We start from the raw sequence: 72,089 nt of genomic DNA, 5'->3' as shown, positions 1-72,089 counted from the left end.
CTACTATGAACAAGCGGATGATCTGATCAATGCATCAAGGTAAGTTTACATCATTGGATGGAGAGGAAGCCTACAACTTTCTCGAGAATTTAGCTAAAGACACTCAACAATGGAGTACTAGCAACGAGGGGCGCCGCTAGAGTGGAGGGTCTTGAAGAAATTTGGCAACCAAATTCAAGAAGACCCAAATCAAGCAATGCTATCAATTATGGCAAGCCTATAAACGGGACTTGAAAATCTGAACAAGAAGTTTGATCGAGTTCTCCATGAATCCTCCAAAACCAAACAATTTCCAAGCTAAACCTCGGCCATCCAAGCCTTGTTATACCATTTGTGAGCTATGTTCGATGAAGGCCACACCAGCGAAGAGTGTTTGTACTATCGGATACTAATGCGAGAGGCATGTAGTATCAACTCTTTAGGAAGAAATAACCAGTTCAATCGAGGGGACGAATTATTGGAAGCCACAAAATACAAATCGAGGAATTTTCCTCCGGATTTGAATCGATCAAATCGGTTCGAATAACCGATGATCGGTTCCAAAACCGCCAAAGAACCATATGAGAAATCAGCGGTCATACGGAACCGGCAATACCAAGCCAACACAAAAGAGAGAGTTAGTACCGGATCTTATGAGTGGAAATATTGCCCTTACGCCTCGGTCGAGCAAAAGCGGTTACCCCACATCCGGAAGAAGATATCACCACCATTGTCAATGAAAGTAAAACGGACAAATCAAAGACCGAAGTTGGAGAATAACTTTAGTGTCATTCAAGGACGGATAGGGAAAATCATTTGCTTTGCCTTGATAGAGATCAAAAGGAGCAATTAAGCCGGCGGAGCCAAATCCGAAAGGAAGAGGTGTCCTGCAGGTGGATAACCTGGAGATTACTCAGTCGAATGCCCAAGTTAATTCTGTCACCACTCTGAGGTCAGGCAAGAAAGTTTATAACAAGATTGTCTATGAACCAGGAAAAGATTCTGCGGAGCCTAAGGTAACTTATGTCCCCACCATCCCACCCAGTTCTAACATTCCAGATATATCTAGTGTTGTGCCACCTACTGAAGAGACTGTTGCAAAAGAAGTTGAAGGAACTACTGTGGAAGTAAGTAAGAAGAAGCCATCACGAGTGACTCCACCTGTCACTCCACTATCTGTTACCAAACCAACCAAAGCCGAACGAAGAGAACCGATATTGAAGAATCCGCCAGCACCGTTTCCTTTGAAACTAGTGAATACCAGAAAAGATGACCAGTACAAGGAGATTTGCGATGTATTTCAGAATTTACAGATTAATATCCCATTTCTGACCGCCATCAAGCAAGTTCCCTCGTATCCCAAGTTCTTGAAAGATCTAGTGAAGAAGAAGACCAACATTCCGAAAGAAGCTTTTATCGCTCAACGATGTTCATCCCACCTACAAAATCTATCGGTTGTGAAACTGAAAGATCCTGGAAGTCCAACCCATTTACATGCAGAGTGGAGATTCTTTGGAGGAACAAGCTTTATTAGATTTGGGTGCTAGTGTGAATCTTCTACCATATTTTGTCTACGAGAAGTTGGGCTTGAAGGATCTAAAACCGACTGATGTTACTTTACAGTTGGCAGATATATCAGTGAAGATACCTAGAGGAATCATTGAAGACATCATAGTCAAGATCGAAGATTTCTATTATCGGTTGATTTCATAGTACTTTCGACCACGTAACCTACATCCGGTAGGCGGATACCAATCATTCTAGGCGGACCATTCTTGGCCACTACAAATGCACTCATCAACCGTCAAAAGCGGTAATATGGCGTTATCCTTTGGTAATATGAAAGTCGAGACCAATGTTTTCCATATGTTACGACAACCACGGGGAGGTATGTGCTGTGAGCGAGGTATGCATGATTGAAGCGTTAGCACGGGATTATCGACTTATTCATATCCTGGCGATGAGTTATTGAAAGCTCGGCTGACTTCAGTTGTGAGGAACTTAGTGTTGAGTCAATCAATGAGATTTTGGATTCATCAATTGTCATGGATGACATCAAGTTCAAAGAAAAGCTTGAATAAGCCTATGCTTGATGGACCACCTAAAGAGCTTAAGAAGGAGCCACCTAAGCTAGAATTGAAGCCTTTATTGTCTACACTCAAGTATGTTTTCTTGGGAGATTTAGGAACCTACCCAGTAGTCATTGCATCAAATTTGACTGCGGAGTAGGAATCCAGGTTAGTAGCACTTTTAAAGGAACACAAGTCAGCTATAGGTTGGACAATTGATGATATCAAGGGGATCAGCCCTATGATAGTTCAACATAGGATTCATCTGGAAGAGGATTCCAAGACTTCTAAGCAACCATAGAGGAGGCTTAATCCGAAAATGAAGGAAGTAGTTAGAGAAGAGGTCGTCAAACTCCTTGACGCCGGCATTATCTACCCTATTTCTGATAGTCAATGGGTTAGTCCAGTTCAAGTTGTGCCAAAGAAGTCCGGAACCACAGTGATCGAGAACGAGAACAATGAGTTGATTCCAACCAGGATTCAGACTGGATGGAGAGTTTGTATCGATTACAGGAAGCTGAATAGCGCATCAAGGAAAGACCATTTTCCATTGCCATTCATCGATCAGATGTTAGAAAGATTAATTTGGACAAGCTTACGCTTTCTTGATGGTTTCTCGGGATATTTTCAAATCCATATTCACCTTGAGGACCAAGAGAAGACCACATTCACATGTCCGTTTCGAACATTAAGCCTACCGTCGTATGCCTTTTTGGTCTATGCAATGCACCGCCATTTTTCAGCGATGCATGATGAGTATTTTTGACGACATGGTGGAGAAATACATGGAAGTTTTTATGACGATTTTTCAGTTTTGGATCATCTTTTGAGGATTGCCTACACCATCTCTCCTTAGTCCTTAAACGTTGTTGCGATACCAACTTAGTTTCAGGCTGGGAAAAGTGTCACTTCATGGTAAAGGAAGGGATAGTGCTAGGTCACCAAGTTTCAAAGGAAGGAATTCTAGTAGATCGGCGAAGATTGATATTATAAAGGATCTACCCAAACCGAGAAATGTCAAAGATATCCGTGCCTTCCTAGGTCATGCGGGGATTCTACCGTCGATTTATCAAGGATTATTGAGTAATTGCAAGACCCATTTGTCACATCTGTTAGGGAAAGATATTGTCTTTGATTTTGATACATCATGTGTTGAATCTTTTATGAAGTTAAAGGAAGCACTTCACTTCAAAGCACCAATCATTCGATGTAAGCCGATTGGAGCCGACCATTTGAAATCATGTGTGATGCATCCGATTATGCTATAGGAGCCGTTCTAGGACAAAGAGACAAGAAAGTGCCGTATGCAATCTACTATGCTAGCAAGACTCTAAATGGAGCTCAGATTAATTATTCTACCACGGAAGGAACTCTTAGCCGTCGTCTATTCTCTTGACAAATTCGACAATATCGATAGGTTCAAAGGTGATTGTCTATATCGACCATCCGCCTTTGCGTCATTTACTCGCTAAGCGGGGATGCCAAGCCTAGGTTGATCCGATGGATACTACTTTTACAAGAATTTGATTTGGAGATCGTGATAAGAAAGGCGAGAGAATGTAATGAATTTCCGCGATCACCTTTCTAGATTGCTAGTGGAGAATACTGAGGAAGACAATTTACAAATCGTGAGACTTTTCCCGATGAACGGTTGTTCAAGATTATATTAGAAGTGCCATGGTACAGCCACATTGCAAATTATCTTGTGACCGACAAGGTACCATCACATTGGAGCAAGCAAGAAAAAGATTTATTCTACTCAAAGGCCAGATATTATTTTTGGGATGATCCATACTTATTCAAGAAGTGTTCGGATCAAATTATTCGAAGATGCATCCCAGAATTGGAACAGGAATCCATTCTATCATGATCAGCCTTGCGGAGGACACTTTGGCCCGCAACGTACTGCAGACAAGGTATTACAAGCTGGATTCTATTGGCCTACTCTTTTTAAAGATGCAAATATTTATTGCAAAGCATGTCCGAGATGCCAATTTTTGGGTAAGACCTCGAAAAGGTTTGAGTGGCCTCAACAACCGATCTTTATCTCAGAAATCTTTGATGTATGGGGTATAGATTTCATGGGACCATTTCCTCCTTCTTTTGGTTACACCTACATTCTACTTGCTGTGGACTATGTTTCAAAATGGATTGAAGCAGTTCCTATGAAGACTGCCGATCATAAAGTCGTGGTGGACTTTCTGAAGAAGAACATTCTACCAAGATTTGGAACACCGAGAGCCATCATCAGTGATAACGGTTCTCACTTCTGTAACCGTGTATTTGGGAATCTTATGGAAAAGTATGGAGTAATTCACAAGATAGCTTTACCATATCATCCTCAGACTAATGGTCAAGCAGAAGTTTCGAATAGGGAAATCAAGAGTATTATGGAGAAGACAGTAAATCCATCTAGGAAAGACTGGTCTCTTAGACTCCAAGATGCACTATGGGCATACAGAATAGCATTCAAAACACCCATAGGGATGTCGCCCTACCACTTGGTATATGGAAAAACGTGTCATCTACCTGTTGAGTTAGAACATAAAGCCTATTGGGCAGTGAAATAGATGAATTTCAACCTAGATCAAGCGGGAGAAAGGAGGAAGCTTTAGATCAGTGAATTAGAGGAATTGAGAAGTGATGCTTATGATAAGTCGAGGATTTACAAGGATAAGACTAAAGCATTACATGACAGAAGAATTCTGAAGAGAGAATTTGAACCTGGACAGAAGGTTCTGGTCTACAACTCTCGTCTAGAAATTTTCCCTGGAAAGCTGAGATCTAGATGGACGGGACCGTTTATAGTAAGACATGTCACACCTTTTGGAGCTATTGAAGTAGAAGACATAAAGAGAAGGACTCGTTTCAAAGTCAATGCTCATCGACTAAAGCCTTTTTTGGAGTTACCTATTGGAGACGTGGATGCCATTTTTCTCAAGATCCGGTTTATCAGACCACTGTTGAAGCGGAAAGTTGGGGTAAGTTACCTACACACCTTAAAGATTACATTCTATGTCTTGCTGAACTTGTTACTCTGTCTAGTTTAAGTTTTTTGCATGAGGAAGCCAAGCGTCGTAAGCTTGACTCCTTAGGATCTCATTAGTATAAGTGCCACTGATAGCCGGGCCTTCAGATTTTCATAACTTTATCCTTTACTGAGAGGAGTTGCAAGCGTCGGAGTCAAAGTCTCATAACTCTAGTAGACCGAGTATAAAATGTCTACAGGAAGTAAGCATGTTGTTGAGAGATCAGTTTTGAGGTGGGAATACTAGTCTTGAGGATCGACTATAAAGGACTCAAAAGTCTTGAGGATCGACTTTAAAAGACTCACATTATGTCTTGGGGATCCGATAAAAAAGACCTAAAAAATTTGTTTCTTGAACTAATTCTCGATATTCGCATCAATGGTAATATCCTACCTTTTTCTCATCCATTTCATTTACTTCTTTATACATTGAGGTCAATGCATGCATAAGTAGGGGGAGGGTGTACTTGAGAAATGAATTTCGAAAATTAGTTTTCAAAAAAACAAAAATATTTTTGGTTTCTATATCAGTAGCATGAGAAAAATGAATTTTAATGATGAGTCTGGGATATATATTCTATACTGCTTAGTGTTGAGTTTGATAGATAGTTAATATTATTGATTTCATTACCGCTTAGACTATTTACTATGCTCGGACATAGTTCTTATTGATAGAATTCTTTATCAAGGCACCACCATAGTACTTGGTCAGTTTTGTGTACTTTTGCTAGAAGAGAGATTTAAACCCCTAGTAAAATAGAAGTAGAATTTTTAGACTTATCCCGTGAGACTTGAGCTTTATACCCATTCTTTGGAGAGTTCTTACGAAAAATCCGAGTCTTAGTGACTCAACATCTTTCAGTTCTTTATGTCGTTGTAATATAGTCTCATTATTCATTGATTTGGTTAATCACGAAGTGACATCAACTGGGGAGATAGCCATTAGGTCTTGTAGTCTATTCGAAACAGAGTATCATACTGATAAGTCAAGTAGTGAACCCATTCAGCCTTTATCCCACCTAGTAGGACCATCATGTTAAACCCTTTTTAGCCTTACAATAAGCCATTTTCTTTCATAAAACCATTTACTCGTCACCCAACTTCAGACAAGGAGTATAGCCAAAATCTTTATTAGCCATACCCATATGTTTCTGAGAATACGAGGGGCACAAAGAGGAAGAAAGACCACAAAAGGAAGATTACAAGGAAATATCAGAGAGATATAATGAAGTCCATCATTCTGTTCAAAGTGAAAGAAGCTAGTGGAAAACAAGCATATCCAAGACTAATCAAGGATATACCATCGAGCTTTAACTTTAAAAAAAAAAAAAAAAAAAAAAAAAAAGAAGTTGAAAAGAATGGATGGAAAAGCTAAGACAAAGGAAGAATTTTCTCTGCAATACAGAATTTGAAGAAATATTCCAAATAATGAAGCAAAACCCTTAGTGTTTTCAGAAATAACATTTGAATCCTTTTTACCTTTCCTTCATAAACCAATACCCAAGCCAAGTTACAACCTATGACTTATCATTACAGTATGGCACGAAGTCTAGAATAGGTGAGAGGATGCTAAAGTTAAGGACCTGACACTTCATATGTGATTGACATTCTTTCCATGAGGCTAATTTCATCCAGAAGTCCATTTTTCAAGGTAGTATGTGGGATGTTTGTATTCACTATTATTTTCCCCACATACATGAGGTAAAATAGTAGACCATCTTCTGAGAGATTCTTTTTTGAGAGTATGACCGGTGAGGATTGAAAGTCGAGATTATCTACCTATAGTAAACTAGGGATTCCGTTTCTTGGATAGAAGAGTATAGGAGATTGACTAAGTACACACATAAGCCTTGATTGAGAATTTTGTCAATTTTTACTATCTCCCATCATAATCTATGAGTCTTTGTAGCAATGTAGTCAGCAATGGAGACTTTCTATTAGAGTAAGTACTAAGTGGGTAAGGAATTTCTCTCTCTGAAAAATACTATCATGCTATTGATTGATTTTGTGGGTATATCACCTGAAAACCCTCACGAGACTATAACTCGTCTGGGGAACTTAAAGGTTTAAAGCCTTGTTGCATATGGTAAATGCAATCGCGATGCCTGCGAAAGTGAGTTAGGATTTTATTTTTTAGGATGTAATTTTGATCACTTATCTATTTTTTTATCTTATTTGCTAAGAGACTAGCAAAAGGCTAGTTGGGAGTTGTGATAAGTGCTCAAAAAGTGCAATTTAACCCTCGATTATGCCTCTTGTTTAGCCATCTTAGTGGACTAATAGTGTTTGTAAGTTATGTTTTAAGATTCTACAGGTGAAAAAGAGAGTTTTGTAGAATATTAGAGAAAAAGAGATAAAATGGAGTAATTCGGAGCATTAAGGATCACATGGGAAGCCCGTGGACAATCATGGAGAAGGCCAAGGAATTGAAGCTATTAAAGATGCGACTTGGACCTATTTTAAAGCCTATTTGGAAGCCCAAGGCCAAAGGATTCGTTGCTTGGACCAAAACCCGCAAAAGAGGAAAGAAAAATAGACCAAAGGTGGAAAAATAGAGTCTCGCGTTTGAGACACGACTATCGTGCGTCCAGACGCGACCCATGCGTTTGGGACGCATAGATCGAGCGTCTAGACGCATTGATTAAGTCTGGGACACATGAATAATGCATCCAGATGCATGAATCGACACTGTAGCCAATTCCTTCTAAGTTTTGGAGATGAAGTTGGACTCTGGAAGAAGTCTATTTGTATTAGGAAACAAATGACGGTTTGGAATGCTTCTAGAGCTCATTGTAACCCCTATAAATAGAGGACCTAAGTGCCTCATGTAAGGGGCCAATTCACTTTATATTCTTGTCTCGGAACTTGAAGAGAGAGATTAATAATAAAAGATCGGTTTTAACTAGCTGAGTCTTAATAAATTAGTCTTTCTAGTCTTATGTTCTTCGACTCTTTTTTTTCTCGTTATTCGTGTTCTTCCTTCTTTATGGAAGGCTAATCTTCGCCTTCAAGGGAGGAGATGAAGCCAATGCTTAAGGTTTAATGATTCTTCTGGTTCATGGTGTTCTTCAATCAGGTTAGTTCTTTATGTTTTTAGTTATTAGTTCCATTGCCCACACCAGGGGATGGAAGTATAGAATAGGGTTTATGTTTTGCAATATTAATATCATGATAGTGTTCTTTACTTTTCTTCTAGTAGTATAGTTCTTTAGAGTTAGGGAAGTATTCTTTGTGTTGCCTTAGAAGGGGTAGCTCAGGGAGTGGCTGCCTAGGGGAAGTATTCTTTGTGTTTGCCTTAAGTGGTGATTTATTGAATGGCCGCCCTATTAGGAAGTACTCCTTGATGTTGCTCTTGGTAATACATTGAATGGCTGCCCGAGCTTACATAAAAGGAAAGAAGATATTAATAGCATAAACATAGGAACAACCTTAAGTAGAGTTAATTGTTAACGATGTTTTGTCCAAGAGGGCATCGGCACTTGCTCGATTGCCTAATTGTAGTCTACTTGTAAGAACAACCATGAAGCAGAAGGTCACAGATTAAAAGTATTGGTGGATTATAATCTCTTGAATTCCCTCTCTTATAAATTCCCAATAGTTTAGTTAATTTAGTTTAGTTTAGCATTAGAATCAAAATCTCTATAATCATCGTTTTTAATCCCTTAAACCCCCTTTCCAGTCCTGTCCCTCACATAACATACACTTAAAAGTGGAACGATACCCTATTCATCCTTTACTTATTGAGGGATAATTAGGTTTTGATACGCTTCTATTTGGTTCAACGACCATCATCTATCTACATCATTCATCTCATCTACACACACAAAAAGAGGCTGGTCAGGTGCTGAAGCAATTTGGCAACCAAATTCAAGAAGACCTAAATCAAGCGATGCTATCAATTATGGCAAGCCTATCAACATGACTTGAAACTCTGAACAAGAAGTTTGATCAGTTCTCCATGAACCCTCCAAAAGCAAACAATTTCCAAGCTAAACCTCAGCTATCCAAGCCCTGTTATGCCATTTGTGAGCTATGTTCTGATAAAGGCTACACCACTGAAGAGTGTTTGTACTATCTGGATACTAATGCAGAGGCATGTAGTATCAACTATTTAGGAAGAAATAACCAGTTCAATCAGAGACAGAATTATTGGAAGCCACAAAATACAAATCAGAGGAATTTTCCTCCAGGATTCCAAAATCAGTCAAATCAGTTCCAGAATAACCAGTATCAATTCCAAGACCGCTAGCAACCATACAGAAATCAACAGTCATACCAGAACCAGCAATACCAAGCCAACACAAATAGAGAGTTAGTACCAGATCTTATGAGTGGATATATTGCCCATACGCCTCAGTCGAGTAAAGCAGTTATCCCACATCTGGAAGAAGATATCACCACCATTGTCAATGAGTTGAAACAGACAAATCAAAGAACCTAGAAGATGGAAAATAACTTTAGTGTCATTCAAGGCCAGATAGGGCAAATCGCTGCTGCCATGTCGGAAAGATCGAAAGGATCATTACCAAGCTAGCCGGAGCAAAATTCGAAAGGAAGAGATGTTTTGCAGGTGGATAACCTGGAGATTACTCAGTCGAATGACCAAGTTAATGTTGCCACCACTCTGAGGTCAGGCAAGAAAGTTGATAACAAGATTGTCTATAAACCAGAAAAAGATTCTGTGGAGCCTAAGGTAACTTATGTCCCCACCATCCCACCCAGTTCTAACATTCCAGATATATCTAGTGGTGTGCTACCTAGATTCTATTGCAAAAGAAGTTGAAGGAACTACTGTGGAAGTAAGTAAGAAGAAGCCATCATGAGTGACTCCACCTGTCACTCCACTATCTGTTACCAAGCCAACCGAAGCCGAAAAAAGAGAACCGATATTGAAGAATCCACCAGCACCGTTTCCTTCGAAACTAGTGAATACAAGAAAGGATGACCAGTACAAGGAGATTGGCGATGTATTTCAGAATTTGTATATTAATATCCCATTTTTGACCGCCATCAAGCAAGTTTCCTCGTATGCCAAGTTCGTGAAAAATCTAGTGAAGAAGAAGACTAACATTTCGAAAGAAGCTTTTATCGCTTAAAGATGTTCATCATACCTACATAATCTAGTCGTTGTGAAACTGGAAGATCCTAGAAGTCCAACTGTTACATGCAGAATTGGAGATTCTTTAGAGGAGCAAGCTTTATTAGATTTGAGTGCCAGTGTGAATTTTCTACCATATTTCGTCTACGAGAAGTTGGGCTTGAAGGATCTAAAACCAACTGATGTTACTTTACAGTTGGCAGATAGATCAGTGAAGATACCTAGAGGAATCATTGAAGACGTCATAGTCAAGATCGAAGATTTCTATTATCCGGTTGATTTTATAGTACTCGACACAGAACCTACATCTGGTAGGCCATTCTTGGCCACTGCAAATCCACTCATAAATTGTTGAAATGGTAATATGAAGTTATCCTTTGGTAATATGAGAGTCGAGACCAGTATTTTCCATATGTTACAGCAACCATATGAGGTGTGTGCTTTGAACGAGGTATGTATGATTAAAGTTTTAGCACAGGATTATCTGACTCATTCATATCCTACTGATGAGTTGTTGAAAGCTCTGACAGACTCAGACTGTGAGGAACTTAGTGTTGAGGCAATCAATGCAATTTTGGATTCATCACCTGTCATGGATGACAACAAGTTCAAAGAAAAGTTTGAATCGCCTATGCCTGATGGACCATCTAAAGAGCTTAAGAAGGAGCCACCTAAGCTAGAATTGAAACCTTTGTCGTCTACACTCAAGTATGTTTTCTTGGGGGATTTGGGAGCCTACCCAATAGTCATTGCATCATATTTGACTGAGGAGCAAGAATCCAGGTTAGTTGCACTTTTAAAGGAACACAAGTCAGCTATAGGTTGGACAATTGATGATATCAAGGGGATCAACCCTATGATAGTTCAACATAAGATTCATTTGGAAGAGGATTCCAAGACTTCTAAGCAACCACAAAGGAGGCTTAATCCTTAGATAAAGGAAGTAGTTTGAGAAGAGGTCGTCAAACTCCTTGACACCGACATTATCTACCCTATTTCTGATAGTCAATGGGTTAGTCCAGTTCAAATTGTGCCAAAGAAGTTCGGAACCACAGTGATCGATAACGAGAACAATGAGTTGATTCCAACCAAGATTCAGACTAGATGGAGAGTTTGCATTGATTACAGGAAGCTAAATAGCGCATCGAGGAAAGATCATTTTCCATTGCCATTCATCGACCAGATGTTAGAAAGATTAGATGGACCAAGAGAAGACCACATTCACCCTGAGGACCAAGAGAAGACCACATTCACATGTCCGTTCGAAACATTCGCTTACCGTCGTATGCCTTTTGGTCTATGTAATGCACTGGCCACTTTTCAGCAATGCATGATGAGTATTTTTGACGACATGGTGGAGAAATACATGGAAGTTTTTATAGACGATTTTTCAGTTTTTGGATCATCTTTTGAGGATTGCCTATACCATCTCTCCTTAGTCCTTAAACATTATTGCGATACTAACTTAGTTATGAACTGGGAAATGTGTCACTTCATGGTAAAGGAAGGGATAGTGCTGGTCACCAAGTTTCAAAGGAAGGAATTCTAGTAGATCGAGCGAAGATTGATATAATAAAGGATCTACCCAAACCGAGAACTGTAAAAGATATTCGTGCCTTCCTAGGTAACGCAGGATTCTACCGTCGATTTGTCAAGGATTTCAGCAGAATTGCAAGACCTCTGTCACATCTGTTAGGGAAAGATATTGTCTTTGATTTTGATACCTCATGTGTCGAAGCTTTTATGAAGTTAAAGGAAGTACTCACTTAAGCACCAATCATTCGTGCGCCCGATTGGAGCCAGCCATTTGAGATCATGTGTGATGCATCTGATTATGCTATAGGAACCGTTCTAGGACAAAGAGATAAGAAAGTGCCGTACACAATCTATTATGCTAGCAAGAACAAAAGCTCGTTCCTTTAATTAATCTCCGATATCTATACATCTCACTAGCTGGGGAAACAAGGATTTAATTCTTTCTAAATTCAAGTTAATATACATACAATAATCAAAACATCTACATATGAGCATGCATGCAGTGATCTTTGTAATAAAATGTATGAGCAGGGCCGTTTCTGGATCCTTTGGATAGCGTCCTTAAGTAGGTTCTCATAGGTATGTTTCGAAACATAATTTCTCTCTTATTTTTCCACCCAAGTTTTGCTAACTCTAGTGTACAGTGGGCACACGTTTCCTCACATACTCAATAACAATAAGAGGAGCTGAGGTTGAGAATTCACATCTACTACTTATTATCACACTATCCTACTCCTAATTGAGCTAGAGGTTTTTATTAGGTTTTATGGGGCTTAGGTGGTAGTGTAGAAGAAAATGGAATGGAAAATTCAAAAATGATAAGTATGAGAGAATAAGGTCTTCGAGATATTTATACTAGAGAAATCCTTATTTTCTTTCCTGCTTCTAACATGAGTTTCCATACTTGGCTTTTTTAAGCTTTTGTATTCCCTTTTGATTTGATTTTGGGGGAAATTCTAACTTTGATATTTCTTTTGATTTTTTGGAAGCATATTTCTATTTTTCTTTTCTTCTGAAGCAGGTAATTGGTTTTGATTTGTGATAAGTTTTTCTCTTCATTTTTCCGTACTTCATCCTATTTCTCATACTCATCATCTAGGTGGGCTTATTTATTTGTGGTTAATAGATGGGTAATGATTTTTTTTGGTGAAATAGAAAGGATTAATGGAAGGTTCAGTGGGGCGACTAGTGGTAAAATTTTTTACAGGTTAATTTTTGGCTATATCGATCTAAAGAAAACCTAAATTCTCGCCTAGGATTCGGGTAGTGAACAAGTAAGTAGACGTGTGAACTTCTCTATTCGGAAAAACTACTCCTCTGTGTCATTACTCACATATCACACATTTTGAGGCTTTTTGGTTAAATTCTTACAGGATATGGAAATTAAGTTGTCTAACCGTGGGTCTCAGAAACTTACTGTTGTGTACATTTAATGATAGTCAGTGCATGAATGCTCATGAAAAGATGTAAAAACTATTGCATTCGTATTAACTTAAGTTTCTAAGAACAAGTCCTAATTCAAATGCTAGGGTGAGATTTCTAAATATTTTTCATCGCAAAAAAGGAAACGAGAATTTGTTACTAAATACGTTTATTTAGACATAAAATAAAACTATATACAACTATGCATGCTTAATTTTTGCGAAAGGTTCTCACCACCCCCAAACAGTCGGACGCTGTGTCCTCAAAGTGTTAAGAGGAGGAAAGAATATACCTGAGAGGCTTTGAGCAAAAATATAGCTGACATCTTCCACAGAAATTTGTTGTAACACACTATATATTATACATCATAAAAGTGAAAGCACACTGTTAGGTTATTTATTTTTCATATCAAAACGTAAAACAAATATGTACATCAACTCACATTGCCCAAATTACGAACTGGGGGTAGGTCCATTCTTACTTCGTCTTTGTAGAAATGCCATTCCTTTAGGTCACGCCAATCTATCATAGCCTTCCAGACTTCGCTCCACTTCCTTTTCCTTGAAGTGTCCAGATGAGCTATCATTTTATCATCATCAGGGAAGCAACAAATTTTCTTTAGATACCTTGCAGGGTGCCGCCATACCTGAAAGCACAAAAAATGAATTATCTTGTTTGTTGGACACATAGAGTCTACCTTTACCCAGTCATGAAAAGTGGCTGCAAACTGTGGGAAGTTCATCCTCATTATCCTGCATGCTGTAACTGGCAAAGTGATATAGTGCTGCCTAAAAGACTGAGCCCTCTTAAGGTTCTCAATTACTAGGTCTGTGATGTCGAAGGCAGTATGTTGTTGGGCCAGGGCATGAAATGTCTTACAAGCTAATTTTGAGGCAGTGGAAAAATGTCAATCCCCCATGATGTTTAGAAGAATAAACAACATGGCAGTCCCAACATTCATGGTCATACTGGCTAGTGGAATAGTGATGTTTGGCCATCGGCCTGCTTCTGCGCGTTCAATGACTTGGGCTAGGCCATCGCCATAACGGGCAGCGAAATCTTCCCAAGAATAGTCATGCAAGTTGTTTTGTATCATGTATTGAATGGGGATGTTTGGTTGAAGGGGAGGAAGGTCCAAAGCCATAGCAACTGCTGGCTCATAAAAAGGGTGTCGGGTGTTACCAATACGGATTGCAAATCCGTTCAACACGAAACCATGTACAACAGGTAGATCTTCCATATGATCGTAAAAATAAGTTGCCAAACTTAGAGAGTATGTCTGCTTAGGGTGTAGTATCAAGGAGTTCCAACCAACTTGTGTGATAAAGTCTCTGAAAAGATGTCCATATGCAGGAGAATTCAGTAACGAATGGAAAGATTGTTCTGGAATAATCTTTGGAGATGCCATTGTAGACGACGTGTGAAAAAAGATACCACTTGTAAACAAAAATAACCAAAAATGAGAATATGATGGAAATGACTAAGTAAAACAAATTACATTTATTTACCATAGGAAAATTGCACTATATTTAAAAACTAAAAAGAAAATGACAAGGAATATAAAATTGCAAAATCTAAGTTGTGTCATGGGCCCAAGTAACGGCGAGGGTCCTTTTGTGAGAGAAATCCATTTATAACATTCTCGATGCCGTCAATCCGTGCAACAGCCTGTTGCAATATTTCGCTATGTGTCTGGTAAATCTCAGCTTGGTTCTCCATTATGAGAGTGTGATTTGCCAAGAACTGATTGTGGCTGTGCAAGAATTGTGCTTGTTCTTCTTCTTGTAATGTCCGCAGGTCGTGAAATTCAAGAAGACTAGTGATGATAATGTTCTGACATTTGTATAATGTCATCAGTCATTGGTGAATTAAACGAAGGCCTTCCATAGGATTAAATACGTTGCGTATTGCATTTTCAGTGAATATGTTGTCAGCGGAACAAGCTTCGCCGGTTTCTACACCGACATGGTTATTTGCAATGTCGGGATTCCAGAAACCGTTCATACAAATTGAATGAATGATGAGAATGTTAGCTGTTCTGAGAGGTGTATTAGGAGAAATAATAGGAAAACCCCAACGCATTATGATAAGTGTCACAATGGTTGGCAAAGGAGCTGCCTTTTTCCTGGCACGTGCAATCGCGTTCTAGAGAAATTTAATAATACAAAAATCATTGCAGTTAGTCTGCAAGACCCATAGTAGATGTAGGAGGGGTTTTGTTATTTCGGAAGTGTTAGATGTGCAGAGCACATTATGAGCTAGCCATTGGATCATAGATAATTGGTTTCTTTGCAAGGATCGCTGATAAACAATACGGTTTTTTCGGTTGTATTCGCCGTGAAGGATAGTTGCAAACATCAGATGCCTGATATTGTCGAATGGTGAATCCTGAAGGTGTACCCCCTGGTTCGTAATGGGAATTTGAAGTACCTCGGAGATGATTTCCATAGTCAATTCACGCTCGCATCCATTTGAACAGACAAAGAATTGCCCATTTTGGAAATAACCGTGTTTATAGAATAGCAGGACCAATTCTCTGGAATAGAATGCCTACTTATGATGTAATAGAGGGAACCATCCTCGACGTAAAATTTCTGTGTCAAAAAATGGATGAAAAAGACCGTTTTGGAAATTTTCCATAAAATTTTGCTCGGGCACGAAAATTCAAGTGAGAGCCATTAAAATAGAGTGGTGAAGAGAATTTAGTGGAAAGGGGAAGTTGAATTTTAGAGGTGTCTATCCTTGCTATAAATAGGCACCAATCCGAAGATGCAGAAAATACGAATCGAGGTGTCACAGGGTAGTTAGACCACGTGTATCTTCTGAAACATGACGCAAAAGTGGATGTAGTGTGGATGGGAAGAATGGGGCATGTGACTACAAGGAGTGCCCCTTTTTTTTTTTTACGTAAATAGCATAAGTAGAAGGACAAGGAAGATGTAGATATAATATCACAATAAGATGTAACAACGTACAGAGATGTGAAAACACACCATAATGACACGTGAAATAAAATACAAACTTAAATATTATATAAGACTATATGCCACATTAAAAACATTACTATAATAAAATAGCCGAGCATGAAGACTTGAGTAACATATTCAATCTGCTGTTGCTCAAACTTTTCTAGTGCATTCATGAAACTTGAAATTTGGTAAGAACTAAAAATGATATTTAGAATAAGAAGTGTAGATGGAAGAAGATGAAAGGAGTGAATGTGAAGGATGTGTTGAACTTATTTATACAAAGAAAATTGAGCCGTTTTCTGACAGTTTTCTTACCGTTTTTGGATGTGATTTCATGACCGTTTTCTGACCGTTTTTAGATGTGATTTCATGACCGTTTTTAGGATGCGATTTCATGACCGTTTTCTGGTGTGTTTTCATGACTGTTTTGCAAAACGTTAGTTGATGGTAAAATTTTCTGTTAAGTGTGACGTCAAAAATATATATGTATATATTTTTATATATATATTATTATTATTACTAATATTATTATATATGTTTCTACATATATAATATAATATTGAAGATAACTAATATATTATTAGATAAGGCAGAAATTTTGGAAAATGTAGGAAATAACAAGCATCCTTGGTTGGAAAATTAAAATGCAAACACGTAAATAAAATATCCGACATAAATAATATACAAAAATGGGAAAATAAACTATCTACTGAGAATCTTCGGGGGCTGCAGAAGAAGAACCAGGAGTCCTGCGATGGCGTGCAGTACGAGCTCCCGTGGAGGCTAACTACTTCTGGATATCACCTAGAGTATCCGTCACCTGAGCTTGAAACTGGTGCTAATTTGCCATTAGCATTTGCTAGAACTGGTTCTGGTGAGTAGTCATATGGTCCTGAAATGCATTAATGGAAGCTCGCATTTCTTGTTGAAATTTGCCCATGTTGTCTGTTAGTGACTCGTGGCGAGTGGTCATATCCGTCCTTAACTCGCCCATGGTATGTTTCATCGATACTTGGCAGTACTCTCCCATTGTGTGCCAAAAAATGTGGCAGTACTCACATCATTTAGGGATCCAAGGGTACTCATAAGAAATCTTCCTTACATCATTTGGGCTCAGTTGGATATCAAATGAGTCAGGCAATGTCTCATTTACCTTGTACTTAACACAGACATGCGCATAATCCAGTCGCCTTCGTTCCTTTGTTGGACGATCCTGACAATGAGGTTTCCCCACCTTACTAGCAATAAAGCCTAAACCTTCATCAGTCCACATCACTTTGTATCACACCCCGAATTTCGACAGAATTCGGAAAAACATTATTTGTTCCCGACTCTTCAATCTCCGAGGTGTGACGCACTCTCCACTTCCAAAAACTCATAAACAGTTTAAATATGCGGATAATTAAAAACCAATAAAATTTTTAACTTAAACAAAAGTCCTCTTCATTACAAAAATTAACAAATGAAAATGCAAATAACCTTATCTCAACTGAAAATCTATATCACCTCAAAGGAAAACAAAGCCTATCTTGAAATGCGACGCTAACACAAACCACGAGTAACAACCAATCTTCTTCAACACTAAACCTGTCAAGACTTATCAACTATGTTCATTTAATGAACACACCAGATAAGCAAACATGCAAATCGGGTCAGCATTATAAAAATGCTGGTGTGAGTAGCTCTAAAATACAACATATACTTATACATATATTTACACAATCTATAAGGCAGTTAGTTCCTCCACCGAGGAGCCTTAACTCCCAACAACTAATACGACATTCTTAACTACAATAGGTAAGGCAGGTAGTTCCTCCACTGAGGCGCCTTAACTTCCAACAACTAATACAACATACCATACGCATAATAAAAAGACATTTAGTTCCTCCACGAGGCGCCTTAGGTTCTAACTAAACTACTAACCAGCCAAACATATACAATCATCTATCTAAAGATATATCATTAACCAACATATTACCATAATTATATTAATTAAGGCTTTCTTTGTGTGTCCCTAAAATTCACGTCGTATCTATGTCTTACCTAGTTTCCCTGGCTACCACAATCGCTTCCCAACGCTGAACATGTACATCCACATGCCTCCCCTTTCATAATGAACCACTCCGTGCGTAACTACCCTAAGCGGGATGCCACACACTAGGTAACCCTCACACGAAAGCCATTATGTAAGTACTGCCACTATTCGGCATAAAATATTGCGCGTCTAGTTCTATTTTGCGAACGGAATAATCAAGCCACTATTCGGCTCTATGAAAGGGCCATTTAGATTCATCGAAACGCAAGAAGGGCCAATCACATTACTTACTTTCGAAGGCCATTCAGATTCACTGAAGCGCCCGGAAGGGCCAATCACATTACTACGCCGAAGGCCATTCAGATTCACCGAAGCGCCCGGAAGGGCCAATCACATTACTTATGCCCGAAGGCCATTCAGATTCACGAAGAAACGCCCGGAAGGGCCAATCACATTACTTACGGCCGAAGGCCATTCAGATTCACTGAAATGCCAGAAGGGCCAAATCACATGAGTTGTGGTAGCTAGGTTCTAGGATTTTCGTTACGTAATTTATTCAAGTGTCATCCATTTATGACTCATAATAATCATTCCACTATATCACGTGCATGTCAAATACCTTATTGCACTTAGCCACAATATTTAGAAATATCTCAATTATATCTCATAACCACTTTTATTCTTTCACGTGCCAATGTATTATTGCACTACGCCACACTCCCGTGGGAAATATCCACAAATACTCTACTAGCATCTCACAGATAAAATAATGAAGGGTTCATACATTTATTTCTCCATAACTATTGCATTTAATATATATATCCTAACATATTATATAATGTCACAATATCAATGTCAAATCTTAATTAGATAATGACAACCAAATTTATACAAGCTTCCACAGCATTTTAGCATTTGATTTGTCTATACAATTTACAACATAAAATGTAGCACAATTAAACAGTCCACAATCTACAATCAAAGTTCATGAATCTAAGTCCGTATGTAGTTTAATACTCATAAAAACATATATATCAAATTCTTATTATCAGAATTCTCTTCTAGTTACGTGCCAATATTATATTACACTACTCACGTCAAAACTTAATTAGATAATGACAAACAAGGTTATACAATGTTTGACAATATTTTATTATTACAATAGTCCATAAAATCAAATATGTGAAAAATCGGAAAAAGTCAACATTCCACAGTCAACAGTCAAAGGTCAAAGGTCAAAGGTCAAAGTCAAAGTCAACACATCATTGTCAAAGTCAACACATCATGGTCGAAGTCAACACATCATAGTCGAAGTCAAACTGTCATTGGTAAAGTCAAACTGTCGTTTCCATGTTCGACAGGTTCAGGGTCATAGCCATGGTTCATGGCTAAGGTCAAAGGTGCATGGCTCATGGGCTCATGACTAAGGAAACGGTTCGGACCCAACTAGCCGAGCCCAAACCTTAGAACCCGAAAGTCTGAACATTTAAAGACCCAATTAGATCTATTTTAAGTTATATGGACTGGCCCCAAAACTAACTTGAAACTGGTCCAAAGAAAAGCAATTAGTTTTAGCCCAAACAACTTAACCTAAACTGGTCCGAAACAAAAGATTAATCCGGCCCAATAACTAACTAGTGTTTAGGCCCAAAAACTTGAACTGAACTGGCCCACAACTTAACCTAAACTGGGCCCAAACTAAACCAAATAAACCGGCCCATTGAACTAAACCAAATTGGTCCAAAACTTAATTTGGTTCGGCCCAAAGAAAACCAATTAGAAAAGGCCCAAACAAAATAAGGTTTTTGGCCCAACCAAACAACCCAAGCCCAAGAGAAACCGACCCAGGCCCAAGCCCAGCCGGTCATCTTCTTCCTCCAGCAGCCTCCACCACCAGCCACCACCGGGTTCTCCTCCTCCAACTTCAACACATCGGTTTGACTCAATTTGAAAAACCCAACACCTTTAATAAAACAAAAAAACTCCAATTAGTTAAATCAAACCCCTTCCTCCAAAGTAGATCACGGATGTCGCCATTAATGGCCGGCGACTCCCATCTACCCATCACACACACACTGACGACACTTCCCAACAATAACCAAAACAATAACACTTCACCTACTCTAATCGACTGTGCGATTTCCTCTAACCGCCATTAGCACTTTTTACAGAGCTTAAGCAGAGCATGAACTGCCCCACTCCTCTCCAACTAATCTCCACACCAATTAATCTCGACGGCATTACAGCCCCTTCCCTAATCACGATTTAATCAACACCAAACCCAACAAAATAACAACAAAGATGAATTAAAGAAAACAATATGAGCTCGCGCCTCTATTAACCCCTGTTCAGAGCTTCAACAGTCCAACCCCAATTTTCAATCCCCACGCCCAACCAACACACCACATACAAAACAAAATAAAAGTTCAACCAGCACCGAGACAACTTCTCTGTCTCGCTCCGCCATTGGCGACTTCTTCAGAGTTCCAACAGTTCAGACAGTTCAAATACAATTTCCGATATTTCACTAGAGTTTTAACAACCCGACGAACACGACGCCGAATAAAACAAGATAATGAGTAGTATATATAAAAAAAACAGAAACCTATACACCGATACACGAAAACTATAAATTCGGTGAAATAGCAAAAATAGCTACTCACCTGTATAAAAGTACCACAAATCTCTCGTAGTCCGAATCATTGGTTCCCACTCCCTAGCAAACCAGCTTCTATCTCTGCCTCCATTTTTATTATTTTTTTATTCTCTAAAAACCCTATTCTCTAGAACAATGTGATTATATACTTGGGTTTGAAACCCAAGCCCAATACAGACTCGGGCCCAGAAATCAGGCCCGCGTATTCCAAAATCCAATCCAGCGAATTTTAAAACTAAATAATTAAATTAATAAATAGATAAATACGTATTTTTAAATACGAGCGTTACACTTTGGGTACTCCATGCATCTTAACCCAAATGGGAATGGCATTTAGCGATTTCATTTGGAGCTCAACATTTTGAGTCCAGGGTCCAATAACAAGGCATCTTTTTCCCATAAATACTGGACCTTCATCCAACACAGCTTGTCGATTTTCATCACTTGCAAATTTGAAATAAAACAATTCTTGGTCTACTGACATCTCAAAAGATCCCCTCATTTTCTATTTCTGCTGCAGTACAGATTTCACATAAGGAAAGCCTAATCTTTGCTCTAGAAAGAAACCAACTAGATACTCCCTCCACACTGTTTCACCTCTCATAATGAGATCCAAGGGAACATCTGAAATACCATCAACTTCATTTATTTAGAACTGTTCCAGTCTTGTATCTTGAGAAGCAACCTGAGAATTGGAGAACAGCGAACTCCAAGAGAAAGGATGAGTCGTTGGAACGCCAGGCATCAAGGGAGCTACAGAAGAGGGAGCTCCACTCGACAAAGAATGTTCGTCAATAGCATCTCCAGAACCCACTGGAGCTTCAACTACAGGGTTAACCATAATTCCACTTCAGAACTCACACTATAAACAATGGAGGATTTTACCTGAAGTGGAAAGAAACATGAAAAGAAAAGGATAGGAAAACTCACCGATGTGTTTTGTTTCTTATTCTAGGTAAGAAAGAGGAAACATGATCAGAACGAAATAAGTTTAGGTTATATCACTACCAGTCTCCCATAAAATTGTTCCCATGAAAAGTTATTTTTTATTTAAGGAATCATAATAAATTATTATTGTTTTTGTTGTTGTTAATGTTGTTAGGAATCAATGGTTTATTGATATGTTGTTATAATGCTGGTAGATTAAATTTCAACCCTGCATATTAATTGTTTGAAGAAAGTCTAAATAACAATATTACATGAAAGGAACACGTGGGTTTTCTTCCGATAATATATCTCTTACCGCTCTCTCAATGCATCTACTCATCTATAAGTCGTTAAAGCTAATATCAATTGAAGTTTTATGCTACCAACTCACGTTATGTCCTAATCCTTCTCTTTTTTCGAAAATCCTAATATAATAAACAATAAGGCCACTGAAATTTAATTGTATGGAGTTTACTTACTATGGTAGTTTGATTTTATTAAACGTATGGTATTACTTGGTTATTGATTGATATTTTTGTTTCGTGTTAGTTCGAGAACTAAGAATATAATTCACGGAGCAAATATTTACAATTATTATTATTCTTATTATTATTTTGAAATGTGTGTTGCAATGTAAGCTTTTCATTGAGGTATTGTTGTGCTTAAATTGATAATATTGCAACGAGTGTTAACAATAAGAACCCTTCTTACGGTCTGTGATTGAGTCCAGCTAAATTGGAAATTGCTACAAAGCTACAATAATTTTTCTAGGCTATGGCATACCTGCAATCGACTTGGATTGTCCTTTTAAGTTAGAAGGAACAAATGTGAGTTTTTCGACTTCTTATTTTGGTTTTTGATGTTTCATCTTAACTGAAGTTATATGAGATTATACATAGCTATGAGATTATTAGTCGTATTGGTACTTGCATAAATGCATAGCCCGTAAGTTGTACACTTCAAGAAAACTTATTTTCGGCAAGATTGAATGCTAAATCTTTAGCATTTTTAACATTCAGTGTCAGAATCTTGAAGTGCTGGCCATGGTTTTCCCTTTTCACTAAGTTTCTATTTCACTTTCAAAACTATAATCGTAAAAGCATTCCTATAATGTAAGGCCATGTAGACGGCAATTAGAAGTCTGTCAACCACACCATGAGGCATTCATGGTAAAAGTGTATAAATTGGTGTTAAATGGGGCAGTACCGCATTATTATATTACTAAGTAATGGAGAGTTCATATTTCGAAATTTATCATAATATTTATCTTCCCTTTCACATAGTGGATAGTTGGCTCAAAAAATTTACTTTCACAGTATCTTCTCCCTTCTTACATCTTCAAATCCCAAATAAGTCGGTAAGCTCTTGAAAAAGAGCTTATGCCTTTACTTTATAAAGAAGCAGGATGTTGTTAGTTTAATGCTAATTTGATCTAAAGGTCCTCTTCAAGGGCAAAGCAATTAAATTCTTCAATGATCAGACTTATAATTCCATTCATGCACTCTGTTTAGTTTACAATATTTTTCTTTAATTTTGCCTTGCATCACTATATAAGTTGGACCTGTGACACATTTGGGAGGCGTGCGGGCACATAGTAGCAACATTTAATGATCAGAGATCGCCATCAAGCTCTTTTCCTTCATGGACACACTTTTGATTTTATTTTTAAATAATAAAATGTTCAAAATTATTATTTTTGTAATCACTAATATACATGATTGGCAGGTATATATTGCACCGGGAGAGGCAGTTACAGTTTGAACGTCCCTATGTTATACAATCTACCGTCCAATAATTGGTATGCAAATATGATAATGCAAATGAAGGAAACAAGGAAGTTGGGGTGGAGAAAATACCAAATTGCAACTCAGTTGAGGTCAAATGGTTTAGTTCATGAGTTCATGTGTTTCAGGATCAATATCTCCAAACTCTGATTTGAAGTGTCCGCGGTAAGAAGATATCTTAATAGTTTTATAAGGTGCCATATCCAACTCTTTATGCATCAGAATGTGATAACAAGGATGCTAAGCTTTTCAATTGTGTTCAAGTAATTTCAATTTTAAATAGTCAGGATATTTGTTTTGTTAATTAGATTATTAAGGCTTTTTGAGTGATGGGAACTGAATTGGTTTGTTGCAGAAAGGACATCAGAATTCCTAAGAAATGGTGCTAGTGTTCGTTTTGGTGTTGGGTCTTGGTGAACTTCAATATCATGTTGTTGCTGTTGGTCTTGGATTGCCTTTTACCTTAAGTCAGATTTTCTACTTCATAGATTACTTTACTGCTGATCCAAAAAATTGAGTGAAAGTTGGGTTATTATAGATACATAAAGACATTGCTCAATGAGGCGATCAATCCATTTGTTGTATGTACAAGTTTTCATTGGTTAAAAAATTGCTCTATTGCACACCTAATTGTGGTTATCAAATGAAGAATTGAAGAGTACGCTTTTATTGAAAAATCCCTTAGATTGGCATTGCCTTTCACATTAATGCCTTTATATCATTAATTAATCTTTATTTAGCATAGCCATACGAAGTCTTTGCACAGTTTTCTTTTAAAGAATCAATGTATCCATCGAATTCTAGAGTAATGAAAAAACGAACAAGGAGAAACAAGCACAAACAAGGATTTTTGCGAATCCCTTGTGGAGTAGGATAAATCTTCGATAGACAACTGATGCATTGGATTATTTCTTAGTATGTTTACTTGCGCTTAGTTTTGCAGCTAATGGAACAAATGGAATACCTTAAGTTCTTCAAAGTTACAAATTACAGAATGGGGTGAACTCGATAACTTTATCATGGTCAAAATTTTAGTTTTGTTAGATAAATTGGGATCTAACTAATTATTAAAATGCTTCACTAAGTCTATTTCTGTAGGGATTTTTTTGGTGATGGTGAGGGTTCGAATTGTGGTTGTATGCTGCTTTTGTTGTGAAAAAATATGATAGAAGATTCCTCTAAGATGTTCAACTTGCGTGTGTGATGTGTCAATCGGAATCTTTAACTTTGATCGTACCATTTTACAAGTTACTGCCCTAAAAGCAAGTCCATTGGGGACCGCTGAAAGGGCAAAAATGAAATTGGGACTTCCCTTGCTTTAGGAGTTGACTCCACAATTTTACCATACCAATATTTTTGAGTTGCATTCTAACGTAAACTCAAAGAAGAATAATTAATAGAAAATCAGAAATTGGATTCAAATGCATTGAACTAAACTTAAAGAATAATTAATAGGAAATCGAAAACTAGATGAAATTGCATTGAGCTAACCTTAAAGAAGAATAATTAACGGAAAATCGAAAACTAGATATAAACACATTGAATTAACCTCAAAGAAAAATAATTCACGGGAAATCGGAAACTAGATGCAATTGCAATTAACTAACCTAAAAGAATACGAATTAACAAGAAATCAGAAACTGGTTGCAAATGCATTGAACTAAACTCAAAGAATAATAAACTAGAAATCGAAAACTGGACGCAACTACATTGTACTAACCTCAAATAAGAATAATTAATGGGAAATCGGAAATTGTTTGCAAATGCAATTAACTTAACTCAAAGAATAATTAACAGGAAATCAGAAAGTGGATGCAACTGTATTCAACTAACCTAAAAAAAAAAAAAAAATTATCGGTAAATAAAAAACTTGATGCAAATGCATTGAACTAACTACAATGAATAAGTAACGGAAACGGTTGCAAATGTATTGAACTAACCTCAAAGAATAATTAATGGGAAATCGAAAACTAGATGGAACTACATTGAAATAATTTCAAAAAATAATAATTAATGGGAAATTAGAAATTGTGAACTTACCTCAAACAATAATTAACACACAACTGAAAGCTGTATGCAAATGCATTGAACTAACCTCAAAGAAGAATAATGAATAGAAAATAAAAAACTGAATGCAATTACATTGAACTATCCTCAAAGAAGAATAATTGGCAGAAAATCGAAAACAGTATGCAAATCATTTAACTAAACACAAAGAATAATTAACCAAAAATCGAAAACTGGATGCAACTGCATTGATCGCACTAAGCTTAGAGAATAATAATTTAACAGGAAATGGGATACTAGATGCAAACACATTGAACTAACCTCAAAGAAAAATAATTAACGGGAAATCGAAAACTGGATGCAACTGCACTTAACTAACCTAAAAGAAGTTAAGAATAATTAATATGAAATCGGAAACTGGTTGCAAATACATTGAACTAAACTCAAAAAATAATAAACTGGATGCAACAGCATTAAACTAACGTCAAGGAAGAATAATTAATGTGAAATCGAAAACTAGATGCAAATGCATTGAACTAACAAAGAAGAATAATTAACAGAAAATCGGAAACTGAATGCAACCGTATTGAACTAACCTCAAAGAAAAAATAATTATCAGTAAATTAGAAACTTGATGTAAATACATTGAACTAACCTCAATGAATAAGTAACAGAAACTGGTTGCAAATGCATTAAACTTACCTCAAACAATAATTAATTAACGCATAACTGAAAATTGGATACAAATGCATTGAACTAACCTCAAAGAAAAATAATGAACAGAAAATCGAAAATTGGATGCAACTACATTGAACTAACCTCAAAGAAGAATAATTAACGAAAAATTAAAAACTGGATGCAACTGCATTGAACTAACCTCAGAGAATAATAATTAACGGGAAATCGGATACTTGATGCAAACCCATTGAACTAACCTCAAAGAAGAATAATTAACGAGAAATCAAAAACTGGATGCAACTGCACTTAACTAACATAAAAGAAGTTAATAATAATTAACAGGAAATCGAAAACTGGTGGCAAATATATTGAACTAAACTTAAAGAATAATAAATGGGAAATCAGAAACTAGATGCAACAGAAACTAGATGCAACCGCATTGAACTAACCTCAAAGAAAAATAATTAATGAGAAATCAGAAACTTTATGTAAATGCATTGAACTAACAAAGAAGAATAATTAACGGAAAATCAGAAACTGGATGCAACTATATTGAACTAACTCCAAAGTAAAATAATTAACGGGAAATCAAAAACTGTATGCAAATGCAATGAACTTAACTTAAAAAATAATTAACGGGAAATTGGAAACTAGATGCAATTGCGTTGAACTAACCTCAAAGGAGAATAAATAATGGTAAATCAGAGAATTGGATGCAAATACATTGAACTCAATGAATAATTAATGGGAAATCGAAAACTTGATGCAAATGAATTGAACTAACCTCAAAGAAGAATAATTAACGTGAAATCGAAAACTGGATGCAAATATATTGAACTAACCTTAAAGAATAATTAATTGGAAATCGAAAACTGGATACAAATACATTGAACTAACTTCAATAAATAATTAACATGAAATCAAAATTTGGTTGTAAATGCATTGAACTAACTTTAAAGAATAATTAAGGGAAAATCGGAAACTGGGTGGAAATACATTGAACCAACACCAAAGAATAATTAATAGGCCGGAAAACTGAATGCAAATTTAGTAAACTATTCTCAAAAAATAATTAATGAAAAATAGGTAACTGGATGGAAATGCATTGAACCATCTTCAAAACTTAGTTGTATTATATATAGTGAGACTGGAATGTCTCAACAAGTATAGTTTTGTATTTAACATGTTGTTTATCATATTTTTTTTCGTATGATGGAGAATGCCTTGCTATTCAAGTAACTTTAATATGATATTTGTTTTTATTGGACATTCTCACAAAACTTCAATCAAACCTCTATTATTAAACAAACAAAAAAAAAAAAAAAAGTCAAAAGATTTAATTAAAAGTAGTGGGGTTTTCACTTTGCAAAAAATTTAGATAAGTAATTAATATTATATTTATATCTCATAATGTGTAAATATGTTTTAGAAGAATTTAATATAATGGCACCGTTCTTAGGAAGGGTTTGAAAAATTATCTAATTTTTATGTCGACAATATTTAAATATCTCGAACAGAGTGATCAGTAGGGGTGTCAAAATGGCCCTCAAACCCTTAGCCCGCCCGCCCCGACCCGGCCCATAGGCCGAAAAAGCCTTCAAAATGAGGCCCTCACATTATGGGGGGTGGGGCCGACCCGACCCCTCAAGCCTTTGAGGGGAGGGTAAGGGCCTAGACTTCAAAACTTAAGCCCTCCCTTAAGCCCGGCCCTCATTAGGCCCTCAACATTTATTACATATATTTTAATAAAAAGATTTACAATATATTTCATTTTAACATTAATATGCTAAAAATCACTTAAAAAAACGTTTATCTATTAAGTTTGCCAACCTTATAATTTCATTATAATATTTAATGAAATGAATTTAATTGATCTTAATTGACTAATACAACTTTAACAAGTTTTTTTAGTAGTTTGAAGGTTTAATTGTGAAGTGCATTCGATTTTATCATTTTTAACTAATGTTTCTAAATTTATTTTGTAAATCAAACGTATAACATAATATCCGGCCCTCACGTTTGGCCCTCAAGCCCGGCCCTTCAAGCCCTCTCGAGAGGGTTGAGGGGCGGGTAAAGGCTTCGAGATTTAAGTATTGGCCCGACCTGACCCGGCCCTCGAAGTAAATGAGGGTAGGGCTGGCCCGGCCCTCAAAGCATGAGGGTTTCATTGTTTGAGGGCCGGGCCAGCCCGGCCCAGCCCATTTGACACCACTAGTGATCAGTGTGTGGTTCAATTTCCGGGTCTAATGAGTCAAATAAAACTTTATACTGTGATCTGATATTCTGGTTTAAATGTTAAAGTCAATACAAAATCATTAACCAAAGACAAACGGACACGTGCTAAACAGGTGTCCCTCTTCAGGACACGCGTCTCTAACAGACGAGTACTTAAAATCTATAAATAAGGCTGTGGAAGATTGTGCAAAACATCATATGCTCTAAGTTTTGAATTTGAAAAGATTTCTTGGAAAGGTTAATTACTTGCAAAGTTATTTTGGGTGATTTAGTTTGAAAGAATAGGGAAATGGCATCTCGTGATCAAAGCAACAAAGCTGGTGAAGCCAAAGGCCAAGCTCAAGTAAGACTCCATTCTATGTCCTTATTATGTTTCGCCAACGGCAATACTCTCTGAGTTTTGTTGGTCATGCACGCACTCATATATGCAGTATGGTGCATGGTTTCTACTGTATGATGGCGTTAGTTGTGCTTGACCAATGGTATATACATGTGGTTATGTCGTAAATTAACTTAGTTATTTATGCTTCCTACTTGATACATCACAATGATCCACTACTGACATTGGCGGGCATGGATGTTGTATCATAAATACATTAATTGGTTCCGTCTCTATTTAATTTTGTCAACATTTAAGTGATTAGACCGAGTTTAATTTTCTTGATCCGGTAATCATCATATACGCATCACAATGGCGCGCAGTGACCCTGATGAAAGTGAAGGTCATGAATTTTGCGTTATATGTACATAATCCATTAAATATGCATTTGTCCCATTATGCTTAGGCAGGTTAATATGTGGTTCAAGTTCTAAAATTCTAATGTATGAGCATGTTATGTAATATAGGAGAAGACTGGACAGATGATGGAAGGACTGAGAAACAACGCTGAAGCAGCCAAAAACCAGGTTTTTGAGACCGCCCAAGCGGGGAAAGACACACTCTTAGGAACAACTCCAGCTCCCAAAGAGAAGTCCTTGGAAACAACTCAAGCTGCGAAGGACAAGGCTTCAGATGGAATTAGGATAGGCGGTGATCGTGCACAGGAGACTAAAGAACATTCAGGAGGATACATGAATGCAGCCAACAACAAAATCTCTGAGTCTGTTCAGTCAACTCGCGATACAGCTCAAGTTGGGTCTGAGAAAACTGGTGGAATAGTTTCAAGGAACAGTTGAATATGTTCAGAAGGCAGCTGCTGGTGCCGCTGATTCTTTGAAACAGACTTTTGGTATGGTCGGTAATGAAACTGAGTCAAATGTTGCTAAGAGGTAGATGCTGAAGGCAGATTGAATTCTGTTGAAGTATGTAGAGTCTCACACATTCTATAAGTGTGAGACTATATTTTATTTAGTAGTTTCTATTTTGGTGAAACCTATCATCGAGTATAAATATATGAATTGTAGTGTAGGTTAGAGTAAACATACTATAAACCTTATCTTTTTCTTGTGCTTCCATCTTTTTTTTTCTCCACTTCATCTCTTTAAATAACCTAACCAGCTAACCACTATATGAATTTCCTAGCATAATTTAACATGGTATTAGAGCCGACTATGTTTAGAGAATGTTAGGAGAAAGATATGCAGTTTTAAGGTTCCAGTTTTAATATTAATTGCCGTTTTAATATTGTTTCTCTTCTGCAATCTCTCAATATTGTTAAAGAAGAGTACGTCAGGTTTTCTATGTATCTCTTAGTTTCTAAGCGCAGGCGCGCACGCGCTCAATTTCTCTTTTGCCAAGGCGTGCACGCGCTCTGGGCTTGTATCTCGCAGTTCTTGTTGCAGGCGCACACGCGCTCTGGGCCTGTATCTCGCAGTCTATCTTTCTTTATATAAAGTGAGTTTTCCTTCTCTTTACAATGACTGAAGTTGTTTCAAAATCCGATGAATTTGGTAATACGTCTGTGTTCTCTGTTGGTATGACCTCTGTCAAATTAGAAGGTGTTGCCAATTATCTTTAATGGGCAGAAGCAGTTACTATTTATCTTACTAGAAAAGGTATGAAAAGTCATTTGACAGATTTCCCAGATGATAAAGTAAAGACAACCTGGACGAAAGATGATGCCTTGGTTAAGAATTTTCTGTGGAATACTATGGAGAAGGATGTTTGTAATACTGTGCGGTTTTTCAAAACATCTAAGGAGATTTGGGAGTATCTACAAGAATCATACTCTCAATCTCATAATATTTCACGTATCTTTCAGTTGTATGAGAACATCTTTGATCTAACTCAAGGTGATATGTCTATCTCTGAGTATTATAATTCTATTCGTAGCAAGTGGGAAGAACTGAATATTTATCACCCACTTACTACAGACATAAATCATTTGAAAAAACAATGAGAGGAATTTCGAGTCTCAAACTTCCTATCTGGGTTACGTCCCGAGTTTGCTAATGTGAAAGCCCAAGTTCAAGCTGAATCTAAGCTCCCTACTCTGTTTGAAGCATATTCTCGTCTTTCTCGTATCATTGCACCTCTTCCAAAGCACAATGACAGTGTGGCTTTATTGATCCCTCCAAGCAACAATAATTATAACAATCCCTCCTCTGGTCGTGGTAATGGAGGTTGAGGGGGTAGAGCCAGTCGTGGACGTGGAGGTAGTCGCAACCAAGGGAGTGGCTGTGGTCGTGGTATGGGTGGTTTTGATCCTTGTGAGCATTGTGGGTGCACAAATCATAATTCTGATTTTTGTTGGGATATAACAGGTCGCCCACCTTTGCACAAAGCCAACAACGCCACAGTAGTTGATCAGAAAGTGACCGACTTTCAACAAGTTCAAGAAGACCTTGCAGCCCTGATAAAGCGGATACAAGCTATTCCAGTCAATTCATCTAGTCCATCCAACCAACCCACTGCAACCTAGCCGACTCAAGTAAAACATGTCTTCATACAAGTGGTAACAACTCTTGGGTCATTAACTCAAGAGCTTCTGATCATATGACAGGTAATCCCCAGTTATTTTCTAATCTTGAGTATACTCATACACTATCATCTGTCATATTAGCAAATGGGGCTAAGGTTAGTATTCTTGGTTGGGGTACTATTCAGTTAACTCGTTATGTATTACTTATCTCTGTCTTGCTTATTCAAAATTTTCCCTTTAATCTATTGTCTGTTCATCGTCTCACCTAATATCTTCATTGTAATGTCATGTTTTCTTCCACTCATGTTGTGTTTCAGGATCTACAGACAAAGACACTAGTTGGTGGGGGGCATGAGCATGGCGGCATCTATTACTTTCAAGATGGTTATGAGCACTCTCACCAGAAGTAAGCTCTCACAGTCTCGATCTCTCCTGTTCAGTGGCATAGACGTCTTGGTCATCTTCCTCTGGCTAGTTTGCGAAGTTTAGTTCCCAGTATTTTTTCTAGTATTCAGTCTTTAAGTTGTGAGGTTTGTGAGTTAGCTAAACATCGTCATGCTACTTATAAAAATAGTTTAAATAAGTGTTCTAGTGCTCCTTTTCAGTTAGTTCATTCAAATGTCTGGGGTCCTTGTAGAACCACTGGCCTTTTTGGAGCCAAGTACTTTATTACTTTTATCGATGATTTCTCTCGTACTTGTTGGGTATATATTATGGAAAATCGTTCTCAAGTATTCTCTGTCTTTCAAAAATTCGATGCTGAGATTACTAATTGGTATTCTGTACACATGCATATTTTTCGAACTGATAATGCCAAAGACTATACCTCTGCCATATTCAAGTGCTTTTTAGATGACCATGACATAACACATCAAACCTCATGTGTGGATACACCTCAACAAAATGGGGTTACTGAGAGAAATAACAAACCCATTCTTGAAGTTACCCCGATGCTTAATGTTTCAAACAAATCTCCCAAAGTTTTATTGGGCAGAGGCAGTCCTTACTGCCACATACTTGATTAATCGTATGCCCTCTTTAGTGTTAGGTGGAAAGACACCACACTCTGTTCTTTTTCCTGGTCAACCTTCTTTCCATCTTCCCCCTCGTATTTTTGGTTGTGTCTGCTTTGTTCATAATCTTCAACCGAGTCGTGATAAATTGGACTCTCGTGCTATTAAGTGTGTTTTCCTTGGGTATTCACGTACACAAAAAGGGTACAACTGTTATAGTCCTCATTTGCACAAATTCTTTGTCTGTGCTGATGTTACTTTTTTTTGAAGATCTCCCGTTTTACTCTTCAGTAGGGAAGGTGTCCTCTGAACCATTTGAGGATTGTGTTTTTCCATCTGGTATTGTTGATCTTCCTGTGACTATTGGTGTTCATGGGGGAGCTAATGATCAGGTTATCACTACTGATGTTGAGAGAGCGGTGAGGCGGGCGCGGCGTCTTGGCTTTGCCTGCAGCTGATGTTCACGAGTTTGAGGCCGAAAGTTCAACTGCTCCGCTGCCCTCACCTCTTCCCACTGTGTTTGTGGATCCTATTGCCATTCCGTCTGACCTCGACGTTCCTATTGCCCTACAAAAACTTGAACGTCCACCTGCTAGTATGCGTCTCAGTATGTTTCCACTGATTATTTACCACCATCTGCCAAGTCTTTTGCTACGTCCTTGTTGTCTGTCTCTGTCCCTTCTGACTACAAGGAAGCTCTATCCCATTCTAGCTAGAAGCAAGCAATGGACGAGGAGTTGAGTGCCTTGTATTCTAATGACACTTGGGTCCTTACAGATCTTCCTTCTGGGAAGAAAGAGGTTGCTTGTAAGTGGGTTTTCACTATTAAGCATAATTTGGATGGTACTATTTCTCGTTTAAAGGCTCGCCTGGTTGCAAAAGGCTTTACCCAGACTTATTATGGTATTGATTACTCCGAGACGTTTTCTCCTGTTACAAAGTTAGCCTCTGTGCTTATTGTTATTTCTCTTGCTGTTTTGGACTTTGGTCTCATACTTTTTGTAAAAAGTGGTGTTTCTCATCATGTGAGTAGTGTTTATATATTTCTACATGTAAGAATATATGATATTGTATACGTGTATTCATTTTAAGGTGTGTATACTTGAGTATACACTTATATCTCATTTATGATATTTGTTTATCATGGTATTTTGGTGCAAGTTGTAAATGAAGTGTAATTAATCTTGCTGGCATGTTTTAGACTATCACATAAAGTTCAGTTGTTGAGATATGATCAGTTAACTTAGAAAAATTATTGTTTGGCATATGTTTGTTTGGTTAATCTATTTTTTCCTAGAATCTCAGGACGAGATTCCTTTAAGGTGTGTATATTATAACAGCCCCAATTTTTAAACAACATAGATTACATTATTTGAATTGAAAATAATTATTATATTATGAAGTCTAGCTTGTTCTAGAATTTGTTTGGTTGTTGATGATTTTTCAAAATTGTTTTTACTTGAATTTTTTGTTAGAACTTGTGTGGGTATTTTAGAATCATTTTTGGGCTTGAAAACATTGTTAAAATGTACCCATTGATATAGGTATGAACCTTGGGTGTTTTTAGACCCATTTGAGGCTCATATGTTAACTTAAACAGACTTAAAACATTTAATAAACAATACCTGCGAATTTCCTCTGTAAAAATCTCATTATTCAAAAACAAAACCCTAGCCTCCATTAAAAAGAATATTTTTGATTGAAAGAAATAAAAAGAAGAGGAAGAAAAAGAAAAGGGATTGGAGAAAAATAAGCATATATGGGTATTCTTTTGCAAATTCAATTTCGGGTGAGTAGTCTAAACCTTATTTTCATATAATTGATTTATTACTATGGTTTAGATTAGTTGCGTATTTAAGTCTCTATAATGATATAGAACTTTGAGATCGAAATTATTTGTTTAATTAGAGACTTTCAGTATATTGAGTTACTGGCACCAAAAGTTTAGCTTTGATATATAGGTGTTGTTGTGTTAAGGAGTACTTGTATATGGTAGTGAGTAAACCATGTGTTTATTAATTGATTAGTAGTATTATATAGGCCTACAACTGTTTTGAATGATGTGAAGTCAATGGGTTTATGTTATAGGGTTTAATTTTCAGAGTTTCAGAACTGTTCTTAGTAATTTAAGCATAGAAAATTCATCGTTGGATCTACTGTAGACACGCATATCTACAACTTTTGTGTTTTGTAAAATTTCATATCTAGTTGTTTTGCATACTTAAATTTAAGTTGAAGTCTGACGCAGAAACTGGGACTGAAACTGAGCAGTCTGCAGTAATAAAATCATATAAAATAAAATATTTACTCTTTTGTGTTGATTCCAAAACCATTAGAATCTAGACTGACAGAGGTACAACCTCATACTTTTACTCGAGTTCATACTCGTGTTTAAGATTATGAAAACTGACTTCAATATATGATAACTGTTTGTGCACATATTCTAGATATGTTGCATTGTAGGAAGTGTATAGGACACTATACTTTGTAGATTTGTGGGAAACCAAAACCTAATGAAACCTTAGAGAGTCTTTTATCCGACGCAGTGAGCCTCACTTAATTTGGAATAGTGACGGAAAAGATATGACCTTAACAATTCTATGCGTCAGAAATTCTATTCGTCAGAAAATAGTTTTCTGCATAGGGTTTGATCACAAATTGCATAAAGCTAGGGGGAGAGTTAGAGTTTTTGTAAAACATGAAAAGGTGATTTTTATAAGTCTTCTTTCTAACTCAATTGGCCTCATCATATTCCGAGATCTATGGAGGTAGATATGATGTCTGGAAGTTTGACTGGCAGAAAATAGTGCATCAGAAATCAGTTTATGTCCATTGTGTTCTAACCTATTTTTCGTATACTTAGAATGAGATTGAGTATTTTTGTAAAACATAAAAAAGTAAGTTATGTGTGTTAGATTTTCAAAAAAAAAGCCTTGATGTATTTGGATACCTGTGGAAAGAGTTGTTCCATTCGGAAGATAGTCCGTCAGAAATCCAATTTGCTGAAATTAGGATTTTTACCGTTTTCAACCTAAGTTTTCTTTTAGATGGGCTGAGGTTGGGACTTCGAGTTATACATGAAAAAGTATGTCTACATACCCTAATTTCTAAATAATTAAGTTACATGTCATTTGGATGAATGTAGGAAAAACTATAGCATTGACAAGTTGGCTAGAAAACCTACCGTGTTACCCTTTATGTGTATGAACCTATTTTGGAAAATATGTCAAGTAATGAACTAAGAGTCTCTTAAACTCTTCTTGGGTGTTTTATATAGTGTTTGTAGCAAACTTTTAGATTGTGGTTTTATTTGGAACTGACATGGTTTATAAGATCATTTTTTTTAGAATCAAAAGTAGAGAAATATCCATTTGTGAATTTTTGGATTTAAAGGTTCATTGTGCATCTCTGGGTATGAAACTTTATGTATATGATTGTGGGAGTATTTGAAACTTATTGTATGTGATTCTATATAGTATAAATTGTTGTTTTCCTTAAAGGTACATACCAGAATGTTGATATTTATTGGTTAAGAGCTACGTAAGGCTTGATTCTAATCTTAAAAGATTGGATACGTAGGCAGCCTTATATACAAGTGTAGTCACTACATTATATATTATATATTAGTTTTTGTGATAACTATATGTGTACAATGTTAGTACTTAATTGTGTACGTGATTGTGGTTGTTTAAAATATATTCACGAGACATTTAACTAATGCGTTATTCCTGATTGAACTTTTTGATATCTAAGATTTATAAAATTGATAATGAGGTGAGTTGATTAGTTATTGTGTTTGGAATCTTTACTAATGAATTATTGTTTGAGACGATATTTGTTTTGTAATGAAAATATTATAATAACTGAGAACTCTTGAGTGTTAAAATCCGATGTAAAAGTGTCCGGTGAAAATTTAATGTGTCGCCCACATCTTTAGATCTCTCCATGCCTCTTTGATGAAAAGAAATGAAATGAAATGTTTATGACTAATGATGTTATGTGAAAAGCGGCCTTAGAGTGGAACTAATGCATTCGCCTTGCGGGTTGGCTGTATTCCTTGAATGTACGAGAATGTTGGTGGGTATTCCTTGAATGTGGAGGGAATGACCCAATGTATTCATTGAATGTGCCATGAATGACCTGTTAGTGTTATGATGGGTATTCCTTGAATGTGGTGGGAATGACCTAAGGTATTCATTGAATGTGTCATGAATGACCTGCTAGTGTTATGATAGGTATTCCTTGAATGTGGCCGGAATGACCCAAGGTATTTATTAAATGTGCTATGAATGACCTGATATTTTGTTATGCCCAAAAAAGGCTTTGTGATTGTGTGTATGGGAAGCCCAGAGATGGCTGTGACTCACAAGTTACAAGTTTACAAGATAAAAATATGTTTCCTGGAGGCGATATCCCCTCTTGGGACATATGTCTTGCAGTGGTACTCAGTGTGAGTGAGGCACACGGATATGTGTGATTTGGCAAATGTGTGTAGTGCAAATCGTGGAGTAGGAACTAAAGGTTGGGCTGTGTCTTTTAATAAATGAGTCAACGAGATAATTAATAAGCAAAGTAAAATATTGATTTTTACGTGTGACTGAGTTATTGCATATGAATATTTATGTATTATGATGTACATGATATCTTATGAGAAATGTATACGTGGTTTGTGTGAGTTAATAATCACGAGGGATGAATGTACTCCCTAGTTGTGATATATTTCCTCGTTCTCATAAGTAGACGAGTGGTTTTTAAGAAAAATATTGGCTTTAAGTATGAGTGAGTTGTTAGACATGATTGGTGATATATTATGATATGATGCATATAATTTCTTACGAAGGAATGTAAATATGGTTAGCGTAATATGATGGATATGGTGGTGTGATATGAATGTTAGTTAATATTGGTGATATATTATGATATGATGTATATGGTGGTGTGATATAAATATTAGTTAATATTGGTGATATATTATGATATAATGGATATGGTGGTGTGACATTAATGTTAATATTAGCGATATATTATGCCAGATTATATATACCCATGATGGTTGCAGTGAGAGTGAAATAGATGTATATTATAAATGATTACATTTGGGAAATCTAACTTTGTTTGGCAGAAGGGTATGACTTATTAACTTTTTATGCAGAGACGTTGTCCTACCCTAAGAAGACATGCTGGCTTAAAGGTAAGGTGTATCAAACTAATATTTAATTAGGTTATCATATGTGCATTTACTAAGTGCAATATTAGTTGTATTTATGTTGTGAGTTATTTTGGAAAGTGGAAATGATGAGTACTGTTATATGAGATTCTTGGAATTGTATATTGGGGGTTGAAATCTTACTTGGGAAGAAACTGCATTCCATTTTGAGAATACGGAACTAAATTGTCTTCCAAGTTGAAATGATTGTATTAATATATTTCTTGATTTGAAAGATTGAACATACTGCTATACTATTTTATATGTTTAGTCTTACTCATACCAGCAAATTCAATTTGCCTACCCATGTTTGCTTTGTTTTGCAACATGGGTGTGTTCTTGGAAACATAGATGGTGGAGTGCAGTGGATGAGGACACGTGATTTGGATTTGCTCTTGAAGTCTTATGGTTTAAGTTTTTCTGAAGTGTACGATTTTGTTTTGAGACAGATGTAATAGAGTTGGTTAGTTTATATGTAGTTTAATAATGTGATTGAAGGATTGTTCCTTTTGGTTTTAAATTTTATCTCAGTTTTTTTTTATCGTGGTTGATAATATGTTATTAGGGTTTCATTTCGCCATGGGTTTTCAAATGATTAAATAGGGTGGCAATTGAGATATGTATATCTTGAAAAAAAAATCCCTATTTTAAATTTTTGGGAAATTTGGGGTGTGACACTGGTGGGAAAGCTGATCTATGCTACTATCACTCACCTAGATATCTCGTTTGCAGTTAGTATAGTATCTCAGTATATGCATGCACCACGAATTCTCACTACCAGGCAGTTATTCGTATTGTGCGGTATTTGAAAGGTTCTCCTGGTCGTAGACTGGTATATTGTTCTAATGGAAATTTTGATGTTGTTGGATATTCAGATGTTGATTATGCAGGATCAGTTTCAGATAGATGATCTACCACTGGGTATTGCACCTTCCTTTGTGAAAATTTGGTGACATGGAAGAGTAAAAAGCAAACAGTTGTGTCAAAGTTTAGTGCAGATGCCGAGTATAAAGCTATGGCTCAAGGGACTGGTGAGTTAATGTGGATTTGTAATCTACTACATGAGTTAGGTTTTGAGGTACAGCTACCGATCCCTCTTCATTGTGACAATCAGGCAGCCATTCATATTGCTTCTAATCTAGTATTTCATGAGCGAACTAAGCACATAGAGGTAGATTGTCATTATGTCAGACATAAGGTTGAAACAAAGGAGATAAGTACTCTTTATGTGGCGTCTCGAGATCAATTAGTTGATATCTTCACTAAACCAGTGATTCGTCCAGTTTTGAATTATATTGGTAACAAGCTGGGCATGAGCGATATCTATGCTCCAGCTTGAAGGGGGGTGTTGAAGTATGTAGAGTCTTACACATTCTATAAGTGTGAGACCGTATCTTATTTAGTAGTTTCTATTTGGGTGAAACCTATCATCTAGTATAAATATATGAATCATAGGTGATAAGAGCCCAAAACTGTAGTTTAAACCCCCTAACAATAATACTTTTAGACCAATTATGCGAGTAATAAATAGGAGTTAATGCTGATTACGTGCTTTTATGTGTTTCAGGCATTGGAGTCGATTATGTGTAGAAATGTGTCACTTTTGTGAGATAAATGAGCAAGGGTTGGTTGCTAAGGAGTTCTGTGATTAAAGGCCAAGATTCAAGGAGAAAAAGCCTTTAAAAATCCCGGTCAAAGCTGAAAAGTCAAAGTCAGCACGGGCAGAAACAACGCACAAAAGTCAGTAGAACTTTTAAAGGTCGTATCTTTGGACTCAGACCTCAGAATTGGGCCTACCTTATGTCAAAATGACCGACTTGAGAAAAGCTTTCTAATGGTCCAAATCTTGATCCAATCAGAGGAGAATAAGTGGAAGAAAAGTTTATTGAAGCAAAATCCAACTGAAAAGGCCTCTATGGACTGAAGAAATTGGGTTTTAGGCTCGATTTTCCAGCCCAAAACATGGCTCCTCAGCCCATGCACGAAAATATGGATCTTGTCTCCTCCTTTTCAACACACAAGACTTAACTCTTAAGCAATTAGAAAATTAGGTAGCCATTAGAGCATAGTTTAGATCTAGATTTAGTCTCCATTGAATTAATTAGTTTTTTATCTTGTTTTAAATTCAGTTATGGAATTATTGTTATTGCTATTCATTAGATTAATAAAGTTAATTAGTTCTTGATAATCTAGTTTCATTTTCATTAAATCATTATAGTTTCAATTCATAGATTTAGTTATTTATCATTATTAGTTTCAATTAAATCTAGCAAATTTAGATTTCCATTCGAGTTGAATAAGCAAAGTTATAATCTTTATATCATGTCTTGGTTAAATTTATATATTAATGATAGCATAATGATTCTAGGCTAAACCTCCATTAGAGGGGGTTGAAGAAGCCTTGATGAAGCTTGATTTTTGTTAAGCGAAGAATAGTCGTGATTTCCCATTCCACTCTATAAAACAATTAGTTCACCATGAGAATGGGTTTGATTGTTTCACATGCTAGATGTTAGTTGGTAGAGATTACCATGAACAACTAGGGATTATGAAGAACCAATTGTTATGCGAAAGCAGTTCAATTTGGGTTACGACGATTCTTCGTTAGTAAATAAAGTCGAGTTAAGGTGGAATCAATCCCCCCTAATTCCTTATCATAGTATAAATTTAGTATTCCGTAGTCGTATAAAATCATATCTTGTTAGTTAAATTTCCATCGTAGTATAAATTTTATAAAACTCTCATTAACTTGGATAGATTGATAATCTTAGGAAACGCGAATTCTAAAGAACTAGGAGTGGAACGAATCTTTTACTCCAACTCTATTGCGATAGCATTGAGAGTAGAAATCTTTGATAAACATCACGCGTAAAGTCCAGCTTTAGTGTTACTTACGTTTAAGTTTCATCATTTAGTTTTGAGTAAAACTATCATTTCCCGTTTATCAGTAGGTTAGAGTAAACATACTCTAAACCCTACCTCCTTCTTGTGCCCCCATCCTTCTTCTTCTCCACTTTATCTCTTTGACCTAACCAGCTAACCACTATATGAATCTCCTAGCATAATTTAACAAATTCCATGGCAACGTGTGTTGTTTGTTATGGGACAGGAAATAAAGATGATTAGATGAGTTGTTTATGTTGTAATTTTGTGTGATGTAACTTGGGCCATTCATTTTTAAAGCTTTGGTCCTGGTGTTTTAGTTTTGTTGTTGTTTAGTAATCGAGGTCAATGGAATTGTATATGTTTTTTCAGTTAGTTTTTTATTGTCGACCAGGCTTCTTTCTTCAGTTCCTTGTTTCAATATGTCTGTCGCTCTGTCCAATGTCCATCACTACTCGGCCTACACCTTACGCTTAACATTTTGAAGTCAGGTTTTCTTCTGGGTCAACTAATCCAACTGTGTTATCTGATCGAAAGTCATTGATTCTTAAAGGATAATACAATCTTTTCTTAAACTGGTAATGAACCATTACTAAGCACATCTTATTTCTTTAATTAAAATGTTACAAAGCAATCACATTGAAAGTTTAGATTAGACCAAGGTTGCACTAAATGATTCGCCAGAGGGCTCAGTGGAACAGTGCAATACTATGCAGTCAAGAACATCTAAAAGAATTCAAGAACTTAACTAATTATTGTTGGTGCTAACTCAGCGATATGTAGCCAATACAACCACTTACACCAGGTTAACGGACAACAAATTTCACTGCAACGACTTTAAGAATACAACATTGATAAAATTATTATTCATAAAAATATAACTAGGAACCCTCTAAATTTCTAATGCCTACAAAATTTGATAAACTAAACGTCATCATAGATGAAACAAACTTCATAAACTAAAGTCCATTAGAAATGATACTGTAGTGACCCAATTTATGATAGCATAGGGATGGACGGCAGATAGGCATGGTAGCAAGACAATAAATGGAGCGGGGGAGTATCATATCAGGGCTGCGGATACCAAAGCCTTAATTGGAGAGAGTGCGCGTGGGGCAGGGGATCGAATGATGACTATCGTAGGTTAAGGGTTAGATGAGCCGAACGTCAGGTAAGCAATGAACCCGCATGGCACAGTATTAGTCCATGGACCCTTATGTATGCTGCAGAGACCCTACACATGGCGGCAGAGAAAGCAAGAGATAGAGGGACAGATGGACGATCGAGATGGAGGAGAAAGGAGGTATAAAAAGAACAGTAGAAGAGATAGATAAGAGGGGGAGGAAAGAAAGACCTAGAGAGAAAAGAGAGGATAATAGTTACAACATTTGGCGCCGTCTGTGGGGAACAAATCAAAGCAACTCAAAGATGGCAAAAGGGGTGAAGAGAGGGGTGGGTAGACCAAAAAGGGCAGTAGTGTAGGAGCCGGTGGCAGAGGTGGTGAGTGATGAAGAGGGAGATCAAGCAGAGGAGACAGCAGCAGAAGAGACACGACTTATGAAAGAAGAGATTATGAGGTTGAGAGAGAAGAACGACGCACTGAGAAGAGAAAAAGAAATGGCGGAGGAAGAAGCAGGGGAGGAAGTAAGTGAGGAGTCTGACAATGAGGAAGGCGTACCGGACCTCGTCGAAAACCCAGTGATTGGCTTGACGATGGAGTAAGTTCAAGAGATGATAAATAATGACCGGGAGGCGAATCTTCAGCAGGCAAAAGGTCATGGAGGAGCGGCTAGCCAGGTGGTGGTTGGTCTGAACTGTAATCCGTTAGCGGATGCCATCTAGGCTTTAGAGGTTCCGAAGCGTTTCAATCAGCCCCAGTTCGAGAGATATGATGGTAAAGGAGACCTTGCGGATCACATTCACCATTTCTGACAGCAGATGCCTCTTTGGAAAGAGGCTCGGTACGATGGGCTGCGGTGTATGATGTTCCCGGCTAGTCTTAAAGTGTGTGTGGGGGATGTCAGATTGGTACTACATATTGCCGTCTAGAAGCATAAATAAGTTTCAGGAGTTGGAACAGGCATTCATTGACCATTTCATACATCAGAAAAGGTGAGTGGTGGACATCGCGACTTTATTCAATGTTAGGCAAAGATCCGCAGAGTCAGTTAGGGACTAACTGTGTAGATTCAAAGCTGAGACATTGAAGGTGGAGAACATGGATGAGAGGACCGCGGTAATAATGTTTGAAAGAGGTCTGCGATCGGGAACATGAGTGCATCAGTTTGTGGCTAAGAATGAGATCGCGACTTTGCACGAGCTGTATCCTCGGGTGGAGAAGTACATAAGGTATGAAGACACCATGCATAAAGATTCCAAAAGGTTAGGGAAGGCAGTGTTATCTTTAGAGGAAAGTGGGGAACACCGGAGAACGGAGACGTCCGAGAAAGGGAGTGGTGGGTATCGCGGATACTCCTCACGGCCTGAAAGAAGCCAGGAGGGGATCAGGAGGGAGAATAGGGAGAGAAAGCCATACCACGAGATGGAGCAGACCCCACTGAATAGGCCGCTGAGTGAGATCTTGCCTTTGATTAAGAATCTTCAGGGATATGAAGGACCGTGGAGCACACCGATAGAGATACCAAACAAGCCATATTGCACATATCACCAGGTACGAAATCATGAGACTAATGACTATTACGTATTAAAATGGTTGGTTCAGAGGCTGGTAGAGAAAGGGATAATGAGAGAGTTTGTAAGGGGCACCCAGAATGAGGAGCAAGTGCCGCCCCAGGGCAGGATATTGGGAACCATTAATGTGATTTTTAGCGGGGAGGGTTTGAGCCATATTGTTCATAAAGAAAAGATAAGGATAACCGCAAGTATCTAGCAGATCAATGAGGTAACAGGCAATCCGCGACCAAAGTCATGGTTGGCGGAGGGACGAGATAGGATCGTATTCATCAGTGCGGATCTCAGAGCTATTGATTTCCCCCACGAAGATGAATTGGTCATTATGGTAGCGATGAGCAATTACATGGTTAAGAGGGTATTGATTGATTGCGGTAGTGCCGTGGACTTATTGTTCAGAGGTGCTTTGGAGGAAATGAAAATTGATCCGAGGCAGCTGAGACCTCCACGAACCAACTTATATGGATTCAATGGGTGTATGACAGAGCCCATGGGGGAACTCTTATTACCCGTTACAACTGGTTCGGTGATGGTCTTCACCAGATTTATAGTAGTGGATTCTAACTCACAATACAATGCAATTCTAGGGAGGCGCTGGATCCATGAGATGAAGGCAGTGTCATCAACATACTACCAGGTGATCCAATTTCCCACCGCAACCGGGATGTATGAAGTTCGCGGCGATCAGGTGGCGGCTAAGAATAGTCATCAGGGTACAGTGAAGAGTTTGGTCTGAGGGGCAGAAGGAGAGACATCAAACCCTAGGAAGAAGAGGCAAGCATAGCAATTACAGTGTGCCTCTGTGGAGGGGGAGGCGGAGTCATCGGTGGGACCGAAGACTCTCGATGAGATCAAAATAGTGAACTTGAGGGCGGGAGAGGAAGAGAAGTTTACGTCAGTAGGGTCCAGTTTGCCGGATGAGTGGAAGAGTAAGCTGGTACAGTTCTTGTCCGAAAATAAGAATGTCTTTGCTTGGGTAATTGAGGATATCACTGGATTAGACCCGGGCTTCACATGTCACCGTTTGCACATGAAAGAAGATGCTAAGCTTGTGAGACAAAAGATGTGAAGCATTAGGCTGAAGTATGCTGAAGGAATTTGCGAGGAGGTAGTAAGGTTGAAAGGAGCTAGAATATTACGAGAAGTGGAATTCATAGACTGGTTGTCTAACGTCGTTGCAGTACCGAAAAAGAATGGCAAGGTCTATATGTGCGTCGATTTTACAGATGTTAACTTAGAGTGTCCTAAAATCAATTACCCCCATGCCACGAGTAGATGAATTGGTGGATAGAACAGTGGGATTCAAAATATTTTCGTTCATGGATGCATCTATGGGATACAATCAAGTAACGATGTATGGACCAGATCAGGTGAAGACGGCCTTTGTAGTGGAAGGCGGTACATATTGTTATACGAGGATGCCATTTGGGTTGAAAAATGTCGGGGCTACCTTCCAGCAGTTGGGAGAGAAAATGTTCGAAAGTAAGACCCAAAAAGGAGTTGAAATATACATAGATGACATGGTGGAAAAGAGTATGTCGGAGGAGGAGCATTAAGAGGGTCTAAGAGAGACATTCGGAATACTGTGTGTAAGGGGGATTTCTCTTCAATAGATGGATGACACGTGTATGGGAAATAACCCAGGACTATAGATGTCTAGAATGAGACGAGGACCATCTGATCAGTTCTGCAAATAAGTGATCTCGTGTTCAGCATGAGTGTTTAGTAGGCATGTGCCAGGCACGTGACTAACAACCTCTAAGCATAACAGTTCTCCAAGTCGTTAGGAACTGTCATAGACAGTTCCTGAACAGAAGAAAACTGAAGAGGGTGATCTTTGATGATAAAGAAGGAATCGTGATGGCATATCTTTAAGAGTTACCTTTTAGATATAATCTTTCTATGTATGATGGGACATTATGATCAACAAGGAAACCTACCTCTAATAAGATATGGTCTAGATTAAGACTTCCATAAGGAAAGGATTCCTAATAGGACGGTAGAGTCCAAAGATGGAAGGGAACTCACAAGCGGTGATGATAGCCCTAAACCTAGGACTCTCAAAGTTCTTCTTATATAAACCATAGAAATTAGCTCATATGAACTACACAAAATAGGGTTTGATTCTCCTAAATAAACAAGGAGATACGTAGGCAGCCGCCAAGCGGTTCAACCCTAAATTTACAATCATCTCATCCCTTCTCTACCAAGTAACAACTTCTATATCACAAGGTACAGAGGAAGATCAGACGATACTCGAAAAATCCCCTACATCTTGTGGCGTCGTTTGTAGGGACGAAAGTAGGTAAAAATTCGTTCAAACGACTGATTTAGTTTAAAAACTCTTACCATTGTGATGGCAGGAGCAAAGAAAAGAAAGAGTGGCACTACCACACGCAGCGTCGCTGTCAAAGAAGAAGACCACGAGATGCGGGGGGAGAATGTCGGTCACCATTATGTGAATAATCCCCTCCAAGGACCAGTGACCAGCACCGACGGACCAGTTGCTCCCTGTGCAAGCCATAGGAATAATGTTCAAGAGGAATGTCAAAATGGTGAGAATGCTGTTCTCACCAACCTAGAGTCTGTTCAGGCGAGTCGGGTGGTACAGGCTTTGGAACACCAAAGAAGCAACCTTGAGCGAGAGTTACAACTGCTGAGGCATTTGTATCAATCTGACACAGGGAAGGAGACACTCATTGATCTCGATGATGATGCCCTTCTAGAAAGCGGTTGGGCTAGGAACCCAAGGCGTGGGGAACTAGTTCGACGTGAACCATCAGAGTCGGAATACAGTAACTCAGATAAGGATTCGGATACAACATCAGATCTAGAGTCAATTGACCTGGATCGTGATGTCGACCCCCGATACCGTAAAAGAACCCAAAATAAGAAACTTTCTACCAAAAAAAGTGCATGGGAAAGTGAGAAGAATCACCTGATCCGTCAGATGCATCGGATGACTGGCAAGGGGAGAAAAATGCCAGATAAGGTTCTGGACTCGATCAAGAATCAGAGTTACCTCAAATGGTCGGTTCCGCTTAAGTCAACCACAAATGCGCAATATCATTTGCGTATCGCCAAGCAAATGAGGATCATGAACAGCGAACTGACTACCGGTGCCCAGGTCAACACGGTACCCCATATAGATATGCTTATCCTCTTCACTGAGGCTGACTGTTTTAGCATCTAGGGCCCACATGAGGATGCACTTGTTCTGACACTCCCTTTTGGAGATTATGATTTGTATCACATACTGGTTGATCCAGGCAGCTCAACAGATGTATTATACTACGACGCATTCAAAAAGCTACAGATTCCTGATTCTGAAATGGTCGCTGTAAGGGGGATTTCCCATCATTGAATAGATGACACGTGTATGGGAAATATCCTAAGACTATAGATGTCCAGAATGAGATGAGGACCATCGGATCAGTTCTGTGAATAAGTGATCTCGTGCTTAGCACGAGTGTTTAGTGGACATGTGTTAAGCACGTGGCTGACCGCCTCTAAGTATAACAGTTCTCCAAGTCATTAGGAATTGATATAGATAGTTCCTGAACAGAAGGAAACTGAAGATGGCGATCTCTGATGATAAAGAAGGGATCATGATGACATATCTTAGCAGTTACCTTTTAGATATAATCTTCCCATACACGATAGGACATTATGATCAATAAGGAAACTTACCTCTCATAAGATATGGTATAGATTCAGACTTCCATAAGGAGAGGAATCCTAATAGGAAGGCAGAGTCCAAAGATGGAAAGGAACTCACAAGCGGTAAGGACAGTCCTAACCCTAGGACTCTCATAGCTCTTCCTATATAAACCATAGGGATTTGCTCTTAGGAACTACGCAAAATAGGGTTTGATTCTCCGAAATAAATAAGGAGATACGTAGGAAGCCGCCAGGCAGTTCAACCCTGAATTCACAATCATCTCATCCCTTCTCTGCTCTGTAAAAGCTTCTAGATCACAAGGCAGAGGAGGATCAGGGGATACTCGAAAGCTCCCCTACATCTTTTGGCGCCGTTTGTGGGGAGCAAAAGTAGGTAAACATTCGTTCCAAACAAAGAAAACAAAGGGTGGCATAACCACGCGCAGCATCGCTGTTACAGAAAAAGAGCACGAGATACCTGAAAAGGGGGAGAATATCGGTAACCACGATGCAAATAATCCCCTCCAAAGATCTATGACCAGCATCGACGGACTAGCAGCTCTTGGTGCAGGAATAATGCTCAAGAGGAGCGTTAAGATGGTGAGAATGCTGTCCTTACCAACCCAGAGTCTGTTCAGGCAAGCCAAGCAGTACATGCTCTGGAACAGTAAAGAAGCAATCTTGAACAAGAAGTACAGCTGCTGAGGCATTTGTATCAATCTGACACAGGGAAGGAGCCACTCATCAATCTCGATGATGACAACCTTCCAGAAGGTGGTCGTGCAAGGAACCCAAGGCGTGGGGGTCCAGCTCGATACGAGACATCTGAGTCGGAATATAACAACTCAGATGAGGTCTCGGATACATCATCTGAACCATAGTCAACTGACCAGGATTTTGACGTCGACCCTCAACACAGGAAAAGAGCTCAGATCAAGAAGCATTCTACCAAAGAAACTGCATGGGAAACTAAAAAAAATGACCTGATCCGTCAGATGCATCGGATGACAGGCAAGGGGAGAAAAATGCAAGACTCCCTTGTTTAATCTGCCATAATGGGGGCAGGCAGATCTCCTTTTGCATCTCGAATAATGAGAAATTCTTACCCCCACGGTTACCGGGAACCAAAGTTTAGCATCATCAATGGCAAGTCAGATCCGGTGGATCACGTGTTCAGATATCGAGCAACTTTGGGACAATATGAAAGGTATGACCACGTCATGTGTCAAGAGTTCAAAGCTTCCCTATCTAGATCTAGGCTCCAGTGGTACCATAGGTTACCTGAGCAGCAGATTAGGTCCTCAGAAAAAATGTTTAGGACCTTCATAGACAGGTACTCATGTAACAAGCACCAACCAAAGCGGATCGACGCATTGTTCAACATCAAGAAAAAGGACGGAGAAACATTGAGGTCCTACATGCAACGATTCATGAAAATTTCAATCCAGATAGAGTCTTACGATGAACAGACTGCCATAATATCTTTCAAACAAGGGTTGGATGAAAACTACGCCTTATTCGGATCCCTCTCCAGGAAACCACCCCGTTATTTAGAGGAACTCCTAGACAGAGTTGAAACTCATGAGGGGTGGGAGGAAGATGTCCTGAATAGACGTCAGGAAGCCAAAAAGGCTAATCGAACAATTCCTGTGGTTCCTCGAAAAGGGAACTCTTCTCCTAAAAAATCAAAGAGAGACCGTCATCGTGGCCACCAAAGGGCTGAATCCCTATCAAAGGGATGAATGCCCAGAGGACAGTACCAGAATGTAGCCAGTAGTGCAGACAAAAAACCACAGAAGAAGCCACGTGTGGAAGGAACTGAAAAAGCTCTTCTCTCGATGGACAAAAACTTCACCCCTTTGAACAAAATGCCAGATAAGGTTCTGGACTTGATCAAGAATCAGAGTTACCTCAAATGGCCAGCTCCACTTAAGCCAGGCTCCTTGGGTACCAGAGACCAAAGGACCTACTACAAGTTCCATAAGAGTAAGGGTCATAGCACCAGAGCCTACAAGACCCTGAAAAATGAACTACAGGATTTGATTGAAAATGGGTATTTGAAGTAGTTTGTAGCACACGAACAGGCGAACGCAGAACAGCCTGAGGAGATCAACACGTCAGTTTAGGATCCCCTAGGAACTGGACCGCTCAATAGTCGCCTCAGAATAAATATGATTTATGAAAAAGCAAGCAAACGAAGTGGGCAGGTCATTGAAAAGGGTGCGCGATGTCAAATGTGCATCGCCAAGCAAATGAGGATCATGAACAGCGAACTAACTACGGGTGCACAGGTCAATGCGGTACCCCATAAAGATCTGCTTATCCTCTTCACTTAGGTTGACTGTACGTTGTAGTATCTAGAGCCCATAGGAGGATGCACTTGTTCTGACACTTCCTTTTGGAGATTATGATTTGCATCCCATATTAGTTGATCCAGGCAGCTCAGCAGATGTGTTATACTATGATGCATTCAAGAAGCTGCAGATTCCTGATTCTGAGATGATCGCCACCAACTCCAACCTTTATAGATTCAGCAGAGACAAAGCTCTAACAGTTGGGGAGATCCAACTACCCGTTGCTACTGGTCTGGTAACTTTCATCATAAATTTTGTTGTGATAAAAGCTAACACACCCTATCACATGATCTTGGGCAGGACCTGACAGCACAGAATCTGAGTTGTTCCCAACACCTATCACCAATATCTGAAGTTCCCATATAATGGGACAATTGAGACAATCAGAAGGGATCAGGTGGCTGCCAAAGCATGCTACACACTGGCAACGAAGCAGTCCCCACTCCCTTTTGAACCAATAGAGGTGGGGCAACCCGCCAAATAGTAATTTCAAATGGATCTACCTCTCCTGAACTTGGTCCCAAGAGAGAGGGAGGGTCCCCTCACTAGAGCCGTTAGAAGAAGTGGAAATTATAGGAGGCAACTCGCCAAAAACCACTTTCATCGGCACCTTGTTGAGTTATGGAGAGCGTCCGGCTCTAATACACTTTCTTCGAGAACCTAAAGACGTGTTTGCTTGGTCGTTCGAAGAAATGCCAGGAATTGACCCCCATGTGGCATGCCACCAGCTCAATGTCCGTAGTGATTCAGTAGTGGTCAAGCAGAAACAGAGAAGAATAGGTGCTGACAGATCCAAAACGGTAAAAGCCGAAGTTGAAAAACTGAAGGCAGCTAATTTTTTCAGGGAGATTAATTTCCCCACCTGGATTTCTAATATTGTCCCAGTATGTAAGAAGAATGGGTCATGGAGAATATGTATCGACTTCACATATCTAAACCGCGCATGTCCAAAAGATAGTTACCTTCTACCGTGGATTGACAAATTGGTAGATGCGATGGCTGGACATGAATTGTTATCTTTCTCAGATGGATCATCTAGGTACAACCAGATCCCATTGCATAAGGAAGACCACAAGCATGCAAGTTTCACAATCGAGGATGGTCTGTACTGTTATCAGGTAATGCCGTTCGGACTGAAAAATGCGGGGGACATGTACCAGTGTTTGGTGAACAAAATATTTGAAAGATTGATAGATGACATTGTGGAGGTGTATGTAGACGATATCTTAATCAAGAGCTTGAAACGGGGAGATCATCTATCCTACTTGAAACGTGCATTTGACGTTCTCCGAGAGTATCGCACGAAACTCAACCCTGCGAAATGTGCTATTGCTGTCTAATCAGGGAAGTTTTTATGGTATCTGGTTACTAAGCGAGGAATCGAGGCAAACCGAGATTAGATCTAGGCGCTCATAGAAATGCCTTCACCTAAAATTATGAAAGAGGTTTAAAAGGTTACAGGCAGGCTAGCAGCTGACACTGCCTCTTTCTGTGTGTGAGATGTGGTATGGGTGATGTAGATAAATGATGGTCGTTGAACAAATAGAAGCGTATCAAAACCTAATTATCCCTCAATAAGTAAAGGATGAGTAGGGTATCGTTCCACTTTGAAGTGTATGTTATGTGAAGGACAGGATTGGAAAGGGGGTTTGAGGGATTAAAAACTATGATTATAGATATTGTAGATTCTAATGCTAAACTAAACTAAACTAACTAAACTTATACTAAAGCTAAGAATTGGAAATAAGGAGAGAATATGAGAGAGATAGATTCAAGGGATTCAAATCCACCAATGCTTTTGATTCAATGACCTTTTGCTTCATATTGTTCTCTAAGTATTCTGTACAATCGGCAATCGAGCGAAAGTGCCGATGCCTTTTGGGTGAAACATCGTTAAACAATTAACTCTACTTAAGGTTGTTCCTATGTTCATGTTACTAGTATCTTCTTTCCTTTTATGTGAGCTTGGGCAGCTATTCAATGAATCACCATCTAAGGCAAACACAAGGAATACTTCCCTTACTCTAAAACACTACACAACTAGAAGAAAAGTAGAGAATAATAGTATAATATTCAATTACAATAAATAAAACCCTATTCTAGCATTATATTCAACTGCAATAAATAAAAGCATGTCACTAGCAAATATTCAATTGCAATAAATAAAAACCTAAACTAGCGTGATATTCAATTGCAATAAATAAAAACCTTAATCTATACTTCCATCCCCGGTCCGTGATTGTAACTAATAACTAAAAACATAAAGAACTAACCTGATTGAAGAACACCATGAACGGAAGAATCATTAAACCTTAAGATCGGGCTTCATCTCCTCCCTTGAAGGAGAAGATTAGCCTTCCATATAGAAGGAAGAACATGAAGAACGAGAAGAAGAAGAGTTGAAGAACATAAGACTAGAAAGACTAATTTATTAACTCTCTGCCTCAAGTTCTGGAGTCAAGAATATAAGTGAATTGGCCCCTTACATGAGGCACTTAGGTCCTCTATTTATAGGGGTTACAATGAGCTCTAGAAGCATTTCAAACCGTCATTTGTTTCCTAATACAAATAGACTTCTTTCAGAGTCCAACTTCGTCTCCAAAACTGAGAAGGAATTGGCTACAGTGTCGATTCATGCGTCTGGACTCATTATCCATGCGTCTTAGACTCAAGCAATGCATCTGGACTCACGATCTATGCGTCCCAGACGCGAGCATTGAGTCCAGACTCATGATCCATGAGTCTCAGACTCAGAAGTCTATTTTTCCTCTTTTGCTCCATCCTTCTATCCTCTTTTGTGGGCTTTGGTCCAAGCAACGAATCCTTTGGCCTTGGGCTTCCAAATAGGCTTTAAAATAGGTCCAAGTCACATCTTTAATAGCTCCAATTCCTTGGCCTTCTCCATGATTGTCCACGGGCTTCCCATGTGATCCTTAATGCTCCGAATTGCTCCATTTTACCCCTTTTTCTCTAATATTATACAAAACTCTCTTTTTCACCTATTGAATCTTAAAACACAACTTATAAACACTATTAGTCCACTAAGATGGCTAAACAAGAGGCATAATCGAGGGTTAAATAGCACTTTTTGAGCACTTATCACAACTCCCAACTAGCCATTTGCTAGTCTCTTAGCAAATAAGATAAAAAATAGATAAGTGATCAAAATCACATCCTAATAACAAAAATAAAATCCTAACTCATTTTCGCAGGCATTGCGATTGCATTTACCATATGCAACAAGACTTTAAACCTTTAAGTTCCCCAAAAAGGACGAGTTATAGTCTCGTGAGGGTTTTCAGGTGATATACCCACAAAATCAATCAATAGCATGTTCAAGAATGATAGTATTTTTCAGAGAGATAAATTCTTTACCCACTTAGTGCTTACTCCAACAGACGGTATCCATTGCTAACTACATTCTTTGCAAAGACTCATAGATTATGATGGGAGATAGTAAAAATTGACAAAATTCTCAATCAAGGCTTATGTGTGTACTTAGTCAATCTCCTATACTCTCCTATCCAAGAAACGGAATCCCTAGTTTACCATAGGTAGATAATCTCGACTTTCAATCCTCACCGGTCATACTCTCAGAAAAGAATCTCTCAGAAGATGGTTTACTATTTTACCTCATGTATGTGGGGAAAAGAATAATGCATATGAACATCCCACATACTACTTTGAAAAACAAACTTCTGAATAAAAGTAGTCTCATGGAAAGAATGTCAATCACATATGAAGTGTCGGGTCCTTCACTTTAGCATCCTCTCACCTATTCTAGACTTCGTACCATACTGTAGTGATAAGCCATGGGTTGTAACTTGGCTTGGGTATTGGTTTATGAAGGAAAGGTAAAAAGGATTCTAAGGTTGTTTCTGAAAAACACTAAGGGTTTTGCTTCTTTCTTTGGAAGATTTCTTCAAATTCTGTATTGCAGAGAAAATTCTTCCTTTCTCTTAGCTTTTCCATCCATTATGTTTTTTTTTTTTTTTTTTTTTTTTTTAAAGCTCAGTGGTATATCCTTGATTAGTACTGGATATGCTTGTTTTCCACTAGCTTCTTTCACTTTGAATAGAATGATGGTCTTCATTGTATCTCTCTGATATTTCCTTGTAATCTTCCTTTTGTGGTCCTTGTTCCTCCTTGTGCCCCTCGTATTCTCAGAAACATATGGGTATGGTTGATAAAGATTTTGGCTATACTCCTTGTCTGGAGTTGGGTAAAGGATAAAGGGTTTTGGAAGAAAATGGCTTATTGTAAGGCTCAAAAGGGTTTAACATGATGGTCTTACTAGGTGGGATAAAGGCTGAATGGGTTCACTACTTGGCTTATCAGTATGATACTCTGTTTCGAATAGACTACAAGACCTAATGGCTATCTCCCCAGTTGATGTCACTTCGTGATTAACCAAATCAACAAATAATGAGACTATATTACAACGACATAAAGAACTGAAAGATGTTGAGTCACTAAGACTCGGATTTTTCATAAGAATTCTCCAAAGAATGGGTATAAAGCTCAAGTCTTACGGGTTAAGTCTAAAAATTCTACTTCCAGTTTACTAGGGGTTTAAATCTCTCTTCTAGCAAAAGTATACAAAACTGATCAAGTATTATGGTGGTGCCTTGATAAAGAATTCTATCAACAAGAACTATGTCCGAGCATAATAAATAGTCTAAGCGGTAATGAAATCAAAAATATCAACTATCTATCAAACTCAACACTAAGCAGTATAGAATATATATCCCAGACTCATCATTAAAATTCATTTTTCTCATGCTACTGATTTAGAAACAAAAATATTTTTGATTTTGAAAACATATTTTCGAAATTCATTTTTCAAGTACTTCTCAAGTACACCCTCCCCCTACTTATGCATGCATTGACCTCAATGTATAAAGAAGTAAATGAAATGGATGAGAAAAAGGTAGGATATTACCATTGATGCGAATATCGAATTAGTTCAAGAAACAAATTTTTAGGTCTTTTACGCGGATCCCCAAGACGTAATGTGAGTCTTTTAAAGTCAGATTCTCAAGACTTTTGAGTCCTTTATAGTCAGATCATCAAGACTAGTATATCATGCATTATCAATTTGGAGTGAGGAGATCAGATTTTCTCACCCAAATCAAATTTAATGTTTGGAGGACGAGGAGGTCTCACCTTGTGGGTCATCAAAAATACTCCTTGATATGCTGGAAAGATTGTTGGTGAAGTTTCTTCTCTACCTTGAACTATTTCAGGTCTGATGATTGTGTGATAGGCCTTATGGTTCCCCTGTGTAGAAGGTTGACGAAAATCTCTTTTTCTAACAGGACAATAGTATCTGATGTACCCTTTACCACCACAGTGATGATAATGGATGTCTGGCTGACTACGGTTAGGGTGGGCAGTAGACTAGTTCACATACTTCTCTCGTTCAGACAATAATGGTGTAGAATAGGCTTCAACAGTGCAATTCTTCTTATCAATATGGTCCACTTTCTGCTTCAGAAGACTCATTTCAGTTTCTAGATTCTGTTGTTTTTCTAAAACTTCTTTAAGCTGATTCTCTAGTAACTGATTTTTCTGGGCAGAAGTCTGTTGTTTATCCTGAAATGTAGAGTTCATCTTCTCAAAATATGATACTCTCTCTGTCAATTTTCCATTATGCTCACTTAAATCCTGAATTTTCTGCAGAGATTCTAAGAACATGGCTAGCAACGCCTCTGTGGTGAGGTTCTCAGGTTCATCACAGTTTTCTGTAGATTGAGCACTCTCAATTGTATCTTCGAATGGGAAAGATTCTTGTATCATGCTATCAAGGAAGTACACCTTTCCACCTTCGGTGTTATCACAATCCTTATGCAACAGGTGAAAGATATTTATGTCCATGGACATCTTACCAAAGTTGATCTTCATTTCACCGTTGTGACAATTTATCAAAGCTTTTGCGGTAGCGAGGAAAGGTCGGCCTAGAATAATTGGAATTTTATCAAAGGCCTCCTTGGTGTCTATTACAATGAAATCCACTGTATAGTAGAAATCAGCTACTTGAACAAGAACATCCTCAACTATGCCTTTGGGAATCTTAGTAGAGTGGTTAGCTAACTTCAATTTGACTTGTGTAGGCTTTAGGTTTTCCAGGCCCAACGCTTGGTACACATGATATGGCAAGAGATTAACACTAGCACCAAGGTCTAAAAGAGCATTACCCGTAAAATTTTCTCCTATCTTGCATGATATTGTAGGACTTCCTGGATCTTTGAGCTTGACTGGAGCTTGCTGATGGATAATAGATGTTGTTTGTCCAGTTAGAAACGCTCGCTTTGGAACATGAGTACTTCTCTTTATGTTGCATGCATCCTTCAAGAATTTGGCATATGATGGCAACTGCTTGATCGCTTTGAGAAAGGGGATATTGATGTTATCTTTCTCAAATGCCTCCTTCATCTCTAAAAATTGCTTGTCCTTTTGCTTTGAGCAAAAACATAGGAAAAGGTGTGCCTTTGGTACAAACACATCAGCATGTGTTTGCTCTTCTTTCTCTTTAGCTTTCTTGCATATCTTGTCTTGGTCTTCTTGACAAATGGGAGTGGAAAGGATTTCCCCCACTTCCTTTTGAACTTCATTTGAAATCTTGACCGATTGCTCTGTAGCAATGTCATCATGAGAAGGTAAGTCAACCTTGTTGTCAATCTTCAATCCTGATCTGAAAGTAGTAACTGAGTTGACATGATCATGGAGGTGATCAGTACTAGAAGTTGTCCCAATGTGACATACATCTTCACTCTTCAATATTGGTTCCAATATGCTAGGTTGAGTGGCTTGTGCCTTTATAGACAAAGCAGTGGTGAGTTTGTCGACCTTAGCCTCTAGAGACTCCATTCTAGAACATTGACTTGCCTGAGATTGCTGGAGATTGAGATGAGACTGTGCAATAAGCTCTAGAACACTTTCAAACTTCTGATTTTTCTGTGATAGCAAAGTAATTGCATTCTCCAGGTTGGCAGGTGTGGCATAATTTCTCCTAGGATCAGGCACTAACTCTCCACTTGTATTGGAATTTTGTTGAGAGTATAATTGTTGTTGAGGGACCAACTGTGAAACTTGACTTGTCTGTGGAATATAACTTTGATCTTGAGAACCTAGGGGTCCAAAGATTCTCGTCTCCAATAATTACCTTGAAAGTTATTACCACCTTGGTTGGGCCTCTAAAATGAGTTTATATTGTACTCTCCAACCGATGCATGTTGATAGTAACCGGGACATTCTAGAGTTGCATGGGAAGTGTCCCAACGGACTTAGCGATATTGGCTAGCTTGCATGGTGGGAGAGATTTAGCTTGAGACTTGTTGAACTTGGAGGGATTCATAGAGAACCGATTAAATTTCTTACTCGAGTTTCAATGTTGGTGGCGGTGGCCAATGTAGACTTCAGTTCTTGATCCGATTGTTCATGTGCTTGGTAGCCAAATTGCTTTGGCTCCCCCCCCTCCATGCTAGCGACATCCTCGCTAGTAGTCCATTGTTGTGTTTCTTCAGCTGAATTCTCGAGAAAGTTGTAAGCTTCCTCTCCATCCATTGATGTAAACTTGCCTTTGTGCATTGACTGTATCATCTGCTTATTCATCATCGAGAGTCCCTCGATAGAAAAAATGAGCCGGTGTGTTCTTGTCATATCCATGATGTGGACATGAGACTAGCAGATTATTGAATTTCTCCCAGCTTTGATGATATTCTTCAGTCACTTTTCCTTTGAAATTGCTGATAGCTTGCTTCATGGCATCTGTCTTCTGGGGTGGGTAGAACTTGTTCATAAACTTTGTTCTCAACTTCTCCCAATTATCTATTGAATTGATCGGCTGTGCAGTTAACCATTTAGATGCTTTACCTTCTAGTGAGAGCGGAAAAAGAATCAACTTGATACTCTCATCTTTGATATTCTGGTTCTTGAAAGTTCTGAGGACTGATAGAAATTTGTTCATGTGAACATAAGGCTGAACATTGTCTGAACCGTTGAACTTTGGAAGCATAGAGATTACTGATGCTCTAAGCTCAAACTGGTTAGCTTCTATTTCTGATAAACAATACTGCTGGGTGGGTCTCCAATGATTGGCGAATAGAAATCACTCAGCTTCTTCCTCTGTTGTGCTTGCATGGGAGGGATAGCTTCAGGATTATTGGTGTCCAAAACACCTCCATCATTGCTTGCGGCCATTGTATCAATCTCGTCTAGTATTCTTGTGAGTCGGTTGTTAAACCTTGTCATTTTTGTTGTGTTCTTCTTGGACGATGATATGGACGACGGGGCATACACACTAGAAAATTCTATGCGAAAATAACAAAAAACTATCCTACTATGCTTGAATGCAATTAAACTAATATGCAACTATTATAAATTATACTAGAATGTAAAACTACTTTCCTTCAATTTGGGTTGGGCTTTGCAGCTAGTATCTCCCGTTGTCTAAAGTCGTTTGTCTCTTAGGGTTATGGTGAATCACTTGGATTGCTTAAGCATTACCACGACCACGGACGATAGTCCGTTTGTCAAGATTCAGACAAGAAACACTAGAGTTTGATATTTTGCTGTGTTGGCTTACAACTTCAATTGTTGAAAAAGTCCTAAATGCAATTATGCTAGAAAGCAATAAAACTAAACTATGATGAAACTATACTAAGAATGAAATAAAAAGAATGAAGATTCAACTAACCTGGATGGTAGATCTTATCTTCAAGATGTCCTTCAAGCTTCTTTCTTTCTTAAAAGGATGGATGATGCGGCTAAAATTACCTCAAGATCCAAAATTCTAATCTTGAAAGAAAGCGTTAAACATAAACAACTTAACCCGGCAGCGGCGCCATTTGACACTGCCTCTTTTTGTGTGTGAGATGTGGTATGGGTGATGCAGATAGATGATGGTCGTTGAATAAATAGAAGCGTATCAAAACCTAATTATCCCTCAATAAGTAAAGGATGAGTAGGGTATCGTTCCACTTTTAAGTGTATGTTATGTGAAGGACAAGAATTGGAAAGGGGTTTGAGGGATTAAAAACTATGATTATAGATATTGTAGATTCTAATGCTAAACTAAACTAAACTAACTAAACTTATACTAAAGCTAAGAATTGGAAATAAGGAGAGAATATGAGAGAGATAGATTCAAGAGATTCAAATCCACCAATGCTTTTGATTCAATGACCTTTTGCTTCATGTTGTTCTCTAAGTAGACTACAATCGGGCAATCGAGCGAGTGCCGATGCCTTTTTGGGTGAAACATCGTTAAACAATTAACTCTACTTAAGGTTGTTCCTATGTTCATGTTACTAGTATCTTCTTTCCTTTTATGTGAGCTTGGGCAGCTATTCAATGAATCACCATCTACGGCAAACACAAGGAATACTTCCCTTACTCTAAAACATTACACAACTAGAAGAAAAGTAGAGAATAATAGTATAATATTCAATTACAATAAATAAAACCCTATTCTAGCATTATATTCAACTGCAATAAATAAAAGCATGTCACTAGCAAATATTCAATTGCAATAAATAAAACCCTAAACTAGCGTGATATTCAATTGCAATAAATAAAAACCTTAATCTATACTTCCATCCCCTGGTCCCGGCAGTGGAACTAATAACTAAAAACATAAAGAACTAACCTGATTGAAGAACACCATGAACCAGAAGAATCATTAAACCTTAAACACTGGCTTCATCTCCTCCCTTGAAGGAGAAGATTAGCCTTCCATATAGAAGGAAGAACACGAAGAACGAGAAGAAGAAGAGTTGAAGAACATAAGACTAGAAAGACTAATTTATTAACTCTCTGCCTCAAGTTCTGGAGACAAGAATATAAGTGAATTGGCCCCTTACATGAGGCACTTAGGTCCTCTATTTATAGGGGTTACAATGAGCTCTAGAAACATTCCAAACCGTCATTTGTTTCCTAATACAAATAGACTTCTTCAGAGTCCAACCGTCTCCAAACCGAGAAGGAATTGGCTACGATTGTCGATTCATGCGTGCCGGACTCATTATCCATGCGTCTCGGACTCAAGCAAATAATGCGGACTCACGATCTATGCGTCCCAGATGCGAGCATTGAGTCCAGACTCATGATCCATAAGTCTCAGACTCAGAAGTCTATTTTCCCTCTTTTGCTCCATCCTTCTATCCTCTTTTGTGGGCTTTGGTCCAAGCAACGAATCCTTTGGCCTTGGGCTTCCAAATAGGCTTTAAAATAGGTCCAAGTCATATCTTTAATAGCTCCAATTCCTTAGCCTTCTGATAAGAGCCCAAAACTGTAGTTTTAACCCTGTAACAGTCATACTTTTAGACTAATTATGTGAGTAATAATTAAGAGTTAACACTGATTACGTGTTTTTATGCATTTCAGGCTTCAAAGTCCATTATGTGCATAAATGTGTCACTTTAGCGAGATAAAGGAGCAAAGGTCGGTTACTAAGGAGTTCCGTGACTAAAGGCCAAGATTCAAGAAGACAAAGCCTTTCTAAAGCCCGATCAAAAGCTGAAAAGTCGACGCCTGGGTAAAACAAAGACACAAGTCGTGAGAACTTCGAAGGCGGTATCTTTGGACTCAGACTTCGGAATGGGGCCTACCTTATGTCAAAACGACCGGCTCGGAAAGAGCTTTCCAATGGTCCAAGCGTTGACTCAATCAAAGGAGCAAAAGTGGACAAAAAGTCTGTTGAAGCCAACTGCAGCTGAAGAGGCCTTTTTAGACTGAAAGAATTGGGTTTTGGGCCTGATTCTCTGGCCCAAAACATGGCTCCAAGCCCATGCACGATTTTTGGATCTGAAAGTATAAAAACAAAAGCTTAGCTCTTTGTTAATGGTAGCTAGTTAGACCTAAAACAATATAGATAAATTCTAGATCTAGTTTTATTAATTAAATTAAGTTTAGTTCCATTTTCAATTCTTTTTTTATATTAAGTCTTTGAATCATTGTTCTTGATTGATTAGATAAATAAAATAGTTATTTTATCAATTTCGAATTGTGTTACTTCAATCTATTAGATCTAGTTTTAATTATTGTTGGTTACTATTACTTAGTTGTTAATTAGAATTTAATTATCGTTAGTTTAGATTAGTAAATTTCGAATCTTGATAATATGTTTAGTTTAGATTCATATGGGAATGATTGCGGAATGATTCAAGGCTAAAACCTCCATTAGAAGGGTTGATGAAGCCTTGATGAAAACTTAGTGGTATAGTGTAGAAGCATTGTAGAATCTATTCCAATCTAGAAGGTCGTGATTCGCCATGAGAATGGGTGGACGACCTCACATGCTAGTTAGTACTCGGTAGAAATGCCATGAACACTAGGGATTAGAACTCGAATTTCTTGCCGTAAGAACGTAAGAATCGAGATACAATAATCTATGTTAGGCTATTAAGTTGGATTCAAGGTGGATTCAATTCCCCTCTAATCCTTTATCTATATTCAAAACAATCATATTCCATAGCATTCGTAGTTAGATTCAACATAATCAATTTCATATAGGTATCGTAGTATAACACACCTTCGTAAAGCTCTCATTGACTTAAAGACCGATTAATTAGATTAGAAAACAATTCCATGCTAGAGCACTAGGAGTGGAACGAACTTCCTACTCCACTATATCTCAAAGGATTGAGAGTAGAGAAATACTTGATAAATTAGACACATAAGATTAGTTTTAGTTTACTTACGTTTTAAGTTTCATCGTTCATTTCGTAGGTAAGCTATTTAATTTTATCATTTATCAAATGGCGCCGCTGCCATCTTAGTTGCACTTTAGCATTGTTTTCATAGTAGAATTAGTCATTTTTAAAGTCCCATTAAACCCACCCACCCTTATTTGATTCATACTGTGGTTATCCGTTTCAGCGTTGAAAAAGTTCCGACAAATTTACACTGAGCGCGACCGCGCCTGTAAGGAGCGCACCTGCGCTCTATAGTCTGGAACACGAGCGCGACCCGCCCTATTTTACTGGACCATGAGCGACCCGCCCACACACCGAGCGCGACCCGCGCTAAGTCCCTGAACAAGGAGCGCGACCGCGCCCTAAGCCAAAAATCCCGGATTTCAACAGGTTTGTTTCAAACTTCGATTTTTAAGTTTTTCAGTGTTCTAACTTGTTATTTACACTGAACACGGGTAAACAAGACGCTATTCATAAGCGAAGCAAGGACGCTATCAGGTATTCCTTTCTTCCATACCTCGCATCTCCAGTTAGAGGTTCATACTAATATATCAAGATTGTTTGGATTGTTGTCGTGTTTAGACTTAGACTTGCATGAGATTAAGGTCTGGTCGGAGAAAAACACCGAACGTAATTAACCGTCAACGTCAACAAACAAATCTATTGAGTATACCAATCACTACACCTCTAACTACTATCCCACCAACCACACCTGACACAATGGCTGAAGAAAGAGAGACTCCTCTCTCCGACTTTTACAAAGCCTTGAGCGATAGCCATAAATCTTGCATCATTCTAGCAGACCCAGTGGGGAATTTCCACATCCCCCCAAATATATTTAATTTGTTACCCTTTTTTCATGGTTTAGACCATGAAAAACCTTATCAGCACATGCGTAGGATTGAACAAGTCCTTACAACATTCCACCATCCTACGGTTGGTGCGGAACAAATTAAATTGAGGGTATTTCCTTTCACCTTAGTTGATAAGGCGGCGTCTTGGTTAACTACCCAAGCGCCTAATTCTGTGGACTCGTGGGCCAAACTTGTTCAGCTGTTTATGGAACATTTTTACCCACCCCTAAAGACAGATGAAATGCTTTCCAAGATTCACTTCTTTCGATAGAATCATTTTCAGAGGCTTGGAATCGTTTCACCGATCTCCTTATAGAGTGTCCACACCATCACCTAGCAAAAGACACGTTAGTTCGTGCCTTTTTCAAAGGACTTCTACACCACCATAAAGAAGTCCTAGACATAATGAATGGGGGTAGTTTCCTAAGTAAAGGAGCCTCAGAGGCATATAAATTTTTGGAAGATCAGACTAAGCGTAATAATAATTGGGGGGGGGGTAGTGATGATTACTCCCGCTCCGCTAGTTCTTCTTCAACAGTTAAGGCTACTAGTATGTTTGAGGTTAAATCAGATCCTGAGCTTAAAACTCTAATTGAATCCCTCACAAAAAAGGTAGAGGCCATTTCTGTACAACAAAAGCCTATCCCCGTCATGAATGTAAATTCAAATCCATGTAGTTTCTGTTGGAGTCCTGAGCATCCCGACTCCCATTGTCCTATAGCCTATGAACATTCTTGTTCCATTAATAGTGAACCTAACGCCCTTTGGAGACAAAACTCCAACTTCGGTTGGAGAAATAACCAACAACTCACACCTACAGGGTCATAATCAATATGTTAGGCCAACGCACAGTTATAACCAAGCTCCACCACAACAAGGACAGGATCAGGGTAATTATAATAATTATAACAACCAAGTGCAACCTCGACAAAGTCAAGCACAAGGTCAATGTAGTTATAATAATTATAATGCTAATAGAGGTATATCGTTAGGTAAATAATAACTATCACAATCCAGCCCATAAATAATCAACGCGAGATAGCTCGGTCCACACCACCCGTGACAACTACACCCACACAACCGGATCGTCTTGACACCTTCATACAAGTGAGCCAACAACTTTTTCAAACCATGGCTCAATCTAACCAACACATTCTACAATCCGTTAATAATTTAAACCAACAGTTAGCCCAAGAGAAAGCCCAACCAAAAGCGTGTTTCGAGGCCTGGCGATACCCAACCCTAGAGCGGCAAACCACACCTTTGAGGTAAACGGTAATACTAGTACGGAAAAACTACAACCGTAGGTGAGCTAAATGCCATCACCACTCTCCGATTCGGAAGAGTGGTTGATAACAAAGTAACTATGCCTATAGTTACCCCATCAAGATTACTCCTACACCGGATATCGAACTAGATACCGAAATAGAAACTGAAGAACCTACCATCGTAGAGATACCGGTTAAACCACAACCTAAGAAACAGAAAGCCAAGGTTACACATCAAGTCGAGCCATACGCTAAATATAGAGTTTAAACCACCGTTCCTCAGAAATTAGCCATGCTAACTGGGGATACTAACTTTGAGGAGATTAGGAACGCGTTTTCAAAAATCTAACGATAAACCTTCCTTTTCTCGAAGCTATAAAAAGCTACCTAACCACGCTTAAGTTTCTTAAGGAGTTGTGCACTACTAGGCGTAAGACCAACATACCTAAAGGCGCCTTTTCTAACTGAAGCAGGTTCCCAACTTTATCCAAAAATAATGGAATTGTTAAGTACAAGGACCCGGTCGCCCCATCAGACAATGCACCTTAGGAGATTCTCACACGGCGACCACTTATTTACTAGACACGGGGGCTAGTGTTAACTTACTCTCCGTTTTATTTGTATAAACAAATAGGTCTAGAGGAGATGCAACATACTAAAATGACATTGCAATTAGCCGATCGGTCTATTAAATATCCTAAGGGTGTGGTTGAAAACGTCTTTGGTTAAAGTCCAAAATTTTACTACCCGGCCGACCCGTTATTCTCGATAACACGAAGTCACTAACGACTTTGTACCTATCATTTTAGGGCGTCCCTTCTTGGCTCGCCAGCGCTCATAAAACTGTCGCGATGGTTCGATGTCCTTGTCCTTTGGCCATCTTTTCGTTGAGGTAAATGTTTTCAAAACGAGGACACAATATCGATTCATCTACAAATGGAGAGGTTAGCATGATCGAGAGCTTAGCTCAAGATTACTTCAAAAACATGTTTCGGAGAAACAGATTAACAAATTCCTTTCCTTCGAAATTCCGACTTTAACAATGACTCCTCGGTAGTAGATTTAAATCGAAGAAGAATTCCTCGCGAACTCTTTTTTGCACCGCTTCTTTACCACTTCTTCGAGTCCCCTTGCCAACAACCATTCATCCCTTGATGCTATGACGGAAGATGAATTTTTCAATCTCTATCCCGGTGATCCTTTTGACCCACCTATTGAGGAATGTCTTGCAAATATCAAGATTTTTGATGATATGGACTTGAGAGCTCTAGCTGAGAATCATTCACCTTCCATCACCAATATTCCCCACCCTCTACCCTTTCAAAGGAACCTCGAGTTTGCACTCGATCCTTTAGTTTCTCCTGTGCTTCATGATTTTTTAAATCCACTTAGTAAACAAATACTTCCCAAGGATAAAACCACTTGACACCTTCATTTTTCAGACTTGAGACAGTCCCTAACTACACCATGAATGAGTTTTATGCTAAACCCACATCCTCATTTTTTCCATGCTTTCCCTCTAAAACTTATCCCAATCCACCATATCTTCCACAACCATTCACTTTTCCACACTTTTTCACTAGGACACCCTCTCGTTCAAAGATGAAACATAAGGTGCATGCTTGGTTATGTTATAGGTCTATCCGACTTCGCTTTCATTCCACTAGGCTGCGTTGTAGGAAATATTGGTGCTTGATTGTGTTTGGATATGTTTTCTGTGATATTTATTTATGGAACGATCCACAACTATTTCGGTTGTTGATATATGATAAACTGCATATTCATACATATGTTTAGATAAGTCTAGGGAATCTGACTTTAAATGACCCAAGTTTTCGTACAATACCAACATTCTGGAGTATATGCCAAACAAAATTTTCAAACTTAAAAAGAGTTTTCCAATTTTGTTTGGGGGGGTGGCGTATTTTGGTATTCATTTCAAATCATATTGCCACCCTAAGCCTGTCATGTTTACTCCAGTAGAGTTTGTGTTAGTTAATCACATTGCACGGTTTAATTGTGCTTCATATTATCATATCATCTTTAAAATATTTCTGTTACACGAGTCGCCAAATTTTGCCCGCGTTTCTATGGTAAATTCTTTCCTTATCTCTTTACACTTTGAGGACAAAGCGTTCGATTGTTTGGGGGTGGGATAGAAACATTTGCAAAAATTAGACACTTTTAGGATGTAAATTATGCACTTTTATTTATAAAATGTTAAAAATTATAAAAATTAGTTAGTTACATAATTTAATTGTGCTATTGAATTATTTCATGAACCCCCTTCTCCCAAATTGTTTGGGGGTGGTATAGAAACACGATGTAAATGTTAAGCACATATTAGGTTGTATATTACGTATTATTTGTCTTAAAAATAATAAAAATAAAAATAAAAAGTTTATGCTATACACTTAGGAATATTGGTATTGTTTTCTTTCTCTATGCTCTTAACAATCTAGAAATCTCACGTAGCTTTTGCATCAGAATAATTTTTAGAAACTTAGGTTAATATGTAGGTAATAATCTTTGCATCTATCTATAAATATATTATATGAGTATCGATGATTGTTAGCAGTAAGTTTCTGAAATCTAGGCTAGAGTACTTATTCTACAAATCCTGTGAGAATATAGCCTAAAGCCTTACATGAGTGAAACATTTGAGAAATGACACAAGGGAGAAGTAAAATCCGGATAGAGAAATCATACGTCCACTTGCTTGATCACTATGCCATATCTTAAGCGAGAATTTAGGCCCTCTTTGGATCGATATAGCCAGAATTTCAAACCTATGAATTATTTTCCGCTAGTCGCCCCTCTGAGCCTTTCTTTAGCCTTTCATAAACCACAAACCCTTTACCCTATTACAAAACAAAACAAAATAATAAAAAAATAATAAAAAAAAAATCAACCTACCCAATTTAGATAAGTTTGAGAATAGAATGAGGAAAAAAGAAGAAGAGAAAAACCTGTGTAAACAAAAGTTAGTTAATTGCTTCAGAAAATAAAGAAAAGAAGTTTCCATCCAAAGAAAAGAAATATAAAAATAGAAATAAAATAAAAACTCCAAAAATAGAATAAAAGGGAGTCAAAAGCCAAAGAAAAGAAAAAAAAAATATATGGCTAAGGATGGAAACAAAGTATAGAAGCAAAAGAAAATAACAAGGTTTTCTCTAAGTTACATAATATGAAGACTCTATTATCTCAGACTTGTCCTTTTGAATATCCATTTCCTTCCTTCTTAAACCATCTCCTAATCTCCGAAACACCTAATAAAGACCTCTAGCTCAATTAGGAATAGGTTAGTGTGATAGTAAGTGGCAGATGTGTTTGATCGACTCCGGCTTCCTTGTGTGTCATTGAGATTGTAAGGTAAAGTGTGCCCACAAGCAAGACTAGAGTAGCTTAAACTTGAGTGGAAAAATCAGAGTGTTGTATCTTGACTATTATTGTGAGAACCTACTTAAGGACGCTTATTCGAAGTTTTGAAACGGACTGCTATTGCATTTCATAGTAGTACTCATTGTATATATGTTTATTGTAGATGATTGATTATTATGCATATATTAGCTTAGGTTTTTGACTTGGTTATTCTTGTTCATAACTAGTGAGATGTATAAATAATTTGGAGCATGAATAAGGAAACAATAGTTTTCTTTCTTAGTCGTTGTAGTATAGATGAAGTTTGTGAGTACCTTCACTGGAAATCTCTCACGAGGCTATAACTCGTCCACTAGGGAATTTCTAGTGGTTTAAGGCCTTCTTGCATATGGTCAATGCAATCGCACTCAGCGAAAAGAGAGTAGTTAGAACTCCATTTTTGGTCACTTATTCTAATTTCTCATCTTTGCTTTAGGACAAGCAAAATGCTGTTTGGGGGTGGTTTGATAAGAGCCCAAAACTGTAGTTTTAACCCCCAGAATGATCATACTTTTAGACCAATTATGTGAGTAATAATTAAGAGTTAACACTGATTACGTGTTTTTATGCATTTCAGGCTTCAAAGTCCATTATGTGCAGAAATGTGCCACTTTAGCGAGATAAAGGAGCAAAAGTCGGTTACTAAGGAGTTCTGTGACTAAAGGCCAAGATTCAAGAAGACAAAGCCTTTCTAAAGCCCGATCAAAAGCTGAAAAAAGTCGACGCGGGCAGAAATAACACACAAGTCAGCAGAACTTCTGAAGGCTGTATCTTTGGACTCAGACCTCGGAATGGAGCCTACTTTATGTTAAAACGACCGGCTCAGAAAGAGATTTCCAATGGTCCAAGCCTTGACCCAATCAGAGGAGCAGAAGTGGACAAAAAGTCTGTTGAAGCCAACTGCAGCTGAAGAGGCCTTTTTAGACTGAAAGAATTGAGTTTTGGGGCTGATTCTCTGGCCCAAAACATGGCTCCAAGCCCATGCACGATTTTTGGATCTGAAAGTATAAAAACAAAAGCTTAGCTCTTTGTTAATGGTAGCTAGTTAGACCTAAAACAATATAGATAAATTCTAGATCTAGTTTTATTAATTAAATTAAGTTTAGTTCCATTTTCAATTCTTGTTTTAGATTAAGTCTTTGAATCATTGTTCTTGATTGATTAGATAAATAAAATAGTTATTTTATCAATTTCGAATTGTGTTACTTCAATCTATTAGATCTAGTTTTAATTATTGTTGGTTACCATTACTTAGTTGTTAATTAGAATTTAATTATCGTTAGTTTAGATTAGTAAATTTCGAATCTTGATAATATGTTTAGTTTAGATTCATATGGGAATGATTACGGAATGATTCAAGGCTAAAACCTCCATTAGAGGGGTTGATGAAGCCTTGATGAAAACTTAGTGGTATAATGTAGAAGCATTGTAGAATCTATTCCAATCTAGAAGGTCGTGATTCGCCATGAGAATGGGGTGGACGACTCACATGCTAGTTAGTACGATTAGAAATGCCATGAACACTAGGGATTAGAACTTCGAATTTCTTGCCGTAAGAACGTAAGAATCGAGATACAAGAATCTATGCTAGGCTATTAAGTTGGATTCGAGGTGGATTCAATTCCCCTCTAATCCTTTATCTAGATTCAAAACAATCATATTCCATAACATTCGTAGTTAGATTCAACATAATCAATTTCATATAGGTATCGTAGTATAACACACCTTCGTAAAGCTCTCATTGACTTAAAGACCGATTAATTAGATTAGAAAACAATTCCATGCTAGAGCACTAGGAGTGGAACGAACTTCCTACTCCACTATATCTCAAAGGATTGAGAGTAGAGAAATACTTGATAAATTAGACACATAAGATTAGTTTTAGTTTACTTACGTTTTGAGTTTCATCGTTCATTTCGTAGGTAAGCTAGTCAATTTAACATTTATCACCTTCTCCATGATTGTCCACGGGCTTCCCATGTGATCCTTAATGCTCCGAATTGCTCCATTTTACCCCTTTTTCTCTAATATTATACAAAACTCTCTTTTTCACCTGTAGAATCTTAAAACACAACTTATAAACACTATTAGTCCACTAAGATGGCTAAACAAGAGGCATAATCGAGGGTTAAATAGCACTTTTTGAGCACTTATCAGCAGCTCTTAACAAGTTCATCTCCAAGAGTTCAGATAAGTGCAAACCTCTGTTTTAGTTACTGGGAAAGAATACCTAATTTTTATGGATAGAAGAATGCCAAAAAGCATTCGATCAGCTCAAAACGTACCTGGGGGAACCACCAATCCTTTCTAAACTAATTGAGGGAGAAGTTTTGGGTCTTTATCTCTACTCATCTGACTACGAAATCAGTTCTGTATTGATACGTGTGGATGAAAAGAATATTGAAAAACCTGTCTATTTCTTGAGCCGAACGCTTCTACCAGCAGAAACAAGATATCCTAAACTCGAAAGACTCATTTTAGCCCTTGTTTTTGTAACAGAGAAGTTACGATCGTACTTCCTATCACACACTATTCGGAAAATCACAGAATACCAGTTATGATCAGTTCTGGATAGGCCGAACAGGTCAGGGAGGTTAGCTAAATGGCCGTTGCAACTGTCAGAGTATGACATTATCTATGTCCCATGAATCTCAGAGAAGGGTCAGGCACTAGCAGAATTCTTAGGAGATTTCCCAATGACCTACACTGGGTACGACTCAACCACCCCCAGTTCAGATGATGGCATCTTGCCTGAATCTCCAAATACCCGTCTAGACCTATAGGAATCAAGCTCTGGATTGGATGGATCTTCAAATGACAGAGGCGCGGGAGTGGGAGCTGTGTTTGTTACTCCTGACAACATGCGACTGGAGAAATCCATCCGATTAGGTTGGAACGCCTCTAATAATGAGGCAGAGTATGAGGTGACACTTGCTAACCTCACAATGGCTCTCGACTTGGGCCTAAAACACCTCACAGTTTTTAGTGACTCACAGGTGGTTGGGTTCCAAGTTGATGGAGGATATGAGGCTTGGGACAAACGAATGGCCAAATATCTGGAACAGGTGAGTGGTCTTTAGGGCAAGTTTGAGAACATTCAGTTTTATCAGCAGCCTCGATCCCAAAATCAGCACGCAGATGCTTTGATGTATGTTGCCTCGATATTGGGCAATATCGAGTTTCGTTCCATCCCTATAAAGTTCTAAGAGAAATCCAGCATCCAAGCACTCACAGTTATAACAGTTTGTGTTATTCCAGCCACCACTCCAAATTGGATGGATCCATATAAGTCTTGCCTCAAAGACGGAACACTCCCTGAGGATGAAAATATAGCCAGGTGTCTGCTTGCAAAGATACACATAATCACCCTCCTTAAAAATGATCTGTACAAGAAGTCCTTTTTGGGACCACATCTCAGACGTCTCTCCCCAAACCTCGCTGAATAGGTTATGCAAGAGGTTCATGAAGGAATTTATGGAAACCACACTGGGGGCAGGACACTAGCTGTCAAGATCCTAAGGCAAGGATACTTTTGGCCTTATATGCAAAAAGATGCACAGGTTTTTGCCTGCAAATGTGAAAAGTGTCAAAGATATGGGTCACTTATCCATGCTCTAGCAACAGAGCTGCACCCATTGGCCAGCCCATGGCCATTTGCACAGTGGGGAACTGACATTGTAGGACCTCTACCACCGCTCCCGGCAATGTTAGATTCTTACTGGTCGCAACAGATTACTTCACCAAGTGGATAGAAACAGTTTCCCTTATCTTCATTCGAGAACAAGACGTCAGAAAGTTCATTTGGAACAACATTGTATGCAGGTTTGGCATACCCAAGGTTATCATCTCTGATAATGGGCAACAATTCGCTGGAGGATTGGTCGCTGAACTCTATGAGGAGTTTCATATTACCCATATGTTCTCAACTCCAAGGTATCCGTAAGGCAATGGCCAGGCTGAAGCCTCTAATAGGGTCATTTTGGATAACATGAAGTGTAAATTAGATGACGCAAAAGGATCATGGGTCGAAGAACTACCTAAGGTCCTATGGGCATATCGAACTACACCCAGATGATCAACTAGTGAGTCCCTATTTTCACTGACATACGGAACTGAGGCTATCATACCTCCTAAACTGTTTGCTCCCAATAAGAAGTCAGACGTTGTGCACACTCTGGATAATGAGGAGTTGTTATGCAGAGGAATGGATCTCCTAGATGAAAAGCGAGAAGGTGTCGCACTTCGCTTAGTTGCCAACCAGTAGATTATGAAAAGATCATATGACAAGAGAGTCTAGATTCGATCTTTCAAATTTGGAGATCTGGTTCTGCGCGAGATCCCAGAGCCCAACGGTAAGCTTGGGCCCAACTGGGAAGGACCATACATCTGACAATGTTGGTCGAACTGATTTTTACTACCTATGCACTGTTGAAGGGGACGCTTTTGTCAAACCATAGAATGCACAACACCTTCGCAAGTATTATCAGTAAATTGTTATTCTATACTGCTTCTTTATGCATTGTTTACTCCTCCCCAAATCATCAATAAAGTTGTAACACCCTCATTTTATTAAATGTCCAAAATTAATTATTTTGCAAAATAATAATAATAATAATAATAATAATATAATATTGACTAAGTCTTAAGTTAAGTGGAGTGAATATGTATGTTTGATTTTTTGAAAAAAAGAAGGAAAATAGTTTGTTTGGTTTGAAAATGATTTAATAGAAAAGTTTTTAAGTTTTAAAATGAAGTGTAGAGATTTTACTAATAAGGAAACATAGAGAGAATAATTTCATAATTTATGGGAGAAAATATGGAAAGTTTCTTAAAGTAAAATATGGTAGAGAATTCTTTAGGATGGGAGGGTTTTATAAAAAAATAGAGGATTTTTAAGAAAACTAATTTTTTTCATTAGAACTAGACAAGTTAAAACAAAGAAGAACGGAGCCAGGATTGTGCATATCTTATCTAGCTATGGATCGGATTGGTGGCATTCTATTTTATATATTTTTCTGCAGGAATACGAAGGTGAGTAGATATTTTGTTGAATTTCTTTTATATAAAAATTCTCGTTATTTGTCGATTTCACGATGCTGTAAAATGGTTTGTGCTCATACTGTGTTTTGATTCAGTTTTAGTATTGTATTATATTTAGTGTTAACTGTGTTTATATTCGTGTTTATGGATTGAAGAAAACTCTGTCTCCGGAAAACTTGTCCCGATCCCTTGATAACAAGCGAGAAATCAATCGATTTTAGGGCTACTGTAAATAGATTTGTAGATCGATGTATAGATTATTTGTGGTTGCGTTTTGGTGGATGGTGAGGTGATGGTGTATGGGTACTGTCAGGATTGAAATTGGATGGGGCTGTCGAAGCTTTGAATCAGGCATTAATGGAGTCGCCTGTCTTATTTTTTTGGATTAAACTCTTGTTGTGGTGATTTTTAATTTGTTGGTTTGAGGTTGGTTATTGATGTTTGAATGGGTGTTAGAGAGTGGTGTAATTGAAGCTTGAAGAAGCATTAATGGAGGTCAAAAATTTCCATATCTAGTTCAGAGGGAGTGGATGAAGTTAAGGGATTTAGTTTTACCTTTTGTTAAAGTTGTAGGGTTTTTCACCAGGATCAAAATCGATGTGATGAGGAAGGGAGGAGAGGTGGCCGGAAACCGAGCTGGTGTGGTGGAGGGATGACGACGATGTGTATCCAGTGCTCCCATCTTACCATTTCAGTTTCTATTTCGGTTGGGCTTGGGCT

At 38.1% G+C, this 72,089-nt stretch overlaps 1 long non-coding RNA gene and 1 pseudogene across 2 annotated transcripts; both read left to right on the top strand.

Annotated features, from left to right (window-relative positions):
• Positions 1-28,607: 28,607 nt before the first annotated feature.
• Positions 28,608-29,873, top strand: LOC147488893 (uncharacterized; annotated as a pseudogene). The gene is made up of 2 exons (XR_015201174.1): positions 28,608-28,766; positions 29,270-29,873. The product of XR_015201174.1 is annotated as an uncharacterized LOC147488893 (transcript).
• A 372-nt stretch (positions 29,874-30,245) lies between these two features.
• Positions 30,246-32,018, top strand: LOC147488892 (uncharacterized). Its single transcript, XR_015201175.1, has 2 exons — positions 30,246-31,365; positions 31,602-32,018. It is a non-coding gene; the product is annotated as an uncharacterized LOC147488892 (long non-coding RNA).
• The last annotated feature ends 40,071 nt before the right edge of the window (positions 32,019-72,089 follow it).

Source organism: Coptis chinensis, chromosome 7 (assembly GCF_015680905.1).
Source record: "Coptis chinensis isolate HL-2020 chromosome 7, ASM1568090v1, whole genome shotgun sequence".
NCBI classification, from domain to species: domain Eukaryota; kingdom Viridiplantae; phylum Streptophyta; class Magnoliopsida; order Ranunculales; family Ranunculaceae; genus Coptis; species Coptis chinensis.
This window is presented reverse-complemented; position numbering and strand designations above follow the sequence as displayed.